Source organism: Schistocerca gregaria, unplaced genomic scaffold (genome assembly GCF_023897955.1).
Source record: "Schistocerca gregaria isolate iqSchGreg1 unplaced genomic scaffold, iqSchGreg1.2 ptg000407l, whole genome shotgun sequence".
In the NCBI taxonomy this organism is placed as follows: Eukaryota; Metazoa; Arthropoda; class Insecta; order Orthoptera; family Acrididae; genus Schistocerca; species Schistocerca gregaria.
Window position 1 is genome coordinate 83,669 of NW_026061844.1, and position 72,089 is coordinate 155,757.

Here is a 72,089-nt window from a genome sequence, read left to right on the forward strand (position 1 = left end):
GTGGTCTACCGGCACAGCGCGTGCCTGCAAATCGAGAATCTCGGGATCGAATCCCAGATGAACAAATAAATTTTTCTGTCTGCTTTTAATACAGCCTTCACCTCTCAATGATATGAGGAGTCGGTAGAAACAACATGTGGTGCGGATTCCACGTTAAACTGCCGATTCCCTTTCCCCGGTTGGACAACTGGAGTACGTTAATGATAAGCATGTCTTCAAAGTGCCGTCCAATTGAAAGACTTAAACGAGGGCACTGAAATACGCGAAATTTATTAGTATTATTACACTGTCCAGTCGCAGTAATCTGACCACGTGTTAAAATACCGAATAAACACCTTCTGCAGCACGAGACGCACAGGAATAGAGTCAATGATGTAACGACAGTCATAAGAAGCCATTCCGACACCAGTACTTGTCATGCTGCGATAGAATTCTATCGATTGAGGATCCGTGGCACAAACTACTCGATCGAGGTGACCTTTCAGATTCTCGATTGGGTTTAAAGGCGGAAAATTTGGTGGTGAGGGCAGTACGGTAAATTCATCCTAGAGCTTTCAGAACCACGCACATACACTGCGAGCTATGTTACACGTGCATCTAGGGGTGGATATGGTCCCCAAGGATAGGTGCGTACTAGGGTTGATCCATTGTGCCTTTCAGAACAACGAGATCACCCAGGGAGTGCCACTAAAACATTGCCCACACCATAACACTCCCTCAGGGTTGCAGGGCGTTTGCTTTCAATCTGTCCGATGGAGCACAAAATGTGATGAATATGGAGAGGCCACCTGTAGCACTCAGTGGACTTTCAGTTGTGGTACCGGCGTGCAAATGCAAGCTTTCAACGCCAATGAAGATCAGTCAGCGTGGGTGCAGGGACCAGGTGCCCACTGCGGAAGCCCATAAGTTGTTGAGGAAACATTGGTGGCAGCCCTCGGTTCGCCTGGGCTGTCAGCTGCACAAAAGTTGCACGTCTTCTCGCCAGCACACACATCTGCAGCTATCGTTCACCTGTGTCGCCTACTGCCCGTAGTCCAACACACTTGCCTTGGAGCCGGATTAGAATACCGAGATTTTGCCACTCACGGTTTACTTTACATACAGTGGCATGTGAAAAGATTACAGATTTTGCCGTTTCGGAAATGCTTCCACCCTTGGGAAGAAAGCCAACGATTATGCCCTGTTGGACGTCACATAAATCGCCCCTTTTATGCATTATGACAACGACTTCACTGTTTCCAGCCTCCTCCCCCCACCCCCATTCATCACCTACTAATGCTATCTCCTGGAGTCTATGGGTTATTACACGTTGACCTCGAAAATAGGAGTTGGTCATATTAATATGACTGGATCTATTATTATTATTATTGAAACTTCCTGGCAGATTGAAAATGGGTGCCGCACCGAGACTCGAACTCGGGACCCTTGCCTTTCGCGGGCAAGTGCTCTACCAACTGAGCCACTCCAGCACGACTCACGCCCTGTCCTCACAGCTTTACCAGTGCCTCGTCTCCTACCTTCCAAACTTTACAGAAGCTCTCCTGCGAACCTATTATTGTTATTATTTCGTTGTTGTTCAGTTGCCTACAGTAATTTACTTGCTACAGTAAAATTTTCTTTGCCTTTGCTGGAGTTGTCTTTCAAGTTTGCAGGGTCCGGCGCTACTGGACTGCGATATTACTGTTATTTCAAAATGTGCCGTTTGTTACTTTTAAAACTAACAAGGAGAGCCCCCAGCGGTGGGATCGACTTTTTGAATCCAAATAAGCCGTAGTGCAACTTAAGATCCCTGCATCCAGGTGGCCCTCGGATTGAAAGTAACTGACGGAAAAGATTTCAAAATTTTGCCTGGTGCTACATAGCGTGAAGGAAGTCGTATTCCACAGTCTGGTTACGTGTCATAATGGTTACGATAGAAGCTTAACCATGCCTCGTCAGGTGCAGTAAATTTTTTTAAAATCTTTATCGAAATGACTTTGATGTTTATTTGTACTCTATTTATTGGTTTAAATGTAATTTCTTTCGTTCTATTCTTTTGTCACATCGTTTTAGTCACCGTATGAACTTTTCCATTAGTTTAATTTTTCTTTATGTCATTCTTCTTCCAATCGGAATTTTTGTGAATGTGTAATTTATTATACCTATCTGTTGACTATTGAATTACTTCAAAACTCCGATAAATTAATTAAAAAACAAAAGACGAAATAATCTATTTATATTGACTGTGCATTAATGTGAAAAACGTTTTTCTTTGGGAGACGTGCCTTTTTTGCATGGTAATCGACATACAAATATTTAAAACATAACATAAAATCTTTGTGCACTATGGAAATTATAGTGTAGATGAGGACATAAATGAGAGAATGTTTTCTAAGTAAAATAAAATTCAAGCAAAGTGAGAAATCGATGTAATGTACACAATAACGTAGACGAAAATACAGGGTAATAAAAACAGGAGACATTAAATCGGAATTGATACATGAAGATAATTAAAAGTTCACAAACAAATATTTCCAGTGGAGAAGGGATGATAAGAAGAAAAACTAGACCAAATGAAGAAGTTCATATCACTATTGAATCACGTGACCCAGGAGTGGAACTAAAAAAATATATATATATTTACATCAGTTGAAGGAATATGATTATCAATGTCACTTCGATAAAGACCTAAAATAGATTTATTTCTCTGGTGAGATTCGAACCCACAACCTCATGCATGTGAAGCTAGTATCCTTTCAATTATCCTCATAACCAACTTATGTCATTCGGCTTTCTTCATACTATCGAGTCTCACACAAAATTCCGAATTTCTTTTCTCCTCACTTCCTCGCTAACGTCGACTCACCAGGATGAATGGCTGCAGTGTGCGATACTTGGGTGCTTAACCTACATAACCGTATAGATGGTTCAAAAAGTCGATCCTACCGCTGGAGATATCTCCTTGTAAGGCATGACGAAAGAGGGCCGCCGTTTCATTATATACCCTGATATGGTGGTGGATACACACTTAATAGTGTAGCAATACTAACACAATCGGTCTGAAACCTGCACGATCTAAGCAACAAGGAACGACTTCATACTTAGTCCAAAGGAAAATCTCCAGAATTACTAGAAAACTTATGGCCAATGCATCGAGTCCCCTGCAGTCATTTAGTCCGCGGCGACTGCTGAGAACCTTCAGAGCAGTCATTAGGATTCGCACTCGACTACTTCGATGTTACATGTTCGGTGTCCTACTCTATGGAGCTGAGTCATGGACTGTATTAAGCATTTGAAATGCGATCGTATCGAAAAATATTAAGGATACCATCGACAGAGGGGTAAAATACAGGGAGCGAAAGGATATTTACAATTTGTACAGAAACCAGATGGCAATTATTAGAGTCGAGGGGCATGAAAGGGAAGCAGTGGTTGGAAAAGGAGTGAGACAGGGTTGTAGCCTCTCCCGATGTTATTCAATCTGTATATTGAGCAAACAGTGGAGGAAACAAAAGAAAAATTTGGAGTAGGTATTAAAATTCATGGAGAAGAAGTAAAAACTTTGAGGTTCGCCGATGAAATAGTAATTCTGTCAGAGACGGCAAAGGACTTGGAAGAGCAGTTGAACGGAATGGACAGTGTCTTGAAAAGAGGATATAAGATGAACATCAAATAAAGCAAAACGAGGATAATGGAATGTAGTCAAATTAAATCGGGTGATGCTGAGGGGATTAGATTAGGAAATGAGACACTTAAAGTAGTAAAGGAGTTTTGCTATTTAGGAAGTAAAATAACTGATGATGGTCGAAGTAGAGAGGATATAAAATGTAGACTGACAATGGCAAGGAAAGCGTTTCTGAAGAAGAGAAATTTGTTAATATCGAATATAGATTTATGTATCAGGAAGTCGTTTCTCCGAGTATTTGTTTGGAGTGTAGCCATGTATGAAAGTGAAACATGGACGATAACTAGTTTGGACAAGAAGAGAATAGACGCTTTCGAAATGTGATGCTACAGAAGAATGCTGAAGATTAGATGGGTAGATCACGTAACTAATGAGGAGGTATTGAATAGGATTGGAGAGAAGAGAAGTTTGTGACACAACTTGACTAGAAGAAGGGATCGGTTGGTAGGACATGTTTGGAGGCATCAAGGGATCACAAATTTAGCATTGGAGGGCAGCGTGCAGGGTAAAAATCGTAGAGGGAGACCAAGAGATGAATACACTAAGCAGATTCAGAAGGATGTAGGTTGCAGTAGGTACTGGGAGATGAAGCAGCTTTCACAGGATAGAGTAGCATGGAGAGCTGCATCACACCAGTCTCAGGACTGAAGACAACAACAACACCATCGAAAGATATAGTCAAAAATATGGCGGTACGAAAATTCAGAAATTCTCAACAGCATCCACATAGCAAAACTCGATTGTTTTGGTAGCGCAATTCCGCAACAATAAATAAAACTTGTTGAAATTAATAATTCAATGAAACATTAATGGCCGGCCATTGTGGACGAGCTGTTCTAGGCACTTCAGTCTCGAACCGCGCGACCGCTACGGGCGTGTGTGTGTGTGTGTGTGTGTGTGTGTGTGTGTGTGTGTGTGTGTGTGTGTGTGTGTGTGTGTGATGTCCTTAGGTTAGTTAGAACTACTTAAACCTAAGTTCTAAGGGACTGACGACCTCAGATGTTAAGTCCCATTTCTTTGAAAGATTAATGGCATACGTGACACACGACGCACAGGATTATCCAGGATAAATAACTCAGACCAGCAGTTTGGGTTCAGCACTGAATCAATGGTCTGAAAAACCATGGACGGACAACAGATCATGCTATCGATCGACAGTGTTACTGGAAGACGAGGCACTTTAGAGAGGAAGAATGACAAGGCAGAGAATGTTTAAAAATTAGATAAATGCTCACCATTAAATCTAATAGTCCACTCATATAATCGCGCTAGCTGCCATTAAAATTAATCTGCAATTGGCATACAGTTAAAATTTTTTGAACCTAGTGCTGTTAAAAGCATTCATGTTAACACTTATTTTGATCCATGTACGTATTTTTTGAGACATCCATTGTACGAGGACGTACAGAAAAGTAATGTTGACATGTTTTGAGTGAAAAGTCACAAAGATTTTTAAATAAAACAAACTTCATGAACATTCTGCATCGGTATTCTTCACGTCAATAAATTTAGTTTTCAACACACTCACCCTCGGAACCAGCACAATTTCCCCAACTAGATACTATTTTGTTGACACCGTCACAGTATATTGTTTGACTATGTTAACAGAGCCACAACCTTACCTCTGCTTGCACCGCTTGAAATAATTGAAGTGCTCGAAGGTTTTCTTAGTTTTGCACATAGACGAAAATCGAGACTGTGTGTAGGATGATCGACGGCAGTGAACCAAGGACGTCGGCTTGCTGCAGATGCCGCAGCGATCGTGTGTAGTTTGGCACTGCCGTGCTCAAGGAGAGAGTGCTCCACATGCGGACGAAGTCTTCGAATTCGTGCTTTTAGTGTTGTGAGCTCTTTCTCACTCCCAACGTAGTCACGTCACACACCGCTATCTAACGCGGTACGAAGCAGAGGGCTGCAGATATCCATAGTAAAGATGTAGAATGTTACTGACTTCAAATAAAACAGACCGAGTCATTATCTTCTCAGCACGCCGTCGTGTTATAAGCACAAAAATCAAAAAAATTGTTTCCGAGCAAAGTATGCTGTATTTTTAAGTGAAGATCTTTGTAAGATACATCTGTGGTAAACGTTATGCTTGTGATATATGGTGACAATTCGTATTTATATTTACAATGGAAAGAGATTGACCAGTGGCCAACAGACAACTAAAACGCAAGTTGCTAGATGGATATTAACTGCAATAGTGCTCACGCTGCCACGGTAAGTAGGTGTTTTGGTTTCGCGATACATGTCGCCGTTTAACTGCCGCTCGTGGCGATACATTAAAGAGTGCTCTGTCTTATTGTCAAAGAGCCAGTACCCAGATTCAATCTAAAGAAATAAAGACGCGAATTCTGTGCGCCACATTTTCAGATGTCCCTCAAACGGTTCCAAAACTAGTTAACTCGAATTTAAAAAAATTCAAAAAGGGAGTTGTGTCAGTTTTCCACATTTATGTTCAGTATACATTCACAGGCAGTTGAACAGTGGTTCCCAGCCTTTCTTAGGCCGTTGCTCCTGAGTGCCATCAGACATTTGCCAGTACCCCCTGTCCCCCCCCCCCCCCCCGTCCCTGAGGTCTGTGGCCTTCCCTCCCCCTCCCCCACATTATCACTAACTTTGGCACATAAATAAACTGTACAGTGATCAACTTTTCTAGGAACACTTTCATTTTTAAAATCATGAGAGGTGGAGGGTATTGTGTAGGGGGGAAGGTGATATTAGACTGAATGACGAAGGAATTCGTGATGCATTTCAAGGGCTAGCCACAATTACTTCTCAGATAAGAAAGCTAACTATCCAAAATAAGGATAAACACTTGTTCCAAACGCTTCTCTTGCTCAACCACTCTACAGTACGGTACTTGCTTGATCTGCACGTTGCAACCTCAATTAAAATCAACCGAGCAAAAATGTGTGCACTTACTGTTCATAAATCACTTGATTGTTACGCTCCTTGCTTCTGAAATATAAGACTTCAGGCTTTTAAATCTTGGTATCCGAACACAACATGTGATCTATTATCCTTTCCATTACACCTCACAACCAACTAACGTCACTCAGCTTTCTTAATGCTACGGAGTGTCACACAAAATTCAGAATTTCTTTTCTCGTCAGTTACTCGCAAACGTGGAGCCACCATTTTGAGTGGCTGCAGTGTCTTAACCTACATAACCGTACAGATGGTTTCAGACCAAGTGTTACTTGCAGAGCAGTAGGATAACGAGCTATCGGCCTGGCAATTGAGTTTGAGTTTGGCCGAAGCAACTTTAGGCACGAAGGGGATAATGATGTGTCCCTCCGAGAATAATTTCGCGTGGGCTGTAAGCGGCGCACAGCTCAGCGTTTACATAGTTTGCCAATTACATCTCACACAGGGAATATTATTATTAAGCCCAGTTCCCACAGCAGCGAATGGAAGCGAACTCAAGCGTACGAACATTTGCAGACCACTTGCCTGTATTCATTACCTTTCGTCTAAGAGGTCTGTTTAAAAAATTCCGGAACTTTGTCCACAAAAATTTTCTACGCATACCTTCACATATTTGTATATGATCACCCCCACGACTGATAAACCGTTTCCACTTCTGGGAGCAGACTTGGTTCACCTTTCGCTGGACCGTGCGTCTATCGTTACAAATCTTCGTCCTCTCAACTTGGTTTTCAACTTTGAAAATAAATGTCTGCAAGGGCCAAGCTGACCTGACAAGCTATTTTATATGTTGATCGTTCAGAACATTTCCCTACACATTGTGAAGATTGAACCTTCATGTCAACGTCATAACTGCAGACCCACGTCTCATCACCAGTTATAATTTTCTTAAGGAACATCTCGTTCTCATTTGGGTGATCCTAAGGCTCTTCTCAGATTGGGAGGTGGAGGTCTTTCTGCTCTTAACTCGTGAGCCGTGGCACGAACTTGGCGGCAACACGATACATTCCAAGATGCTGTATTAGGATTTCACGATCCAACTGCAATGTTACATTCTTCTGCAATCTCTCGGACAGTCAGTCTTCGTTCAGCACGCACAGCATCGTTGACGTTCCTGACACAAGCGTTGCTGGCAGAAGTCGGAGGACGAGCGTCGTCTTTAGCTTCCGTCCGGCCGTTTTTAAACCGTGTGAACCATCCGTAACACGGAGTGCGGCTTAAGCACTCATCACCGTAGGCTTCCTGCATCATTTGGGGTGTGTCTGTAGAGGTGTTCTTGAGTTTAGCTCTTATGTTCCTATGGGACCAACTGCTGATGTCATCAGTCCCTAGGCTTGCACCACTTACACACACCCACGCCGAGGGAGGACTCTAACCTCCGACAGAGGGGAGCCACACGAACCGTGGCAAGGCCCCTAGACTGCGCAGCTACCCCGAGCGGCGGTTTTCTTGAGTTTCACGCAAAATTTATTGCAGGCGCATTGCTCCTCTAACTATACCCTCTCGAAGTTCGCCAACTGTGCGACACAACGTTCTAGTCAATACAGCACTGAACAATAAGCTAACAGACATACAACAGTGAAACTTCCCGCAGTTACACATTAAGCACACGCGCGTGCAGGGATGTCAACTGCATTTCGCCCCAACACGCCATTGGCGCGAAATTACGAACGTTCCCAATTTTTTTTTTAACACACCTCGTATATTCAAAATTTACGGTATGTTCTAGAAATTTGGCAAGTAAGCTTTCTCGGGATAGCTTATGTGTATCTTCAGGCATCTCCCAATTTCTTCAGCATCTCTGTTACATTCTCCTGTGAACCAAACAAACCTGTGCTGACTTTATTGTGAACAGTTCAATATCCCCTGCTACTCGTATATGGGACAGGTCCCACACCACGGAGCAATATTAGAGTATGGGTCGCACCAATAGTTCAAAAAAGATCATCTTTGTGCACTGATTATATTGCTCTTTAATTCTATCAATAAATTACAGTTCGCCACCACCTTTATCTTTGACTGACACGATGTGATGGTTCCATTTCTTACTTCGTTATCACCAATGTTAAGACTCTCGCTTTTCCCGTTTATGCTTCATCTCATCACTATTGTCTTTGATTTACTCTGACCCCTAATTCTACACTCATTATATTGTATATTTCATTCATCAGATCCTGTAGTAATTCACTTTCACTGACAACGATAATATTATCAGCAAACATTGTCACTGGTATCCTTTCAACCCGTATTTCAGTGCGAATCTTGAACCTCTCTCTTATTTTCTTCATTGCTTCTTTGATGCAAACATTGAACAGTATAGGCGAATAACTATATCAAAGTCTTACTCTCTTTTTAATCCTTGCACTTCGTTCTTGGTCTTCCACTCTTATTTCCTCTTGGGTCTTGTACTAATATATACCCGTCTCTGCCTAGAGCTATTTTCTTCACAACTTCGATCTTGCACCATTTTACATTGTCGAACGCTTATCTAGGTGTAGAAATCGTATGAACGCGTCTTGAGTTTTATTCAGTCCTGCTTCCATTCCGTATCCTTACAATGTGTTACACCGAGGTATTTGTGTGAGCTGACCGATTGAAAATGAGAGTTATTGATGCTGTAGTCATAGGATACTATGATTTTTCGTTTTGTGAACTGCACAATTTTAGGTTTTCGAACATCTAAAGCAAGCTGCAAAAACATCCGGAATTCTGTTTGAATCTACGTACAAAAATGCATTGTTAGGAAAACAAAGTAAACCAAGGAGGGACAAAATATCAGTAACGAACAACGTAGAATCTCTGTGGCTAATCTGGATTAAACTGCTCCATCATCTTCAGCAACAACCAGGGCACAATCCAAGGAGGGATCTACACCCACATGGATATTGTGCAAATCATATCTAAGTGCCAGGCATAGGGTTTATCGAATCACCTTCACAATTGTCTATTATTCCAACTTCATGTTTTGAACTGCCCAAGGTGTGGCGAAGACTAAAACGAGTCTGTCACGGAAGACTGTATTGAGTGTGATGTCTGCTCCCAACAGTGGCATGAAGAATGCACAGTTTACGAAGGTCATGGTGCATTTTCTTGTTATTGGTGTTAATGCGTACTCTTGCCAGATGATGCAGCTACGAGCAGTGTCATATATATGACATTTAAGGTTTGGGTTAAACGTTACTCAGCTGTATCTGATAAATGTTGTTCCTAAATAAATGAGCAATGGTTTGCTACTTGTTTGTTTTAACTTTCTCATCAACTAGAAATGACCGACTAAATACTAAGCGCATACTCCTTCGTGAGTTTCCCCTGCAAAGCAAATTAATGAAGTCGAATAGTCCGTAGGAAGAATTTTTGTAGTTTCATGACTTTAGGATGGCATGACTGTGATGAGCTAAGAGCGGCTGACAAAAAATAATTGTTTTATTTATAACCTTAATGTTGCAATTGAGAATGGCGTGTCCGGTTGAAGTTTCCACATTAACTGAGGAACGTTCAACGATGCGTTTTCCCTTTCAGAAGACGGAAAACGGCCGAAATATTTTCTCTAACGTTTTTTCAGTATGGTCGAAGCTGTGCGAACGACGGAAATTTTTGATAAATACGTAGGACAGTTCAAAAACCATCTAACTTCAGTGACTAATAAAAAACACCGTGGCCGGCCAATTGAACTGTCTCCTCCTTCGCTTAAAGCCGGCTCTCACGACATTACTCCTGATGGCCGACGTGTTGCAGTAGAACTGAATAGCAAAATAGCTGCAACAGGTAGTGGCACAGTCCATAACGTCGTCATTGACATGCTCAAGTACAGCGAAACAAGTCCAACGTGGGTCCCGAGAGAATTCACACAACACAAGGAAACAAAGAGTGCTATGAACGTGAAGGTGAACATTTTTCGAACGAGATTTTAACGTGTGATTAAACTTTCGTTCAAAATGGGGAACCCGACTCGAAAAGACAAGGAGTGAAATGGAAGCACACTAGTTCACCTGTCCGAAAGGAATTCAAACTCGAGCTTCAGCGAGGAAAGTGATGCTGGCCATCATTTGGATGCCAAAGTAGTTGTATTTTGGTGATTATTTGGAAGATCAGCGTACAGGATGCAGCGCTGACCACTCACACATAGTGATGAGCAAAGTAAAGCCGAAAACGAGAGGAAAGGGTCGCCAATGTCAAAGAAAAGACGTGATACTATTACACAACAACGCTCGCCCAAACATAGCGCAGCTGATCCAAGAAACCACTGGAAGGGAAAAGAAACAGTAATGGGTTGGGAGACTCTGCGTCATTATCGCTACAGTCCAGATTTGACTTTCGTGAATTTTCATTTTCATATTGCTGATATTATGGAGAATGGAAGCTGTCTGCATTGTACTTGACTGGTAAGAAAAACTTCAAAAGTCACCCTACTTGTAGAGCATTTATTGCTACCTGTTTGACCCGCTCAAGGACGCATCGCTTGGAAAGGATTCGGCGACAGCGAAGAAGTTAAAACAATTTCAGTTTTACTTACTTCATTCGCATTTATCGCCTTTCTCTTGCCCAGCAGTATTTCGCAAAGGACTGGCAAAAGCGCAAGTTGCAGCCGTATATAACGAGATCAATATACATTTGCCTTCTGAATATTACACCTGTAATGGGTCCAACCTAAGGCAGTTTAAAAAATCGCAGGTGACACTCGTGTACAAGAAGAGTAAAAGAAAGGATGTGCAAAATTACAGACATCGATTTTCTGCAGAATCCTAGAACGTATTCTGAATATGATTACAATAAATTTCCTAGACACCGAAAAGCTTACGTCCAGAAATCAGCACGGTTTTAGAAAGCTCGTGTGAAACGCAGCTTGCCCTTTTCGCACATTATATACTGCGAACCACGGATGAAGGGTCCCAAGCACATTGCACTCTCCTATATTTGAGAAAAGCCTTTGGCACGGTGCTCCACTGCACACTGTTAACCAAGGGCCTCGTATGAGCATACGGAGTCGGTTCCCAGATATGAGAGCGGCTTAAAGTCTACAACAGATACCAGTACGTTCTCGACAGCGAGCGTTGATCAGACACAAGGGTATCGTCAGGAGTGTCCCAGGAAGTGTAACAGACAGCTGTTATACTGTATAGACATAAATGAGGTGACAGGCAGAGTGAACAGTAGTCTGCGGCTGTTGATGATGCTGTCGTGTACGGGAGAGTGTCGTCATTGAGTCACTGTAGGGGGATACGATTAACGGGAAGCGCGGACAACTGAGAAACGCGCAGGAGTCAGTGAGGTACTGAGCCATGCCGACGTCGGTGCCTTAGTTAGCTGCGCTACGTTTTTCGATTGAGGACCCAGGATACGAAGAGCTTCATCGAGGTGGTCCCACATATTCTCGATTCCGTTAAGTCCGGGAAGCCTGGTGGTCGACGGAGTACAGCAAACTCATCCTGGTGCTTTTCCCACTGCAAGCTGTGTCACAGATTTAGTTGTTCTGCTGGTAGATTCCGAGGGAAAAAAGACTCGATGTAGGTGTGGCAACGGTTCCGACCGATATTTCTGCTCATCCACTGTGCCTTCCAGAACGACGGGAGTGTCACGATAACGTTTGTGAGATCGTAACGATCCTTCCTCCTGTCCTAACCCTGCCACCGACTGTTGCAGGGTGTTCACTTTCAGGTGAATCGCGCCCTACACGCCAACGTCTGTCTGTCACTTGGAAAGCCCGCAGGTCACCGTTCAGTGGACGCCCAGTCGCAGAACTGGCGTGAAAATTCCAGCCTTCGTCGCGGACGAACAGCAGTCAGCATAGGTGTGTGGACCAGGAGTCTGCTGTGGAGACCTACACATAGCATTTTTCGCTGAGTGGTCTTAGAGGAGACACTGTCGGTAGGCTCTTCGGTTCACGTGCATGGTCAGTTGCTCAGCAGTTGCACGTTATTCACCTGCGGTCTCCTTTAACTCCTGTCCTCTGTGGACCGTTGGGCACCACAACGGCCTCAGCGTCGGCTCTCGACAGCGCCATGCGCGGAGTGCTTTAAATATGGCAACACGCCAACATTTTACGAACTCTGCCGTTTCGAAAATGCATCCACCTGTGGCCCGAAAGGCAATGATCACGTCCTTTTGGATGTCACATAAGTGGCTGAGTTTCCGCGTTACGCATACCCTACACATTAGCGTCGGACACAGGCGGTGGTCACGTTAATGTGACTGGAGCGTGTGGTTAGAAAAAGGAAAGGAAAAGGAAACAGAAAGGGGAAAGGATGGTAAGCGGTGCCAGGAGCACCGGAAATGTGGTAATTATACGAATTGCCTGTACAGGAACTCCGAACGGAATAGGAGCAGCGGCAGTTTAAAAATTGTAAATGGTAGAATCACGGCTCAACAGTAAGTTTCTCGCCCAACCTGACGAAACAGATGTGTAGATTGAGAAACGAATGCATAACTGCTGGGAAACAGTCTGCGGTGAGTAGACAGTGCCTTTTTTCGGAGGGTTTAAAGAGCAATTTCAAGATTTGCGAGATAAAGGTTTAGATTACGTCGCAAGTATAACGAATTATGAGAAAGACGGCAGTAGTTCAGGGATTCGGCAGCACGAAGATATTTTGAAAGTGACTGAAGTTTTTAAGGAGACATAATAACCCTGTTCCTGACAAATGAATCCTGGTGATCAGTTAAGAAGAAGGGGAGAAAATGTTTGAAAATAAAGCTCTTCTTATGGACGGACATTTCAGAGGTGTTCGAAACAACTTGTCGATACCTGAAGCACGGAAGACTAGCTTTTTTACCAGAGGAAAGTCAAAACAATTGTGAAATATTTTTTCTCAACCGAGAAATGTCATAACTTGGTTGTCATTTAAAACTGCATTGCTTTACTTCGAAATGGCTGCAAATTAAGCTATGAAAACAGTGTTATCCGAGACATTTATTTTCCAGTTGTAATTTTCATTTCAAGCAATGCCTGTGGAAGACATACAAGAACTGAGATTAGTGGAGCAATACAGGGATGAAGAAGTAGTTCGTTTGTCTTGCCGCACGTGTGCTGTAGAGTCCATCTTCCACCGGACTGCCTTGATGAAGCATGGAGAGTAACAGCGTAGCAAGTGCCCAGTGGCGTAGACTATTTAATCAGTCAATAGATGGAAAATGCTAGTACACAACCTGAAATGTGGAATTGGTGAAGACAGACAGTCGACCGAAATATTTCGAAATAAATTCACTCTTAGGTTGGCTTCAGTTGCGTTAGATAATACCTCGATACCTAACACTACTGTATCAAAGTTATCTGCGTTCAGAGAATTTATTTCAAAGTGATTTCGGTCAGCTATCTACCGTCATCAATTCGATGCACAGGACCATGAATGCTGTCGAAGTTTGGCATAGCAGACGATACTCAATAAGGCAAAGGTATCTTAACCTACAATTTCTGATCAAAACGCTAAAGGAGAATGCAATAAAACCAATACCTGAAATTGAAAAAAAATCTGTTGGTCAGCTTCTTCAGTGAAAGAGGTAAAAGATACATATGTGTTGAAAAAGAGTTAAAGATATTTTAAGAATACATAATGACTCGGTGGATCTAAGAAGTTTAAAATTTATATCATTCCTACGATAAAATGTGGAGAGGCGTTCTTATTACAAAACGGCACGCAGAGCCTCCCCATTGTCGCGGCTTCCTTTGCACGTCGGAGAACCCGCAGCTAAAATGTATGTGGTCAGAAACACCGCGTTGGCTCACGGGTCGCCGAGTCCACGGCTGCAGAATCCCATGACACCCTTCAAGAGGCGGTGAGGCATCTTGTACAGTATTTATTTGAGAGTGAATTTTTTCCTCACTCCTCAAGAGACGTCATCAAACGGATCTTCCTGCTTCTGGAGTGTCTACGCGACTATGAGGGAATCCCGAAACGTTACATCTTATTTTAGTTCTGCTCTCCGTTCCACACCTTCAAGGACCCACTTGTTTTCTGTGGCACTCGAACACTTGTACTTCTCCGATGTCATTTTCGCGAGGGATTTATGTACTGTGCTTATGCTTTATTGAGAAAACACGGGAATTTTTTTAAGTGTATAGGGGTGAAACGATTATCTTAATAACCGATAAAACAACTCCAGATATCGAGTATTACGTACCGGCTGACACTTCATTACAAAATGTTTACGGGCTGTGTGTTATCCCAGTCGCTTCCGTTTATGAAATGTACCGAACACATGAGCTTTCTTCGATAAACAGTTCTGACATGGGTCTTGACAACACGATCGAATTACAGAGGTTCAAATAGTGAGATGCGACTGCGTGCAACTGCATAGGCAGATTTTCAGTCCCTGCATATAATTGTAACGCAACTAAGGAGATTATAGCGACACGAACGTCAGCCGGGTAAATAAGTCGTACACTAAGTGGACATCCAGCGGATGCAAGTAAACTCTTCCTGTTACACCACGCCACTGCTGCCTCGGTGTAAACACGGAGGACAACAGGAAGTGCTCTACGACCACTAGCTGGACTATGGAGCAAGAAACCGCCGGGGTCACCGGTGGTCTAGTGGTAAGGGGGTCTGGAACGTTCCAGCGCCTCGGCTGGGGCTATTCGCCCCAGCCGGGCCGGGGTTCAATCCCCGGCCGGCGCTGGAATTTTCAGACTTCCGAACACGAGCCTCCACCTCTGCCTTGGCATGTGGCGCATGCTGGGCACCCCCGTGGGGTCCGTGCTTCGGGTCCCACGTGGAGCTCACTCCCACACTACAAACTAAACCTGATTATGCTGGTGCAAGCATTTTAAAATTTAATTTACACACTTTCTTCACCAGACCACATCTACATATATTTTAAGGTACTTAATATATCTCACTATGGTATCAGTAATATTTGTAGGAAACTATCAAACAAAAACCTTACCAAAAAAATGATTTTTGTTATCCTTCGTGTGCTGAATACTTCTGAGGTAAATACCCAAACATCTGCCATTTTCTTGTAGTTAACAATGAATATTCGAAAAAAGTTTATCATACTGATTCATATAGTACATAATGTATTTTACTCATTCTCAGTGCTGAAAAGGCAGTAATTATGTCAAAGTCATAAGAAAATGCAAAGTATTGTGTCACAAGCCAACAAGGTGTTCTTTTTAGTATCATGATTTACTATGCGATTTATAAATTCTGTATAATAAATCGTTTCGTAACAATTGACAATACCTTTTAAAATACATTGTTTTCACTTATTGCATTTTCAAAAACTAAAACAGGCCTTTTTTTTCTCAAATTATTCTAGTGTCAAAATGAGATGTTTGATATTACACAGGTCACTAAAGACATAAACTGTTTTTTTTATAAAAACGATATTTCTCGTGGTTTTATGTGAGCTGAATGCTGAATCAAACAGATAACACTTAAAATTAATAAGAGGAATTTCTTGGTGATTTTACTAACACGCCCATATAGTTCATATAATATTTCGATTAATAGTTACATGACTACCTCTCTGCCTCTACTTTTTGTAAAAGTATCTTGTAGATCAGAGAAAAAATTGTATTACTACCTCTCCATGTTAAGTGCAGTTCAATGAAAGAGATTGTAAAGGCCGTACCGAAGATGCAGAATATTACGTTCTCTGCAAGGCATTTGCCATCAGTAATGAGTGAAACTGTAAAATAGAAAAAAAGGGCTGACAAACGCCTATTACTGTTGTACTATTATATCACTAACGTTGCATTGCATAAACTTACTTACAGTTCTCGTTGCTGTTCAATAATCTTTAACTCACTATACCGTGCGATTATGTTGTTAACATTTAATGTAACAGTAGTCCTGTTCCGAGCCACATATCCATTTTTAATGCTTAAAAGTGTGGACAAAACTATTAGTAATACTAAATTACGAAGAGGGAATGATGAATGTAACATGCTGCGTACATTAATGTCGCTCGAGAAGTAGTTTGCATTATATGTTACCAGAACAGAATTATTTTGTAATGTGTGAAATACACAAAAATACGGTAACAGACAAACCGAGCAGTGATGCCGTAATCTGTTTTGTAATAATAGTGTAAAGGAAGAAATAAACAGCAACTAGACATTTAAGTCACTCGATTTTCGCGGCCATTTTGCTGTTCATCACTTCGCTGCTAGATGTCGCTACTAGTTCCTCACACACTCAGTTGTCTGTAGTGCAGGGCTTCGCCACCAGAAGGCTCTATCAGCACCGGTGAGGACTCACTCTGTCGACGTTTGCTGCTTCACTCCTCAACATCTATGCTAACTGACGTGACTGCTAAATTTTCAGACTAAACGAAAAAAATAACACCAACACCAAATAAGGCAAATAGTGATAAGTGCGGATACTATCGAACCATCACTTTCATACGTCCTGGCTGAAAATACTGATCCAAAATATTTACACAGGAATTAGAGGAGACGAGCTAGAGGAAAATCGATTTTGAGAGAACACACTAGCCGCTAGAGATCGGTTGAAGAAATTCAACCCATATTTATAACATCTATAGATGTTACAAAATAACTTCTGACAATTTTGAGCAAAATATACAGTTTGAATTTAAGATGATGTAACCAGCGATAAAATACAGTGAGCGGCATGTTATCTAGAGCTCTGCCAGAAATCAGACAGCAGTTTTAAGACTTAAAAGACATAAAGGAAAGCTGGCAGTTGATAGTTGAGAAGAGAGAGTGAGAGAATGAAAGTGAGAGAATGAGAGAGAGAGAGAGAGAGAGAGAGAGAGAGAGAGAGAGAGAGAGAGAGAGAGAGAGAGAGAGAGAGAGAGATAATGGGAGGGGGGGGGGCTTCGGTTCTAGTCCATTCACCCATGTTATTCACTTTGCATACAGAATGTTTCACACGTCGTGCTACACACTTATCGCGTCTGTAGAGGGGACCTACCAGATGAAGTTTTACATAGGAATCGATGTCTGGAAACGTCATCCAGCGATGCTACAGGGTATCGAAGTTACAGGCGCTGGAGTCTGTAAAATATGTGTACACAGAAAGATTCAATGAAGATGTTACCAATTTTCTATGATGATGGAGATGGATAAATCTATAAATTTGAGGTTATGTCCCTATAACGGAAAATTGGAAGAGAAGACATTCCTGTTACTTGTGACAGGATCTACCGGTAGTGTTGTAGCTGAGATGTAGGGCAGGAAACTTTCAGAGGTGGTAGTATGGACCGAATGTCCAGTACACATGGGCTGTAAAATGCATACCTTAAGAGCTGTGAGGACTTGTTCATCTTCGCTAGCATAAAACATATCTCCACTGCTGAACAAGTGCTCATAGCTCCTCAGGTATGCATTTTGTAGCCCATGTTTACCGGACATTTTTTCTTACTTTGATCCATACTACCAGCTTTGAAAGTTAGCAACAACAGTACCAGTACTTGTATTCCACCGTCAGAGGTATGTAACTTTCGACTCATTCGTTTCTGGATCATGATACATGATCAAATTGATACATGATCACGGCATCACACTCTACTTACATACATTTGCCGGAGCTGGCGCTTGTATTTTGATGCTCTGTAGCCTCGTTAGATGACGTTTGCATGCATGAGTTACTAGGAAAAATTGCAAGCTCTAGAAATGTGAAACACCTTGTATAATGAAAGCAACATACGAAACGAACGAGATATTTGGGAAATTAATCGAAGATAAGAAAGAAGAAATAGAAACTGTTTCCAAATCGACCTTTCATTTCGCTGCTGCTGATTTGAAATTTCGTGGCATTTATTCGCTCTGAAGAGGATCGTTCAAACGATGGTCGGAATGTAGTTATTTTAGTTGTTTCACTGTTTTATAATGACATGGCTTAGAACCCAAAATGATTTTCTCCAAGTTGTTTGTAGGAATTCTATCGCTTCTCACCGATATTTTCAGTATGGTACTGGTATTTTTTTCCTACACCTACCAACTTTAATAGTGCTTGAAATGATGAAAATTGTCTCCATATCAAAAAGTATTAGGTACTGAGACGGTGCTTGGTTTTAATGATAACAATATACAGGAAAATTCAGCCATGTTTCTGCGAAGTTGCATTACGCCGAAATTCTGAAATACATCCGTATATTTCGAATGTCGTACAACAGCTGTAGGTAGGAGACGGGGTACTGCAGAAGTAAAGCTGTTTAGACGGGGCGTGAGTCGTGTTTGGGTAGCTCAGATGGTAGAGCACTCGCCCACGAAAGGCAAAGGTCCCGAGTTCGAGTCTCGGTCCCGCACAGAGTTTTAATCTGCCGGGAAGTTTCATATCGGCGCACACTCCACTGCAGAGGGATCTAATTCTGGAAAGAACTGTATAGTTAGTGGAGAGATACAGGATGTTGCAAAATTCCCGTTAAAAACTTCTAGGGAACTGAGTGACGATATTTTGAAGAGGAGCCCATGTATGGAAAGGTATATCCGTGATACAGCCGTATAAATACACCTTCGCTAATGTGGTATGCAACAGGGTTATAATCACTGGAGGGGGGGGGGGTTACTTACGTCTGATCCTATGATGTCATTTGACGGCTGTCTCCTCTCTGACCTGGATCGAGTCTCGTTCATGTGTCTGTGAGTGTTAGAGCAACATTTCTGAGCAAACTTTTGCCGAATACACCGACACAAGTATTCTGTGTGGCCAAAGCGCTCAGTACTGGAAGAGCTGCTGGTCGCCTTTATCAAGATCGTTGTCCACAACGTCTGACTCCTCCCCACACGCTTTTCGTTACCATTGCACAACGTCTTCGAGTAAGGGTGCCTTCACCGTCATCAGGTGCGTCTGTGGTGCTCCGTGGAGACGCAGCGCATGCGAATTGGAAAATATATTTATATGGATATTGTGTCTGTTCTTCCGGACATGTGCGAAAGGACGCTACGAATGTAGTGTGTGGACATACAAAGGTGAGAATGTGGGTCTTGCGGGAGGCGTGCGAGAGACAGTCCCTGTAGTCTCACTATCCTCTGTGCCGTCGGTGGCTCAGATGGATAGAGCGACTGCCATGTAATCAGGAGATCCCTGGTTCAAGTTCCGGTCGGGGCACACATTTTCACCTGTCTTCGTTGATATCTATCAACGCCTCTCAGCAGCTGAAGGAAATAATATCATTGTAATTTCAAATTGGAAAACGCCCTCCTGTAAAACCAGTGTCTCTGAAGACCGATTTTTTTGATTCTTTGGTTATTAAAGAGTGAAATTGTAGAACAATAGATGTACTCGGTCACATCTACACTGAAATGCCAAAGAAATTATTATAATAATGCGTATTCAAACAGAGAGATATGTAAACAGGCTTAATATGGTGCTGCCGCCGGCAACGCCTATGTAAGACGTGTGTCTACCGTAGTTGTTAGATCGGTTGCTGCTGCTACAATGGCAGGTTATCAAGATTTAAATGACTTTGAACGTGGTTTTATACTTGGCGCAAGGCCGATGGGACACAGCATCTACGAGGTAGCGATGAAGTGGGGATTTTCCTGTACGACCATTTCACGAGGGCACCGTGAATATCAGCAATCCAGTAAAACAAAAAATCTCCAACATCTCTGCGGCCAGAAAAAAAAATCCTGCAAGAATGGAATCTGAAGAGAATCGTTCAGAGTGGCGAAAGTGCAACCCTTCCGAAAATAACTGAAAATTTCAATGCTTGACCATCAACAAGTATCAGCATGCGAACCATTCATGGAAACATCATCTACATGGGCTTTCAGAGCCGAAGGCCCACTCGTGTACCATTGCTGACTGCACAGCACAAAGCTTTACGCCTCATTTGGGCCCATCGGTACGAACATTGGACTGTTGATGACTCGAAACATAATCCCTGGTTGGACGTGTCTCATTTCAAAATGTATATACAGTATGGACGTGTATGGGTATGAAGACAACATCATGACTCCATGGACCCCGCATGTCAACTGCGGACTGTTCAATCTGGTGAAGGCTCTGTGACGTTGTAGAGCGTGCGCATTCGGAGTGATGTGGGATCCCTGATACGTCTAGATACATCCTGTCTGATCACCTGCATCCATTCGTGTCCATTGTGGATTCCGACGGAAGTGGGTAATTCCAGCAGGACAAAGGAGCGGCCCACACAACCACAATTGCTACATGGTCGCTGCAGAAACACTCTTCCGAGCCTAAACACTTTCACTGGCCACCAAACTCCCCAAACATACTGTACGTTTCTAGTAAATTTTATAGCATTAACTAGCATATCTGGAATGCCTTGCAACGTGTTGATCAGAAGAGATCTCTGCTCCCTCTTACTGTTACGGATTTATGGGCAGCTCTGCAGGTTTCATGGTGTCAGTTCCCTGCAGCGCGACTTCAGCCATCAGCAGAGTCCATGCCACGGCGTGTTGAGGCACTTCTGCGTGCTCGCGGGGACCATAAACGATATTTCTTTGGCTCCTCAATGTAACAAATTACTTGTCAAAGTGACATCGTTACCAACATGTTTTCAAGTGGTTCTAGTATACGGTACGTCTCGGGAGACAGGTTACAATTTAAAATATGAGTATTATGTACTCAGTCCCCTCTACAAGTTGTAGCAGGTAGTGATGGGAATTTCAGAACATCCTGTACGTTTCCTGCAAACTGTATAGCCGTTGTCGTATTACAATTGGTATCTGCGAATACATTCCATAATTCGTGACAGATCGCGAGGCGCGACTGCAGAAGTCCGTAGCGTTTACCCAGGGGGCGTCTCGGCTACGGCAGCTCTGACGGCTAGTTTGAAGGCCACTTTCAACTAGTGTTGCCAGAGGTGTCTCTTTATAGAGATTCTACGACTCTCCCCACTTAAGCTTTAAGAGGAAGACCAAATGCTCCAACTTCTGGCCTCTGCTAACATTTCGAAATACACTATCCTATCAGTGAGTGTACAGACACCTGTTAGTGGACATTAATATGCAGTGCGTCCACCCTTTGTCTTAATGGCGGCTTGAACTCTGCTCGGGACACTAAGTGAGGTGCCTACCGACAATTTACGCACCACACACGGATATCGTATCTACGTGTTTGTACACGCAAGGCAATACATTGCACAGCAAGATCGCCATATCTCTCACCAATTTTAAACATCTGGAGCACAATGGGCAGGTTCTTTAAAGCAGGTCGCGATTTTGAGGATGTAACGAACCAACTGAACTGAATTTGGTACGATATCCGTCAGAAGGGTATCCACTAACTTTATCAGTGAATGCCAAGCCTAGTAACTGCCCGCGGAAAGACCAGAGGTGGCCCAACACGTTATCGACCTATCAATTTGTGAAGCTCTTTGTCTTGAATTAATCATCCAGTTTTTCTTCAACTCTAATCATTCATTTGCCCCTACACGTACAGTCATGCTCAAAACTATCCTAACGCCCGAATTGAATTTCGCCTGATTCACATGCAACCCACATAACGCAACTGTCTAGCAGGTCCCCTTATCGCTCCTTGGTACAGTCGTTTGACTATTGAAAATGGTTCCAACAAATCACCACAAGAAAACACTGTTCTGTATCGCAATAACTCAAGATGTAAAGTAATACCACGATACTACAAATATCACGGAACACCTTATCACAGATAAGACTGCCCTTAAGGCTTGTAGCTCACATTTATTACAATAAATGACATACCTGACATTTTACCACTCTCATTATTACGTCAGATAGGTAATACACGTAGTAAATTCGTCGTATTCATGATTTCCTCTTCAATGTAACATACCGTACTTATCATTGAACACAAAATGAGATTAAAAATTAAAGTTATTCACGGGCAACCAGTTGAGAATATGTATGAACTTCAAATGACACGACGAACCGTCTCGTTTTGCATATGGATTCAAACCCAGGTCATGCAGACTAAGCAAAGATTTCGTGCCTGACGGAAACTAACAGTCACTCCTGATTAGGCATACAGAGAGTGATATACCTCGATTTTAGAGAGAGCCAGTTTGCAAATACCAACTTTAAATTACATAGCGCAAGCATTTTTGCCGGACGCGAATTCCTACCAAGCACCTATTGCTCCTGTTAACGAACGACGAGAGATGTTGAATCTTGGTTCTTAACAAGTAACTTACTTGCCGTGAGGAAAGGCTTTGTATTGGGCAGGGATTCGAACTCAGAACTTAATCGGATAGATATCGACGCACAATCGACTGTGACATTTCGGATTTTCTCGGCAGTAGCTAGATGTTTTAACTGAAATGACGAGACGAAACATATTTTTTTTTTCCTTCGAAAGACTCCAACCCGGCATCTATCGCTGTTATATTCTACAGAAAACGAACGTTAAATATGGGTTTGTTGCACCAGCAGCGACATGTGAGCGTGTTTGAACTAGAAATAATATGACGAAGAGTTCAGTGCTCACTGGGAATACAGCTCCACACATCATATCGCTTTTGACTACACACAAAAATACGTCAGCTTCCGAATTTTTGTCCAGCTCGGACTAACATCTTGAACTTACAGTGATCTCGCAAATAGTCCTGTGTCTCACTGGGTGTCAAAAACGTCACATATCGTTAGTGTTGACAACGAATGAAAATACATTAAACATTAAAATAATTATCCACCAGCAGATAGGTGTTCTCATGCTAGAGCTTGATAATACATAATGAAATCTATAGTGCCGGGCCAGGATTCGAACCCATTCACGCGCAGTATGTGGAGATGTTGAGGAATCTGCAGTTCTGAACAAACAACAAATTGTAGCCGTGCTGTATTCTCACGAAGGGATCAAATTGAGCGTTAAGTACGGTCTAAGTTGCATTCCCAGATCAGAACCGATTTTATCGACATACAGAAGCTCAGATAAAATATGGACTAAATGTCCTTTGAGCGTTATTTAAGCATCACAAGACTGCACATACATGCAATCGATTTCGAGGTGCAAAGTGTTTATCTTACTTTGGTGACAGGTGGGCATAAGAGATTTCCAAAAACTTTTTATCGTACTGAAATAATCTTTTGTCGGAAAGAAACAAGGTAAGTGTTTTATTTGTATATATTTTGTAGGAAACTGTAATCGTGAGGGAAGATTATACACCTTAATGTTTGACACAACTGCTAGGAGAAAACGCTGCATCCTAACCAAACCCTGCAGTTCCTCTCCATATCCCCGTAAGACACGAGCAGGGGATTCTCCACGCATACTGCTACACAGCTGTTCCTAGCACACCTGAGATTTGGCAACATCGTCACAAACATTAGGCAACACTGTGACAGTGCAATCACTTCCGCCTATGGTACTGAATTGGCTCACTAAATTTACTTGATATTACCTTTCCATTTGAATGGCTCATGCTGTATAATCCTTACGTAAACTAAGATACTGAGGCAGAAAATTCAATTTTTTGGCTAAAGAAATGCTATTCTTCACATAAGTGGCAACTTTTATTATCTTTCACGATGCGTTATGAGGCTGAGCGACCAATACCATGATGAGAGTGGTGCAAAGGTAGCAGTGTGTCTGTAACCCGGTGGTACCGCCCATGTCTCGTGTCAGAACGGCTCAATCAGTCGTCAGTTCCAACTGAGGTAGGGACCATCGTGTGCGAGCTTTTTTTTTAAGGAGCTGCGAATTTCCAGAAAAAATTCTGTATCGAAATCGGAAGAAAACCTTTACACATCAAATCTTCTTGGTAGCTCGACTCAGTAAGTTGTGTTAATCGTCATAGATCATGGCGTTCTGACTTCCAAGCTGCTTCGCAATACCAGCGTCTCTGAAGAAATTCGAATCGACCATCAACGATACGAATTTCAATATTGTTCTTCACTTAAGACTCACATGCCAGGGTGATAAGTATGAAGGAAATGAGCCACTTGATTACTCTATGCTAAACTTCCCTGCAGACATGTGCTGACAGTGTCTCTAGCAACTTACTTTTTCTCTGGGTAGCTTCAAATATGGGCAATTTTTTCGCCTTAAATCCAATTGAATATTCTAAATATCATTTGTGAACAGCGTTCACTTCTCCATTAATTAATTTATGGACCTCAAAACAAGCAGTTTGCCTTAGTAGCTATAGAGCAGGTTCTCATAGGTATTGACGCAATCTTTTGCATCCATTTACCATAGAAAATCTAAGAAAGAAACCAAACACATTACATTGCATTTACTCCCTGTGCCTTGAGTAACACATATGAATCCATGACAATAATAAATTATTTGAAGAATCTCCTGTGCAAGGAAAGGAACAGAATGTGACGCTTTAATTATAGCGCACTGGATCAGAAACAATGAAATTAATTCTGCGTCACATTGATGTACTGCATTCTAATGTAATAAAGTAATCATCAAATAAAAACGGTTTTGTGCCTCCTTTGCTATGAAGAGTGAAACACAAATCGTAGGCAGATTTTATGGGTCACTACTCAACAACATTAAAGCATTTTACATGGTTGAGAGTGTGGAGTGGAGCAGATGTTGTCGGCAGAAGGCAGCGCAGTGCCTCAGCCCCCGCCGGTAGGCAGCAAACGGGTCCCAGAGAACTCAGACGCATGCGGTGTTCAGAGGCAGATGCTCGGTAAAGAAATCTTTCGCTAAGACATTGCTGAACCAAACTATTATTACCAGTGTGACACAAAGCGAAATATATTGTAGATTCGCTTGAATTACAAGCATAGCTTCAGCACCGAGAGCAAAGGGGCGATAAAAATTTTGTCGTTGTCTGCTTCCGGTCGCCAGACGTCATATTAGCTAGTCTCGCGTTTTACCTCAATACTACGGCCTTAGTCAAGAATAATGTACTAAGACTGAACTCAAGACTTCCTCTGGGAAGTGCCGCAGTCTACAATGTTGCTGATCGAGCATACTGCCGGACACAGGATCCTGAGAGGAGCACGACTGTGTTGTCCACCTTATGTGGACGGCTCGGCGGTCAATGTTTTGCTCTAAGGCTGTATCTACAACACATATTGCACCCTGAACACCTAGAAGAATTAAGAAAACAAAAGTAGTTTATGAGAGCAACGTTAACTATGGCGTTCGAAGTATTCATAGTGTTGTGTTCGTGTGTGCAAACGCCTTCCAATGCCCACTCAAGGAGGACAAGGATGCAAAGTCTAGCTTCAGTATTATAAATTCGCTACAGTCTGCGGATGAACTCAGACTTAGGTTGATAATTAATTTGAATATTTAGCAATACTATACCCACTGGTGTTAAACTCGTTATTAACCAATGATTCCCAAAGCTACAGGGACACTACTTGTGATACTTAGGCTGAGCTATCAGACGAAAAGATCAACCTGACACAAACTGTGGTAAGTTTGTTTTACAAACTTCGTACCAGGATAATGAGCTTTTACGTATTTGGGATGTCTGTGAACGTTGCTGCTTGAGACGATTTAAGACGAAAGTAAATTCCTTTAGCAACGACAATGTTTGAAGAAATCGTCTTAACGGGACTAAATCGTGATTTGTAAATCGTTTACCGGCCGTACTCTACCGCATTTCGCTGATTGGAAGGCAAATAGATTACGGAAAAATGTCAGAGAAGGAAAAGGGAGAACGAAATGTCTCCCACTGGAAGGTCATGTTGTCTTATTTAAATGATTACAAAATCAGGTAAAACGACCAGTCAGATTGTCAGTATAAGAACATTACTGTTGTCAGTATGATGTAGCACTGCTCAGGGCCTGTAACGATAAAGGGCCCGTGTAGGTCAGTCATATTGTATACAGAAGTGGGAGAGAGAGCACCGCTAAATTCTACAATCCGAATGCATTGCAGACACACAGAAATTACTGTTACAGTGTACTAATGGAGCCCAATTAGTGAGTGAACTGCGTATTTTCTGGTGAGAGAGAGCACTGGCAAATAATCTTCGCTATATTAGGTTACTTAATCTGGTGTCACTCTGAGACAGAATTTATGGCCGGCGGCTGAGTGTAAGGTCAATGGGCCGGATCCGAGTTTTGCAAGTGCGAAATACTTTCCTACATTATAGAAGCGAATATTAAACTGGAACTAATATTCCAAAAATTTTGAACTTGGATAGCTTAGAATGAAAATCTTTTTCTTTATTGCAAAGGAAAACAATTGATTTTCTAAAACATTCTCTGTCATACACAACTTGAAACAGGTCACGTCAACCAAATCATATGGAAAAATTGACAGCGACGTATATCGGCAGGCAGTAAGATCTCTTGGCTTTTGGTTTGGCAGTACTCGACAGCCATTTCTAGGCGCAAGTAATAGAAGAAAGGCAGAGCGTTTTTGTTATCAAGTAACGTCTTCATCGATTACTTTAGTTTTAATGAAATCTATGAGTAATTGCTGATGTTTGATATTAACATGAAAAGAATTCTGTAGACAGAGAAAGAACCTCTTCTTGTGAAACTACTTGTATAGTGACCAAAAGGCACGAACTGATATTCAAGTACAGTGTTCCAGCAGCGGCATGAAGAAAATGATAGTAATAATGACGGTAATAATCCAATTATCCGGTAACTTCACACTTCCCAGTGGATCTTCACGAAATAAGAAAATATCTGAATTTGTGAACATTTCAAAATGGCTTCACATCGAGCCTATGATGCCTACAAGGGTCTTTACATCCTGCTGACATGAGAATAGCATAATCTCCGCGTCAGAAGCTTGTTTCTACTTAAACATTTAATAGACTCGCGTTTTATCCACCGTGACTACTTTTGTAAGCTCAGCACATCATCCGTTGCAGCTCACTCCTGGGGCTGGGAAATGTGGGCACAATGGCCTGGTGGAACTATCACAGGAGCAATGCGTGGGTTCAGACATTTACTTTTAAGAAGCACAAACAGATTTACTTTGCGTCTGGTAACCTCAAAAGAAAGACGTTATAATCCAGAATTCGCAATACAAATCACGTTCCATCATTACCAACTGGGCAGAGCCAGGTTACGTTGGGAAATGACATAGCGGAAGTCATCGTAAACAGAAATACAGTCGCCAGTAAACTTACTTACATTAGAAAATTTTATTTTATTTTATGAACCGATAGCCATTTAAAGGATGGGGCTCTTATTTTACTTGTAATTGATTGAACTAGAGACGTTGTAAAATTTGGTGCTGGACTGTGATTCGAATTCGTTTCTCCTCTTTCGAGGATCTGAATCTCTCGGAACATTATAGTTCAACCATTTCGTTCCTTTTCGCAAGACTGCAACCTTCTCTAGGTCTCCTCCAAAGGTAAGTATGTGGGTCCGAATCCTGATCCAATACAAAAATATTCATAGTTTCAGTTCAAGCCCTATAACGTGCACACCGTCCCGCTAGTGAAAACCAACGTGCGCTTTTAATGTCTATTCATGTGTTGCCAACAATCGCAATAGGTGTCATTATTTCTTGTCAAACACGCACACACCTTACCGTTGGTGAGTAAGCAACTGATATTTAAGCTATATTTGTGGATGCACGGTAGGCGTGCAGTTAGATTGTCGCTTAGGTACTAAAGTTTGTATCTTTAGTTTAGATCCAAACACCTAGCAGCTGGTAAGAAAAACCGATACGTAACATTTGATTTTACTTAACTAACAATACGATTACGTGTTGGGTTCGTATCTCCGTCATATAACTTCACATCATGCACTTAATCTTTAAATGCATGCGCACTTTGTTACTTGAGCATGGAGGTATATCAGACATCTTTCGTGGTTAGTTAAGAGGGACGAAAGGGTCTTGTTAGGAGTCCCGGTTTATTACAAAAATTGTCGTCTTTTATTTTCAAGTTTAGATTTCATTACTGGTATTGGCAAAAATTTCGGTAATTTATGACTCTTCATGGATAGCCATCAATATGATATGATTAGATTACATTAGATCAATTCTTGTTTCATAGATCATGAATACGATATTTCGTAATGATGTGTAACATGTCATTTTAATGAAAGGTTTCTTTACATACCATGATTCAATTTCTTTACAACAATTTCTTACTCTCTCTCATTCTTTTTGATCTCTCTCTCTCTCTCTCTCTCTCTCTCTCTCTCTCTCTCTCTCTCTCTCTATCATACACACACACATTCTTTTTTTCTCTATTTGTTTGTTTTGCTCGACTATCGGCGAGGCATCAAAACGTCTCTGAATGAGCTTCTTAGTTTTTAGTACACTTACGAAATAAATATAAAAGCAACTGTGAGAGTTACTGATATATGATGCTTAGTTTTCAGTCAGTTCGGAGTATTATTAGTAACCACGCTCCAGTCCCTAAACCTAGTTACAGAAATGCGAATCAGACGCATTACGTATTCCAGGCCGTAGCAACCGCGACTTGGAGACACCAGCTATGGTCACTTCCCAGACCGCTGTACGATCACATCGGTTCGTCTTCTTTCTGCTGGTACTGTAACTGAGATTTTACAACAAGGCAACGTATGTTTGGCAACTATGTGATCGACGAGTTCCTTCCTGGTGCGCACGGAATTTATCCTCAAAGTTCACTTGATTTTACCTGTCATTTCCATTAAATAATCTGATTTATTATCACGTTAGGTGTAACAAAAGTTTGTAAATTTACGGTTTTCAGCCCAGGAAAGTCGTTGCACGTGGAAATCGCAACTAATCTCGTCCTTTAAATAGCGGTTTACGAGTGCTAGACATTATCGAACTCGTAAGAGTAAGCTAAGACACGTACTTCTACGCCAGCTCTATGGTAATGCGCTGGCCTGAGAAATAGCATCTGTTATGGTTCGCACTTCCAGTCTCACTGACTGTAACGTTTTTATCCCTTCTGTGAAAGAGCTACAAGCAGTCAGATAAAACATCGATAAGGAAATCGCAAAAAAATACTTTCGGCTCATAGTGCAATGGTGAAAACTTACAATGCTGCACAACAGGTAACTCCTCTTCCCGCCGCTCACAAGCAAATTTTGGGTTTCTAGGAATACAAAACTTTACTTATGAAATGCGACATTTGCACTGCACGACGTTTTCAACAAAGAGATGGCGCAATACAGTAGCTCAAGTGGAAAGAAACACTTCCTTTTCAAATTTGTGCATCCTACACTGTTGGCTGTTCTGTGTAGGTGGCAGGTACGTGATTTTATTTCGGTGATTACAAAATAAAGTCGAATGTATGCACTGGGTAGTCGAGGCAGCTAGTTCATTGTGATTCGGTCAACCAAGTACATGAATTTACTGAACCTGCTGCAAATTACTACAGGAAGCCTGTGTGTCAATTCTCATCCGGAGAGGTGCAACGGCGTTACGATAGAAAAATGAGCCACATACTTATAATATGCTTGTATATCTATGGACTGGGTTCGATTCCAACTTCTGTCAATGATTTTAGATAGGGAGAGACAGATTCCATTCTCTTCTGGCTACACCAAGTGAAGAAGATATAATGACATTGTGGTCTGAAATTAACATGAAAAATGATATTCCTTTTCTACAAAGTAGACGTTAGGATGAATCACAATAAAGACTGGAGAGGCGACACGTAGAAACCTTTCTTATACTTGTTATTTATTTCTAGTGACGAAACAAACGCTATGTAGGCTCACAGGACATTTAGTCCATATTTTATCTGAGCTTCTGTATGTCGATAAAATCGGTTCTGAACTGGGAATGCAACATAGACCGTACTTAAGGCTGAATTTGATCCCTTCGTGAGAATACAGCACGGCTACAATTTGTTGTTTGTTCAGAACTGCAGATTCCTCAACATCTCCACATACTGCGCGTGAATGGGTTCGAATCCTGGCCCGGCACTATAGATTTCATTATGTATTATCAAGCTCTAGCATGAGAACACTTATCTGCTGGTGGATAATTATTTTAATGTTTAATGTATTTTCATTCGTTGTCAACACTAACGATATGTGACGTTTTGACACCCAGTGAGACACAGGACTATTTGCGAGATCACTGTAAGTTCAAGATGTTAGTCCGAGCTGGACAAAAATTCGGAAGCTGACGTATCTTTGTGTGTAGTCAAAAGCGATATGATGTGTGGAGCTGTATTCCCAGTGAGCACTGAACTCTTCGTCATATTATTTCTAGTTCAAACACGCTCACATGTCGCTGCTGGTGCAACAAACCCATATTTAACGTTCGTTTTCTGCAGAATATAACAGCGATAGATGCCGGGTTGGAGTCTTTCGAAGGAAAAAAAATTATGTTTCGTCTCGTCATTTCAGTTAAAACATCTAGCTACTGCCGAGAAAATCCGAAATGTCACAGTTGATTGTGCGTCGATATCTATCCGATTAAGTTCAGAGTTCGAATCCCTGCCCAGTACAAAGCCTTACCAAGCCTTACCTCACGGCAATTCAAGTAAATTACTTGTTAAGAACCAAGATTCAACATCTCTCGTCGTTCGTTAACAGGAGCAATAGGTGCTTGGTAGGAATTCGCGTCCGGCAAAAATGCTTGCGCTATGTAATTTAAAGTTGGTATTTGCAAACTGGCTCTCTCTAAAATCGAGGTATATCACTCTCTGTATGCCTAATCAGGAGTGACTGTTAGTTTCCGTCAGGCACGAAATCTTTGCTTAGTCTGCATGACCTGGGTTTGAATCCATATGCAAAACGAGACGGTTCGTCGTGTCATTTGAAGTTCATACATATTCTCAACTGGTTGCCCGTGAATAACTTCAATTTTTAAACTCATTTTGTGTTCAATGATAAGTACGGTATGTTACTTTGAAGAGGAAATCATGAATACGACGAATTTACTACGTGTATTACCTATCTGACGTAATAATGAGAGTGGTAAAATGTCAGGTATGTCATTTATTGTAATAAATGTGAGCTACAAGCCTTAAGGGCAGTCTTATCTGTGATAAGGTGTTCCGTGATATTTGTAGTATCGTGGTATTACTTTGCATCTTGAGTTATTGCGATACAGAACAGTTTTTTCTCGTGGTGACTTGTTGGAACCACTTTCAATAGTCAAACGACTGTACCAAGGAGCGATAAGGAGACCTGCTAGACAGTTGCGCTATGTGGGTTGCATGTGAATCAGGTGAAATTCAATTCAGGTCGTTCGGATACTATTGGGCATGAATGAACATCACGTGTATCGATTTCCATCGCGCTGCGGTAAGTCCTCATGGATACGTTTATTCTCCTTAGAGTGTAAATATATTTGGAGCATGTCATTCAAAAACGTTTGAAACGACATAGACGGGAGCGGGTTGTTGTTAGGAGAGCAGAATGTATTAGACTCGCGGATCATGTGGTGTTATTGGCAGAGAGCGAAAGAAGTATGACTGAAATGTTAAAAGAATTGAACAAGAGGCGTGAGTAAATTGGAATGAGAAATAATAAGAAAATCGCAAAATGTCCGGTGATAGGTGCAAGAAAAGCAAGAACAACTATAACGTTAGGCAGGAAGATACACAACAATTTAGTGTTTTTAGATAACTGCGACGTGCTATTATGGACGACATTGGAAGTAATAAGGAGGTGAAAATACGTATAGCAATTGCCAACGAGACGTTTCATAACAGGAGGCTTTTATGTGGGTGCATTGATAGGGGATAAAATAGGCAGGCACAGTGAGAAATGAGGTGGTGTTGAGTGGGAGAACAGAGAGAAATTTTAAAGGTAGCAAGATGAGCAAACACAATTGGCATGGACACTGAATGAGAAGAGATTGTTTATTGATGGTATGAAGGAAATGGTGAATGCAAGAAGAAGAAGAAGAAGAAGAAGAAGACGCAGAACATACCAGGTGGTGGACAGCGTAAGAACAGAAAATAGTTGTGAGAAAACAAGAGGGTAACAAATGATGGGACTGCATGGAGAGCTACATGTGAAGACCTGCCCTAGGGCAGAACACTCATGGTGGTGGTGTTGATGAAGAGGAGACTTATGTAGGACATTTTGCAAAACGCCCATTTTCTTGTAATCCAAATTTAAACAAAACATAGGCAGCTTATAATTTGTAGTCTATAAACGACCGTGAATTGCGTGACAGATGGAACTTGCCAGTATACCAGTTATTAGGACTTATTCCCACTCCACTGACGTATGGAGCGTGCGAACTGTGGCTGCTTAAAAGCCTCTGTGCGTGCTGTGCTTAGTCTCTTCCGGTCTTCACGCTTCCTACAGTTACAATACGTAGGTGGTTTCAGTATATTCCATTCCTACTTTCATCATGTAACGTCAGTTCTAGAAACTTTCTAATTAGGTCTCCTCGCGATACTTTGCTCTTCCACGGGATAGTCTGTGTCTACCATGAACTGTCCGTTAGTCAGTAAGTAGAATAACTGGTTTTCCGACACATGTCGCCATGTAACTGTCGCTCTGTCTCCACGTCAGAGAGACGGAAATTCTGTGTGCCACATTTGAAGATGAGTCTGTAAAGGTTACAAAACTAGTTAATGGAATTACAAATAGTTCAAAAAGTGAGTTTTTGCGGTTTTCCGTATTTACATTCAATGCACTAGTCACAGGCTCTAGGCGATCCTTAGGGGATATGCTTAGTCGGTTGAGAGCATGATGTGTCCCTCCGAGATTAATTTCACCTGGGCTTTAAGCGACTCACCGGTCAGCATTTACAGAGCTGCCAACTACATCTCACACCGGGAATATTATCAGGATTGGTTTGCATCGCAGCCTACGGAAGAGAACGAAAATCGAACGAGCATTCGCAGTCATTCCCTCCATTGACTACCATTCGACTATATTCAACAGTTAAGGATTCCTCCGGAAATATTCCAAGTAGACTTTCTCTGGATATTTTACGTTTCTTTCCAAGCGCCTGCCTGTTCAATTTGATCAGAAACTGTGTGACATTCTCCAACGCGTCAAAAAACCTGTGACCATTCGTGCCGCCCTTCTCTGTATACATTCAGTATCGCCTGGCAGTTGTATCTGATTAGGATCCAAGAATCTCGAGCAATATTGGGGGATGGGTCACAAGCGTGATTTGTAAGCAATTTCTTTTGTACACTGATTGTATTTTCCTAGAATTCTACCAACGAATTGCAGCCAGCCACCGTATTTCCCTAAGACTGCGACTATGTGACGGTTCCATTTCAAATCTCTAGAAATTTTTACACCCAGGTATTCATGTGGGTTGAGCGATAGCGAATTTGACTCGCTGCACTATACTCGTAGGATAAGGTTATATCGTTTTGTGAACCGAACAATTTTACATTTCGGGAACATTTAAACTAAGTTGTCATGCTTTGCACTACACTGAAATCTTATGAGGGCGTGACTTCTTTCAAACAGAACTTTATTACAGGCAACAGCATCATTTGCGAAAACACTGAAGTTCCAAATAGACCGCGTAACCACCGCCCCCTTCTCCCCTCCAAATTGCTGTCTGAAAACTGGAAGTCCCACTTGTAAAACACCTTCAGAAGTTCGTTCACATTCCGTATCAGTTAATGTGTTAAAAACTTGACCTGAAGAAACATAACCCTTTGCAGTTGAAGACGCTCTGTTGTAAGAGAAGCTAGTTTTTCGAAAACGTCTCAATATTTATTTACTGAACTAGGTGTTGTACAATTCTATAATTTTCAGGTACATTCGGCGACGTATGTGGATACTGTGACAAATGTGTTGCGAATAAAGTGAGTAGTAAAGAAGTAATAAAGTGAAACATCAAGCCTGATGCTGACACCTTACTACACGAACAGCGAAAATGTAGAAGTGATCAAAGTCTTTTTCCTTTCATCATTATGTCAGGGATGTCAGAGGGGAAAAAAAGTTTCGCCAAGTTTCGAAATTATGTGTGAAGTTTGTTGGAAGTCGCCACGTGCTGCCTTTCACAAATGCTCGGTGAATATATTCTCGATAATTTGCGCGCCATGAAATTGTGCTGCCTTAGACGAGTTTTTAACTTTCAACGCCCGACTTATTGCGTAAACCTATGCCTTTAAATGAAGGACGGAAGGAGGATTGCATTTAATGGGCCATCGATGTTGAGGTTGGTTTGTGGGGGGTTAAAGGGACCAGACTACTTAGGTCATCGGTCCCTTGTTCCACGACCATAATAATACACGAAGAAAAGTCCAACAAGCAATAAACACATAACGGAGACGACAAGGGACGACACAGTACAAGAAAGACATAGACGAAGACCAGAGAAAAGAGATTAAAAGACACACAGAGTGCGACGGTCATTGGCCGACCATGAAAATAAAACTGGAAAGGCCAACAACCAAGGGACACATTAAAACACCACAAACTAAAACCCCAGGCCAAAAGCCACAGTCGACACTAAAAAAAAATGAAAAGGGACTCTCATATTGAATGATAAAAACCCCCTGCTCGAATAAAACGGAGAACTAAGTCAGCCATAGTAGAGTCATCGGTTAAAAGAGCAGGGAGTGTATCAGGCAGCGCGAACGTCTGCCTGAGGGCAGTTAAAAGTGGGCAGTCTAGTAAGACGTGTACCACGGTCAGGGCCAATCCGCAGCGACAGAGAGGCGGGTCGTCACGGCACAAGAGATACGCGTGCGTGAGCCGGGTATGTCCTATGCGGAGCCGGCAGAGGACGACAGCGTCCTTGCGAGACCCCCGCATGGAGGAGCGCCACACACTGGTTGTCTCCTTGACTGCCCGAAGTTTGTTGGGAGAGGGCAGGGTGCGCCACTCATCACGCCAAGCAGCAAGGACCTTCTGCCGCAATACGGATCGGACGTCACTCTCTAAAAGACCGATCTCCATGGCCGGGGAACTGACCGCCTGTTTCGCCAGTTCGTCAACCCGCTCGTTACCCGGGATGCCGACGTGACCCGGGGACCAAACAAAGGTGACAGAGCGGCCGCAACGGACGAGAGTATGGAGGGACTCCTGGATGGCCATCACCAGACGGGAACGAGGGAAACACTGGTCAAGAGCTCGTAAACCGCTCAGGGAGTCACTACAGATGACAAAGGACTCACCTGAGCGGGAGCGGAGAAACTCTAGGGCACAATAGATGGCAACCAACTCGGCAGTGTATACACTGGAGCCAGCTGCCAATGACCGTTGCTCACAATAATCCCGTAGAGTGAGAGCGTAACCAGTGTGACCAGAGACCACCGAACCGTCGGTGTAGGCCACCACCGCGTTCGGAAACTCGGCCAGGATGGAAAGAAAGCGGCGGCGGAGGGCCTCCGGAGGCACTGAGACCTTCGGACCCTGTGCCAAGTCGAGCCGAAGGCACGGTCGGGGCACACTCCACGGGGGCAGACGGAGATTGGCCCGGAAAACAGGCGGCAGAGGAAAAAAGTCAAGGCCACGGAGAAGGTCCCGGAGGCGAACCGCAATGGGACACCCTGACCGGGGCCGCCTGTCTGGAACATGGACGATCGAGCGCGGGAACAGGAGACGGTAGTTTGGATGCCCTGGCATGCTATAAACGTGCGCGGCATAGGCGGCCAGAAGGCGGTCACGCCGGAACCGCAATGGAGGGACACCAGCCTCCACAAGTATGCTGTCGACGGGGCTTGTCCGGAACGCCCCGTGGCGAGGCGGATCCTGTAGTGGTGTATGGGATCCAGCAATCGCAATGCTGAAGGCGAGGCAGAACCGTACGCCACACACCCATAATCAAGGCGGGACTGGATCAGCGCTTGATATAGGTGGAGGAGGGTGGACCGGTCGGCACCCCACCTGGTGTGGCTTAAGCAACGGAGAGCGTTTAAGTGCCGCCAGCATGTTTGCTTCAGCTGCCTAATATGGGGCAGCCAAGTCAACCGGGTATCGAACACCAGTCCCAAGAACCGATGCGTCGCGACCACAGCAAGAGGTTCACCATCAAGGTAAAGGCGCGGCTCAGGGTGAACCGTGCGACGCCGGCAGAAATGCATAACGCAGGTCTTCGCGGCCGAAAACTGGAAGCCGTGCGCTACAGCCCATGACTGCGCCTTGCGGATGGCACCTTGCAGCTGCCGTTCAGCAGCGGCGATGCCACTGGAGCTGTAATATAGGCAGAAGTCGTCCGCATATAAAGAAGCCTCGACGGACGACCCCACCGCCTCAAGGAGCCCATTGATGGCAATTAAAAACAGGGACACACTGAGGACAGACCCCTGTGGGACCCCGTTCTCCTGGACCCGGGAGGAACTATGCGACGCAGCTACTTGCACGCGGAAGGAACGATACGAAAGAAAATTCTGAATAAAAATCGGGAGCGGGCCCCTAAGGCCCCACCCATGAAGTGTGGCCAGGATGTGATGGCGCCAAGTCGTATCGTATGCCTTCCGCATGTCGAAGAAGACGGCAACCAGATGTTGGCGGCGTGCAAAGGCTGTACGGATGGCAGACTCCAGGGAGACCAGATTATCGACAGCAGAGCGGCCTTTACGGAACCCACCCTGAGACGGAGCCAGAAGGCCCCGAGACTCGAGGAGCCAACTCAACCTCCGGCTCACCATACGTTCCAGCAACTTGCAAGGAACGTTGGTGAAGCTTATGGGGCGATAGCTGTCCACCTCCAGCGGGTTCTTGCCAGGTTTCAATACGGGGAGGACTATGCTTTCCCGCCATTGAGACGGGAAAACACCCTCGACCCAGACGCGATTGAAAAGATCTAGGAGGCGTCGCTGGCAAGGCACTGAGAGGTGTTTCAGCATCTGGCTGTGAATGCGGTCTGGTCCAGGAGCCGTATCAGGGCAAGCAGAAAGTGCGCTCTGGAATTCCCATTCGCTGAAAGGAGCATTGTACGACTCCACGTGGCGCGTGTGAAAGGAAAGCCTCCGACTTTCCAACCGCTCTTTCCGGGAGCGGAAGGCCAACGGGTAGTTCGTTGACGCGGAACACTGAGCAAAATGCTCTGCTAACCGGTCCGCAATCGTGTCGGAGTCGGTGCACACTGCTCCATTCAGCGAAAGCCCAGGGACAGAGACAGGTGGCCGATAGCCTTGGAGTCGCCGAATCTGGGCCCAAACCTGCGATGCAGAGGTACGGACGCCAATGGTGGAAACATAACGTTCCCAACACTCCTGCTTCCGTTGGCGAATAAGGCGTCGGGCTCGGGCGCGGAACTGTTTAAAAGCAATGAGGGTCTCCAACGACGGGTGCCGCTTATGGCGCTGAAGAGCCCGCCGGCGATCTCGAATCGCCTCTGCGATCTCGGGCGACCACCACGGCACAGTCCTCCGCCGAGGTGACCCGGATGTACAGGGAATCGCAGATGCCGCCGCAGAAACGATGCTGGTGGTGACCGACTGAACCACCGCATCAATCGGATCAGTGGAAGGAGGTGCGATCACTGCGACAGATGTAAATAAGTCCCAATCAGCCTTATTCAGAGCCCATCTGGAGGGGCGTTCAGAAGAGTGACGCTGTGGCAGTGACAGAAAGATGGGGAAATGGTCACTACCACATAAGTCGTCATGGACCCTCCAGTGGATGGGTGGTGAAAGTCCGGGGCTGCAAATAGAAAGGTCAATGGCCGAAAACGAGCCATGGACCGCACTAAAGTGGGTCGCCTCTCCCGTGTTTAAAAGGCAGAGGTCAAGCTGTGACAGAAGAGTCTCGACATCTCTGCCCCGGCCAGTAATCGCGGCGCTACCCCACAAGGGGTTATGGGCGTTAAAGTCGCCCAGCAACACAAAGGGAGGCGGCAGTTGTCCTATCAATGCAGCCAACACATGACGAGAGACATCACCATCCGGCGGAAGGTACAAACTGCAGACAGTAATAGGCTGAGGCGTCCACATCCTTACAGCGACAGCCTCTAAGGGTGTATGAAGAGGCACACACTCGCTGTAGATAGAGTTAAGGACGTAGACGCAGACTCCACCAGACACCCTCTCATAAGCTGCCCGGTTCTTATAATAACCCCGATACCCTCGTAGGGCAGGGGTCCGCATTGCCGGAAACCACGTTTCCTGGAGGGCAATGCAGAAGAAAGGGTGACTGCTGACGAGTTGGCGGAGCTCAGCAAGGTGGTGGAAAAAACCGCTGCAGTTCCACTGGAGAATCACTTTGTCCATGGGCGAAATAGGCGTGAAGGGACCGAGGAGGCAGATCACGTCACTGGGTCACCTGCTGTCACCGATCGAGGACCAGTACAATCGGCGTCCTTGGCGTCTGAGGGTATGGCGAGATCCAGGTCCTCAGCGGACGCCAGGATCTCCACCTCATCCCCAGACGCAGAGCCTGTATGGAGCGGTGGGGTGGATGCCACCGCGCGTTCCTTGGCCTTAGAGGCCTTCTTCTTCTTCGTCTTCTCTCTCTGCTCCTTGGGCTTTACTAGCTGGGAGGGCTCCACCGAGTCAGTCTCCGGGACGGAGGAGGAGCGGGAAGCCCTGCGACCAGCCGCTGGCCTGCTTTTCAGCCATTGGCTGACGTCACCCTTCCCAGAGGTGGAAACCTGGGAAGGGAGGGACCCGAGGGATCCCTTGCGAGAGAGAGTCGCTGAAGAAGTCGGACGCTTCTCCGGCTTAGAGTTGGGGACTTGTGTCCCCGATGGTTGGGGGGTCGTTGCTCCTGAGGTAGATGGTGCAGGAGCAACAGATGGGGAAGTGCCCCCCACCATCAAGGGGGCAGGTGTAGTATTCCGGCTCAGAGTGTTCAGTGGAATCGGTGCAGCAGATGACAAAACTACTGTTTTGGCAGCGGTGGCATAGGAGCTGGTCAGAGCCACAGGATGTAGCCTCTCGTATTTCCGCTTAGCCTCAGTATAGGTCATGCGGTCCAGGGCCTTATATTCCATGATCCTTCGTTCTTTCAGTAGGACCTTGCAGTCTGGCGAGCAAGGGGAATGGTGTTCGCCGCAGTTCACACATATGGGAGGCGGCGCACATGCAGTATTAGGATGTGAAGGGCGTCCACAATCTCTGCATGTCATGCTGGAAGTACACCGAGATGACATGTGGCCGAACTTCCAGCATTTGAAACACCTCATCGGGGGAGGGATATAGGGCTTCACATCACATCGGTAGACCATCACCTTGACCTTTTCGGGTAGGACGTCACCCTCGAAGGCCAAGATGAAGGCACCGGTGGCTACCTGATTATCCCTCGGACCCCGATGGACGCGCCGGACGAAGTGAACACCCCGCCGTTCTAAATTGGCGCGTAGCTCGTCGTCTGACTGCAAGAGTAGGTCCCTATGGAATATAATGCCCTGGACCATGTTGAGACTCTTATGGGGTGTGATCGTGACGGAAACATCCCCCAACTTGTCACAAGCGAGTAACCGCCGTGACTGTGCAGAGGATGCCGTTTTGATCAATACTGCCCCAGAGCGCATTTTGGACAAGCCCTCCACCTCCCCAAACTTGTCCTCCAAGTGCTCGACAAAAAACTGAGGATTGGTCGCCATAAACGATTCCCCATCGACTCGTGTACAGACTAAATAGCGAGGTCAATAAGGTTCGCTGCCAACCGTAGCCTTTCGTTCCTCCCATGGTGTGGCCAGGGAGGGGAACGATTGTGGATCATATGCCTGAGCGTTGTATTGAGGCCGAGAACGCTTAGAGACTGCTGGCGGCTGGCCGCCAGCAAGAGATGATGTACCACGCTTCATCGCGGGTCATCCGCCCTGATGCCACCTACTCCGACCAAGGGCCCTCCCCACGGGCGCCACCCAGCCTCAGCAACGACCACCTGGCGGGATGGCCATTGCCGGGAGTCCCGATGCCCCAAGGAGACAGGCATCTACTCCTTGGCATACGCGGGGAGTTAACGGCGCAGGCATCAGTAGAGCGATCCCTGTGTTGTCAGGGGGCTACAACCGACAGGGTACATGGCGGCCCCACCACAACGGACTGGCTACCATGCTGGATTTCAGGCGAAATGTAGCCCATGATCGTCATTGGCGCATAAAGCGACACAGCAGAGCAGACTGCAAAAACCGCACCCAAGAACAAAGCCACGCCCTAGAGATGGTGAGTGGGCGGGACAGCTATGCGACGACGACCAACCAAGCTAGAGATGGTAATGAGCGATGGACACATTGCACCTTGTAAGGCGCCCTTCCCCAATCAGCTCGCTCTTCGGAAGAATTTAGAAGATGGAGGTCAAACCCGGTAGGGGACCATCACATAAGGCCGAAACGTTTGAGACTCCTTTTAGTCGCCTCTTACGACAGGCAGGAATACCGTGGGCCTATTCTTACCCCCGAACCCACAGGGGGCCATCGATGTTGAGGTCATTAGAAACGGAGCAGGAGTTGGCACTGCGTCAGGGAAGGGTAAAAGAAGTCCGCCGTTCCCTTTAAAAGGAACCATCCCAGCATTTGCTTGGAGCGATTCAGGAAAGTTACGGAAAACGTATCAGGATGGCCGGATGCGGATTTAAACGTCATCCTCCCGAATGCGAGTCTAGTGTACTAGTTGACAGCTCGTCGTGTAGAAGCTAGCGTTGCTGGTGGTGGGATTCCGGGTTCGATTCACGGCTGGGTTGCTTTCTCCGCCCGGGAAGTAGGTGTCTGTGGTGTCATCATTTCATCATCATCCGTGAAGGTGGCGAAACTGGACTGTGTAAAGGTTGGGGCTTTGTACAGGCGCTGATAACCGTGCAGTTAAGCGCCCCAAAAACCAAACATCATCATCATCATCATCATACCATGGAATAACCACTGCGGCAGCTCGTTCGGAATACATTTAAATGAGCAGATTAAGTCAGCATTTTTAGTATATACATTGACTTCGTTCTTCATAAATGAAAGCAGGAACTACGACAAGACAAAGGAATTGGGATAACGAATGAGAAATACCTGATTGTGCTTCTGTTTGTAGATGACATGATTCAAGTTCACGAAATGACCTCCAAAGATCTATGTACCACCTGAACGAAATATGCAATGAATACAACTTTAAAATTTCTAGTAATAAAACGAAAATAAGTGCACTCCGAGGAAAATACTCAGTCAGTTTAAAACTAGTTTTGGATAATCCTGCTTTAGAACTGGTCTCTTAATCTTTCATTTAGGCTACGCTGTAAGATCTGATTTTTACTCTGATACTTAAAATAAATTACACAAATTCTAAGCTGTCTGTGACACTATTATCTGAATATTGGGCAATAAAGTACAAAAAGATTGTCCCGAAATTCTATAACGTGGTCGCGGTTCCTGTATTATGCTATGAAAGCGAAAACATGGTTAAAAAAAAAGCAAAAAAAATCACACGGCAGAGATGAGGTTCCTACGAAATTCGAAGAGCTGCACAACAAGAAATGATTAGGAATGAAGTTACTAGAGAAAAATTAAGTATTTTCAAAAGAAACTAAAAAATTCAAAAATATCGTGAAGACTGGTGAGAATGCTACGTCCCAGACTTCCCCAAAATATTCTGAACTACAAGCGGAATGGAAGACGTGATATTCAAAGGCCTCGGACGTGGGAGCAATTTCGTTTGAGAGACTATCCCGCGCGGCGACTACTGAAGTACTTATACATTATAGAATTCTTAAGTTATACAACCAAAATAAGTAAGTTTTAATGTAGTTTACGTTCACTGATGCAAAAAAAAATTTCTTGCTTTTTAAAGTGGGCTATGTTCTTTCTAAGGGTTCAAACTGTCTCCATGACAAATTTGAACAATATCTGTTAAGCTGTTTGGACTCTAAAACGAAACAGACTGTGTTACAAAGTAGAAAAGCAACTGAGAGAAAGAAGCGGCGTCGGTTTCTGCAGGAGGCGGCCATCATTTTGTAGGACAATGTTCGGGCACGCTCGGTTCAAGTCGTGACTGATTTGATCGGTATATAGGGATGGGGAGCGCCGCATCACGCACCACACTCATCTACATCTATATTTATACTCCGCAAGCCACCCAAAGGTGTGTGGCGGAAGGCACTTTACGTGCCACTGTCATTACCTCCCTTTCCTGTTCCAGTCGCGTATGGTTCGCGGGAGGAAAGACTGTCTGAAAGCCTCCGTGCGCTCTCTAATCTCTCTAATTTTACATTCGTGAACTCCTCGGGAGGTATAAGTAGGGGGAAGCAATATATTCGATACCTCATCCAGAAACGCACCCTCTCGAAATCTGGCGAGCAAGCTACACCGCGATGAAGAGCGGCTCTCTTGCAGAGTCTGGCACTTGAGTTTGTCAAACATCTCCGTAACGCTATCACGGTTACCAAATAACCCTGTGACGAAACGCGCCGCTCTTCTTTGAATCTTCTCTATCTCCTCCGCAAACCCGATCTGGTACGGATCCCACACTGATGAGCAATACTCAAGTATAGGTCGAACGAGTGTTTTTTAAGCCACCTCCTTTGTTGATGAACTACAGTTTCTAAGGACTCTCCCAATGGATCTCAACGTGGTACGCGCCTTACCAACAGTTAATTTTATATGATCATTCCACTTCAAATCGTTCCGCACGCATACTCCGAGATATTTTACAGAAGTAACTGCTACCAGTGTTTGATCCGCTATCATATAATCATACAATAAAGGATCCTTCTTTCTATGTATTCGCAATACATTACATTTGTATATGTTAAGGGTCAGTTTCCACTCCCTGCACCAATGGCCTATCCGCTGCAGATCTTCCGGCATTTCGCTACAATTTTCTAATGCTGCAACTTCTGTGTATGCTACAGAATCATCCGCGAAAAACCGCATGGAACTTCCGACACTATCTACTACCTCATTTATATATATTGTGAAAAGTAATGGTCCCATAACACTCCCCTGTGGCACGCCAGAGATTATTTTAACGTCTGTAGACGTCTCTCCAGTGATAACAACATGCTGTGTTCTGTTTGTTAAAACTTTTCAATCCAACCAGAGAGCTGATCTGATATTCCGTGGGCTCTTACTTTATTTATCAGGCGACAGTGCGGAACTGTATCGAACGCCTTCCGGAAGTCGAGAAAAATAGCATCTACCTGGGAGCCTGTATCTAATATTTTCTGGGTCTCATGAACAAATAAAGTGAGTTGGGTCTCACACGATGGATGTTTCCGGAATCCATGTTGATTCCTACAGAGTAGATTCTGGGTTTCCAAAAACTACATGATACTCGAGCAAAAAACATGTTCTAAAATTCTACAACAGATCGACGTCAGAGATATAGGTCTATAGTTTTGCGCATCTGCTCTACGACCCTTCTTGAAGACTCGGACTACCTGTGCTCTTTTCCAATCATTTGGAGCCTTCCGTTCCCCTAGAGACTTGCGGTACACGGCTGTTAAAAGGGAGGGCAAGTTCTTTCGCGTACTGTGTAGAATCGAATTGGTACCCCGTCAGGTTCAGTGGACTTTCCTCTGTTGAGTGATTCCAGTTGCTTTTCTACTCCTTGGACACTTATTTCGATGTCAGCCATTTTCTCGTTTGTGCTAGGATTTAGAGAAGGAACTGCAGTGCGGTCTTCCTCTATGAAGCATCTTTGGAAAAATGTGTTTAGTATTTCAGCTTTACGCCTGTCATCCTCTGTTTCAATGCCATCATCACCCCGGAGTGTCTGGACATGCTGTTTCCAACCACTTACTGATTTAACGTGAGACCAGAACTTTCTAGGATATTCTGTCAAGTCGGTACATAGAATTTTACTTTCGAATTCACTGAACGCTTCACGCATAGCCCTCCTTACGCTAAGTTTGACATCGTTTAGCTTCTGTTTGTCTGAGAGGTTTTGGCTGCGTTTATACTTGGAGTGAAGCTGTCTTTGCTTTCGCAGTAGTTTCCTAACTTTGTTGTTGAACCACGGTGGGTTTATCCCGTCCCTCACAGTTTTACTCTACACGTACCTGTATAAAACGCATTTTACGATTGCCTTGAACTTTTTCCATAAATACTGAACATTGTCAGTGTCAGAACAGAAATTTTCGTTTTGATCTGTTAGGTAGACTGAAATCTGCCTTCTATTACCCTTGCTAAACACGTAAGCCTTCCTCCCTCTTTTTATATTCCTATTAACTTCCATATTCAGGGATGTTGCAACAGCCTTATGATCACTAATCCCTGTTCTGCACATACAGAGTCGAAAAGTTCGGGTCTGTTTGTTATCAGTAGGTCCAAGATGTTATCTCCACGAGTCGGTTCTCTGTTTAATTGCCTGAGGTAATTTTCGGATAGCGCACTCAGTATATTGTCACTCGACGCTCTGTCCCTACGACCCATCCTAAACATCTGAGTGTCCCAGTCTATATCTGGTAAATTGAAATCTCTACCTAAGACTATAACATGCTGAGAAAATTGATTTGAAATGTATTCCAAATTTTCTCTCAGTTGTTCTGCCACTAATGCAGCTGGGTCGGGAGGTCAGTAAAAGGAGCCAATTATTAACCTAGCTCGGCTGTTGCGTGTAACCTCCACCCATAATAATTCACAGGAACTATCCACTTCTACTTAACTACAGGATAAACTTCTACTAACAGCGACTAACTCTCCACCACCGGTTGCATGCAATCTATCATTTCTACCTGTCTGTACCTTTGTAAAAATTTCGGCAGAATTTCTCTCTGGTTTCAGCCAGCTTTCTGTACCTATAACGATTTCAGCTTCGGTACTTTCTATCAGCGCTTGAAGTTCCGGTACTTTACCAACGCAGCTTCGACAGTTTACCATTACAATACCGATTGCTGCTTGGTCCCCGCATGTCCTGCTTTGCCCCGAACTCGTTGAAGCTGCCGCCCTTTCTGTACTTGCCCAATGCCATCTAACCTAAAAAACCGCCCAGCTCACGCCACACAACCCCTGCTACCCGTGTAGCCGCTTGTTGCGTGTAGTGGACTCCTGACCTATCCAGCGGAACCCGAAACCCCACCACCCTATGGCTCAAGTCGAGGAATCTGCAGCCCACACGGTCGCAGAACAATCTCAGCCTCTGATTCAGACCCTTTACTCAGCTCTTTACCAAAGGCCCGCAGTCAGTCCTGTCGACGATGCTACAGATGGTGAGCGGTGAGCTCTGCTTTCATCCGGCTAGCGAGACTGGCAGTCTTCACCAAATCAGATAGCCAGGGAGGGTTTCCTCCGATCCATAGCGACACACATCATTGGTGCCGACATGAGCGACCACCTGCAAATGGGTGCAACCTGTACCCTTCATGGCATCCGGAAGGACCCTTTTTCACATCTGGAATGACTCACCCCGGTATGCACACGGATTGCACATTGGTTTTCTTCCCCTCTCTTCCCCTCTCTGCCCCATTACGCGCCTGACGTTGGAGCTCCCAACTACCAGTAAGACCACCCTCTGCGACTGCTCGGATCTTGCAGACTGAGGGGCAACACCTGGAACAGGACAAGCAGCCACGTCAGGCCGAAGATCAGTATCGGCCTGAGACAGACCCGGACTTGCGCCCTTCTGAGCTCAGCTTGATTCCTGACGTGAAGGTAGCGTTCTCGCTTTCCGCGTCTGGGTTCCCGGGTTCGATTCACGGCGGGGTCAGGGGTTTTGTCTGCCTCGTGATGGCTGGGTGTTGTGTGATGTCCTTAGGTTAGTTAGGTTTACGTAGTTCTAAGTTCTAGGAGACTGATGACCATAGATGTTAAGACCCATAGTGCTCAGAGCCATTTGAACCATTTGTCGAACTTTGGGGTATTCGGTTCGGAGCTGTTATGGAGATACGGCAGACAATAGACCGCTCCATTCGAACTACCTAATCAACTGGCGTAGTTAGGGGTATCTTGCTCTTTCGACATCACTGGCGATGGCTTATATACATGAGCTGTTCAAAAAATATCCGACCTTTTTTAATTGTTGAAATCAACAATGGTATCAGGGCGCGCATGGGCTCATGTTTTCAGGCATATTTAGCACACATACCTGATTTTCTCCACTACTTCGGAACACTTGCAAGTCGTACACGTTGGATTTAGTATTCTGAGCAAAATGACGTCTTTACATCACATTTGGCTCCAAGCTTGGCGATTCTCAAGTTGAAACCATCGTGTGTTTGTGGACAAAGTAATGGGTACTGCAGGGCTAAAGGAGTGGTACAACCATTTCAAAGGTAGCCGCTAATCAATGAAGACAGAAGCCAGTTAAGGTACGCCCGCAATATCAACAAATCAGGTCGTTACTGATCCCGCAGTATTGCTGGTGAAGCAGAATGGACTAATCACTATGAGAGAAGTTGCAGTCTAATCTAAAAGCCGTAAAGTCAACTAAATAACAAGGTATTACAATAACTAACGTCCGCCCCCGGTAGCTGAGTGGTCAGCACGACAGACTGTCAATCCTAAGATTCCTTCGATTCCCGGCTGGGTCGGAGATTTTCTCCGCCCAGGGACTGGGTGTTGTGTTGTACTAATCATCATTTCATCCCCATCGACGCGCAAGTCGCCGAAGTGGCGTCAAATCGAAAGACTTGCACCAGGCGAACGGTCTACCCGATGGGAGGCCCTCGTCACACGCCATTATTATTATACAATAACGAACAACTTAAATTGGAAAGAACACATAGAAAATGTTGCGGTTAAGGCTAACCAAAGACTGCGTTTTATTGGCACAACACTTAGAAAACGTAACAGACCTAGAAAGGACACTGCCTACACTACGCTTGTCCGTCCTCTTTTAGAATACTGCTGGGAAATGTGGGATCCTTACAAGATAGGACTGACGGAGTAGATCTAAAAAGTCCAATGAAAGGCAGCACGTCCTCCTATTATCGCGAAATATGAGAGAGTGTGTCACACAAATGATACAGGATTTTGGCTGGACATCATTAAAAGAAAAGCGTTTTTCTTTGCGACGGAATCTTCTCACGAAATTCCAATCACCAACTTTTTCCTCCGAATGCGAAAATATTTTGTTGACACCGACCTACGTAGGGAGAAACGACCACAACGATAAAATAAGGGAAGTCAGAGCTCGTATGGAAAGACACAGGTGATCATTCTTTCCGGGTGCTATGCGAGATTGGAATAATAGAGACTTGTGAAGGTGGTTCGATGAACAATCTGCCAGGCACTTAAATGTGATTTGCAGAGTATCCATGTAGATGCAAGTATAGGTGGTCACATTTTTATTATCCCCTGTATGTGCATATCGCTTCACACGGACTTTGTTACCTCTATGTCGATATCTGCATCATTTTCGAAATATGTGAGCTTACTTATATTATCTGTAATGTTAATATACAACATGAACAGTAAGGCTACCAACACACTCCCTCTGGCACAAGTGGTTACATTTACACGTATAGATGAACTCTTCATTCAGGATGAGATGATGTGTCCTCCCTACAAAAATATTTTATTGGCCGTACTCTATACGGTGCAGGCAAACGGTCAACTACAATTGCTGTTTACTGTGCGGTAACCTCTAGCGTATCAGAAGCAGTTTAGGAACATTTTTTCAAATGAGTATACGCACTCGTATTTCGGCAGGTGCACAGTTTTGCCATTTCAATTTTTGCACGTTCCCCAGATACCTTTTCGAAAATTTCGAGCAAAACAAATAGAAATCTTTATTACATCATGAAACAATGAAGAAGCAAATTCGGATTTGTTCGCAAGCCCGAAGCAAAATCTAGTACAAGAATCATTGATTTTAACAAAGTAGCTGTCGATAGGTTTTTTTCGTTGCTAACAAATGTAACTGACAATCACAAACTAATGACTTCTCAAATAACTAATTGTGATGGAACAGGCGTCTCGGTTAATGCTAAAAACCAATCGAACATCGCAGCTTGCAAAGGGAACCGTCCAGTGCGATCGTTAACCTCTGCAAAAAGGGGCGAAACTGCAACCAGCCTCATTAGTACTTCAGCAAGCGGAGCTGACATTCCTCCTACGATTATTTTTCCACGAAAGAAGAAGCAGAAAGAATTTGAGTTAGGACTGGCAGCAGGAGGTTGCGCTGAGGTCCACAGCACCGCATGGATGGCCACAGAGTCATTCTTTGTATGGTTTCCACAATTTGTGGTATTTTCTAAGGCATCAAAGCACGTCCCAGTTCTCCTTATATCAGATGGCCACTCAGCTCATACCACGAACAATGACGTTATGGACAACGCGAGGGAGAGTGGCGTTTCTTCACCACCACATTGCTCTCACAGACTTCAGCCGCTTGATGTTTGTTTTATAAATCCTCGTTATAGTGATCAGCTTCGAAAATGGCTGCGAAGCCACGCAGGGAAAGTCGTAACTGTCTTTCAAATTTCAACGCTTTTTGGTTCAGCTTTCGTCTAAAGCGCAAAAATGAAAACCGCTATTAAAGGTTTCGAAGCTACTGCAATATGGCCCACGGACCCATCCATATTCACGACGCACACTTCCTCCCGGCACACACAACTGACAGCGGACGTGATAGGCCGTCAGATAAAGGGGTTATTATATCTGAACAATTGTAATTGCCTCCACCTAGCACACCAGCTGAAAAAGACGACTCAAACGGGCTGGATAATCAAGCGGACGAGGTTTCAGCTATTTGTTACAATGAACTGCCGCCTAAGAATAACAAAGTTATTGGGGCTAATTGTTCTAATCTTGGGTGCTCTTGGATGACAACTGACAACACAACCTCCTCATTTCATATTTCACCTGAGATTCTGATTTTCTTGTCAAAAGTTAACGAAAGCAAGAAAAGAGCGAGACTGAAAATGGGGAAGAACGTTGTTTTAACTGATTCGCCGTACAAAAAAAGAGTTAAAAGTCATTAATGGGAGAAACAGAAAAAAGAACTTTGACAAAGAAGAAAGAGCAAACAGAAAACTTTTTGCGAAAGAGAATAAAGTTAAGAACTCAAAAAAGAGAGAAAGAATCTGAAGGTAAATGGAAAAAAGGAGAGAGAATACAATACTAACGAGAGTGATTACGAGGAAAGTTCTGACTGTCAATGTGTATATTGTGGTGGGTTATATTCAAAATCAGTTGGAGGTTGGGTAGCTTGTTCCACGTGCAAAAAATGGACACACGATTCTTGTGCAGGAATAGATAGCGAAGATGATGAGTGTCTCCCCGTGTGTGAATTTTGTAAACAGCCTCAAGAAAAGGATACGATACATGAAAACTGTAGTTTGACATTAATACTCACTTTGAACTAAAAAAAATTCCGAGCAAGCCAATATTTTCTGCATTTCCGATAATTTTATACGTTTTTGTAATCACTTGTATTTACCACCCCATACTACCGCGTGCAAATGATATAAATTTCTGTTTTTGAGTCAGAAAATATTGTTGTTTTATTTTATGGCAATGTTCTTGTATTTTTCTGATTAATACATCATAATGTGTTCATATAAAAATTTGTAGCTCTCTTATTTATCAATTTTGTACATTTAATCAAAGTTTTCAACTGTGTACCCCATTATACCTTGGATACCCCAACGTGTCGGATAAGAAAGATAAAAATACAATCACTACTCGTTTCTTCAACGACAATTTAAGCTGTGTTCAGTGGTTCCTCCCAGAGTTCATCACGATATATTCCGAAAAAAAATCATAGTTAACGAACATTATAAATTGTTCTAGAAACGAAGGCAATCACAGTTAACATTTAATAAGGCCACTGGTATCCTTCGAAATGCAACTAATCAACGTCATGCAGAACGTCATGGGTCACAGTGGATGGGTGGAATCGAAATATGACATTTACCCACGATCGCTTCTTTTTGTCAATTTGTGCCATTAATTTCTCTGCTCCCTAATCTGATTTCGTATCTCCCCTTCAGCTATTCGATCAAAGCTTTTTTAGCATTCTTCTACACCACCACATTTCGGAAGTTTCTAGTCGTCTCCTGTTTGGGGAACCAGGCATGTTAACTACTGATTCGCAATATATTTATTCCGAAAGGCAAAAGGAACCCCGAAAACAATGAAAATAATTTTGTTTATTGGTGATTGTACCAGTTTTATTTACACTTAGTGCGAATATGAAAGTATTTTAGTCCAAATCCTTATTTGAAGGTCCTAAATGTCGGTTTAAATGGCTGCTTGCTATGTAAGACATGCCCACTTGTTTCTCTGTGCCATCTCTTCTTTGAGACGATAAGCCTAGGGACATTTTACCCGTAGCTTTGAGCTTTCACCTATGAATACATTTTTTCTTGTCTCGTAGTCAGTTTACTATTAGCACATTAATATTGTTATTCCCTGTTGCATTTTGCCTACTCCTGCCTTGCCGCGTCTCAGGAGGCGTCTTGTCGGGTCTAGGGAGGGAATTCTCTAACCTAAAAAATACCCCATGTGCACTCCACACGTACTCCGCTACCCTCGTAGCCGCTTCCGGCGTGTAGTGCATGCCTGACCTATTCAGGGGGACCCTACATTTCTGCACCCTATTGCGGAGGTCGAGAAATTTACACCCCAGCTCTCCGAAGAATCTTCTGAGCCTCTGGTTTAAGCCTTCCACTCGGCTCCAAACCAGAGGACCGCGATCGGTTCTGGGAACGATACTACAAATAGTTAGCTCTGATTCCACCCCGCGAGCGAGGCTTTCCGCCTTCATACAATCCGCCAACCGCCTGTACGAAATGAGGATGACCTCTGAACCCAGACGGCAGGAGTCATTGGTGCCGACATCAGCAACAATTTGCAGTCGGGTGCACCCAGTGCTCTCTATCGCCGCCAGTAGGGCCCCCTCCACATCTCGAATGAGACCCCCCGGCAAGCAGACAGAGTGAACACTGGCCTTCTTCCCCGACCTTTCCGCTATTTCCCTAAGGGGCTCCATCACCAGCCTAACGTTGGAGCTCCCAATAACTAATAAACTCCTCCCCCCGTGTGCCTGCTCGGACCTTGCTGAAGGAGCAGCCACATGTCCATTCACAGGCAGAGCGGGCGATGCCACACGGCCAGCCTCCACATTGGCCCAACTGTGCCCGGTACCCGCGAAGATGTCTCGACAGCAGGGACAGTGGGTGAAGCATCTAACACCTGAGGTGCACCATGCGACGCACCAGACTCCCCACTGCCGCTACACTCCGAGGCAGCAGCCTGAAGATGGCTGACCACGGCCATCAACACGCTCAGCTGTTCGCGAAGAGTGGCCAGCGTCCGTACACAGCAGTCACACATCCTATCCATCCTAAGGAATCAATTTACCGAAGAGACTTAATCAACTTTTAAGTATCCAGAATGAGATTTTCACTCTGCAGCGGAGTGTGCGCTGATATGAAACTTCCTGGCAGATTAAAACTGTGTGCCCGACCGAGACTCGAACTCGGGACCTTTGCCTTTCGCGGGCAAGTGGTCGGGCACACAGTTTTAATCTGCCAGGAAGTTTCATATCAGCGCACACTCCGCTGCAGAGTGAAAATCTCATTCTGGAAACATCCCCCAGGCTGTGGCTAAGCCATGTCTCCGCAGTATCCTTTCTTTCAGGAGTGCTAGTTCTGCACGTTTCGCAGAAGAGCTTCTGTAAAGTTTGGAAGGTAGGAGACGGATACTGGCAGAAGTAAAGCTGTGAGTACCGGACGTGAGTCGTGCTTCGGTAGCTCAGTTGGTAGAGCACTTGCCCGCGAAAGGCAAAGGTCCCGAGTTCGAGTCTCGGTCGGGCACACAGTTTTAATCTGCCAGGAAGTTTCATATCAGCGCACACTCCGCTGCAGAGTGAAAATCTCATTCTGGAAACATCCCCCAGGCTGTGGCTAAGCCATGTCTCCGCAGTATCCTTTCTTTCAGGAGTGCTAGTTCTGCACGTTTCGCAGAAGAGCTTCTGTAAAGTTTGGAAGGTAGGAGACGGATACTGGCAGAAGTAAAGCTGTGAGTACCGGACGTGAGTCGTGCTTCGGTAGCTCAGTTGGTAGAGCACTTGCCCGCGAAAGGCAAAGGTCCCGAGTTCGAGTCTCGGTCGGGCACACAGTTTTAATCTGCCAGGAAGTTTCATATCAGCGCACACTCCGCTGCAGAGTGAAAATCTCATTCTGAAAACATCCCCCAGGCTGTGGCTAAGCCATGTCTCCGCAGTATCCTTTCTTTCAGGAGTGCTAGTTCTGCACGTTTCGCAGAAGAGCTTCTGTAAAGTTTGGAAGGTAGGAGACGGATACTGGCAGAAGTAAAGCTGTGAGTACCGGACGTGACTCGTGCTTTGGTAGCTCAGTTGGTAGAGCACTTGCCCGCGAAAGGCAAAGGTCCCGAGTTCGAGTCTCGGTCGGGCACACAGTTTTAATCTGCCAGGAAGTTTCATATCAGCGCACACTCCGCTGCAGAGTGAAAATCTCATTCTGGAAACATCCCCCAGGCTGTGGCTAAGCCATGTCTCCGCAGTATCCTTTCTTTCAGGAGTGCTAGTTCTGCACGTTTCGCAGAAGAGCTTCTGTAAAGTTTGGAAGGTAGGAGACGGATACTGGCAGAAGTAAAGCTGTGAGTACCGGACGTGAGTCGTGCTTCGGTAGCTCAGTTGGTAGAGCACTTGCCCGCGAAAGGCAAAGGTCCCGAGTTCGAGTCTCGGTCGGGCACACAGTTTTAATCTGCCAGGAAGTTTCAACTTTTATGTAGACTGCTAATTCACTAAAGGTGGCTGATTACTGACTAAACTGTGATTGCTAACGACTTCTTGTAGAAAACAATGAAAATAGTACTACCTGTCTCTGGACTGTATTCAAAACAAACACTAGCATTACTGGCACTATGGCTGACTACAAGGACTCTCTCTGACTGTATTCAAAACAAACACGAAATCTATGTAACTGTATTACTAGCACTCGACAATTAAAGCTTCCTAAAAGCAAAAACACACGGAAGAAGAAGTGACAAGTAAGAAAAATACAGTTAATACTTAAATTAAGGTAGCTCGCTGAACAGCAGACGTGAAGCAGACGGCGGTTAGGGCGACACATGAACTTACAACATAAAAGTAATAACAGATAAAAATACATGTTCATGAACCTGAGAGAAAATCAGTCCATAAGTTTAAGCAAACGCTATCAGCAGTACAATGAGAATCAGCTTAATTTTTCAATTAACTCCTTGACAGGATAAAAGGAGTGACCCATGAGGAAACACTCCAGTTTCGATTTGAAAGCGCGTGGATTACTGCAAAGATTTTTTAATTCGAGTGGCAGCTTATTGAAAATGGATGCAGCAGTATACTGCACACATTTTTGCACAAGAATTAAGGAAGTCCGAACCAAATGGGAGTTTGACTTCTGCCGAGTATTAACCGAGTGAAAGCTGCTTATTGTTGGAAATAAACTAATATTGGTAACAAGAAACGACAATAAGGAATATACATATTGAGAGGCCAAGGTCAAAATACCCAGACTCCCTGAACAGAGGTCGACAAGTGGTTCGTGAACTCACACCACTTTTTGCCCGAACCTCCAGTTTCTGAGCCAAAAATATCCTTCTAGAATGGGAAGAGTTACCCAAAAACATAATACCATATGACATAAGTGAATGGAAATAGGCAAAGTAGACTAATTTACTTGTCGAAGTATCACTCACTTTCGGTACCGTTCGAATAGTGAAAATGGCAGTATTAAGTCTTTGAGCAAGATCCTGAACGTGGGCTTTCCACAACACCTTACTATTTATTTGAACACCTAGGAATTTGAACCGTTTAGTATCACTAATCATATGCCCATGCTGTGAGATTAAAACGTCAGGTTTTGTTGAATTGTGTGTTAGAAACTGTAAAAACTGAATCTTACTGTGATTTAACGTTAGTTTATTTTCTATAAGCCATTGACTGAGGTCATGTACTGCACTACTTGAAACGGAGTCAATGTTGCACACAACATCCTTTACTACCAAGCTAGTGTCATCAGCAAACAGAAATATTTTTGAGTTACCCGTAATACTTGAGGGCATATCATTTATATAAATAAGGAACAGGAGCGGCCCCAACACTGATCCCTGAGGAACCCCCTCCCCCTTGACAGTACACCACTCAGATCCCCCATCACACTGTATTACTTTCCCCCATTCCTGTAGATCGTTCCCTAATGCTCTTCCTGAAACACTGTACAACTTCTGATTCTGTCAGTTCTTTCGGGTCCCATCTCCTTAAATTCCCACCTTTTTACAGTTTCTTCAGTTTTTATCTACAGTTCATAATCAATATACTGTGATCAGAGACCACATTTGCCCCTGGAAATGTCATACAATTTAAAATCTGGTTCCTAAATCTCTGTCTTACCATTATATAATCTATATGAAATATTGCAGTATCTCCAGGTCTTTTATGATTTTTGAACCAAGTGTTAGCTATGATTAAGTTATGCTCTGGGAAAAAACCTACCAGGCGGCTTCCTCTTTCATTTTTTACCCCCATTCCATATTCACCTACTACGTTTCCTTTTCTTCCATTTCCTACTGTCGAATTCCAGTCACCCATTAATATTAAATTTTCATCTCCCATCACTATCTGAATGATTTCTTTTATCTCATCACACATTCCATCAGTTTCATAATCATCTGCGGACTACTTTTACGACTTTGGTAGGCGTGGGATTCGTGGCTATCTTGGCCACAACAATGCGTTCACTATGCTGTTTGTAGTATCTTACCCACATTTCTATTTTTATTAATTGTTAGACCTACTCATGCATTAGCTTCATATTAGCCTTCCTAATACTTAAATCTATATTCGATGTTAACAATGACGCCGGTGGATGGACTATCACGAAATTACTGACCGTCGAGAAAGTCACAAATATAACCGACAAGCTAATGGGCCCTTCACAGGAAAAGGTTTTTTGCCGTTAAAGGGGAAAACTGAAACCCAGCAAATGAGTAAAAAAATGTATATTCACTGACAAAAAAAAAATACTGTACGCACACAACTTACACAACAATAGTCTGGGATTACTCTATTACGTAACACAGTTTTTGTGATTGTATCTTGCAGCTTTAGTTATTTTTAATTAAAAGAGGCTTTAAAAGGACAGAAAGAACGTGTTGGACTACGCTACAGATCGTTCTGTTAGCACAGTCTTTACTTTGTAATCACTTTCGTTGACTTCGGCAACTCTCAAGAGAAATCTCCAACCTAACCGAGACAATGTGCTACGATACGGCCGAGATCATGACAAGAGAATGGGCTACATCACACTCGAAGTAAATTTATATAGGTAAGGATCCCCATGACCTGTGTACGTCTATTATAGAAAATCTCCAAGCCACTCTCCTCAAATATATCGCAATCTTCTCTTGACCTTCATCTGTTACTATTTCAGAATTAAAAACCAGATTCAAAGAACATTTGGCTACCAGTCACAAAACTAGAAAAATAAAAATAATAAAAGTGAGAACGTGAAACACGTTAGCAATAACCATAAACAGGAGATTTTACAGAAAATAAAATTGAGAAAGGAAATTATTAATATTATCGACCGTTTAGGAACTCTAGGCTACGAAAGGTATGAAACCACATATCGAATAACTGGTGGAAGAGTTAGTGTGTTTTAAGATTAAATCCAAACAAGAATTAGAGAAAAATATATCGAAGCAAGGCAACTATTACGAAAAATTGCTAAATCTCGAGACAAATTGTGTCCTTCTGTATTAGATGAAATGTTTTGGCCCCTAGTACGTATGAAACAGTATCTGCAGAATCAACAAGAACTTCGGACATGTGTTTCATATTTCATCCAAGCTTGCAGTCTATAAATATTTAAACAAAATACTAAAACAAAATACCACTACAGGGGAATTACTTACGAAGTAATTCTTGGTAAAGAAAAACAGGACACAATTACGTATGTAGGCTTAATACGAACTACAGCTGTGTTTATAAATCGCTATAGTTGCCTTGGACTAACGACGAGAGAATATCAATATAACCTATACGCTTTTCAAAGCTGTTATCCATGAAAAAGCTAAACTACGTATCGTAAACAAAATACAATTTAACACCGAAACAATGACATTAGCTGACAATGGGCACAGACTTTAGTCAATGGGCACTTGAAAATTTGTGCCAGACCAGGATTAGCACCCGAGTCCCCTGGTTACTAGGGAGAGGCCATAATCACTGTGTCCCAATTACACAGTGGTCAACAGAATAGCACGAACTGCCCGAGCATGCCGTTCGTTAGATCCAAATTCTCAATTTCTCCATAGACTGCTAATACACTGCTCCTTGAACATAATCCTCCTCCCCTTAATTATACAGTACATGGCCAAAAAAACAGACACAGAATATATGCAAACTTGGCTTTACGAACATTGCAGACGTCGTCTATGTAACACACGTCAAACTTTAAAGAATTTACCAGTTCGTTGCATTGTTTACTATAGACCACAAATCAAGTAACGTAAAAAAAGCACTGCGTCTATTGAAATCATGATTCATAGTTTTAAAAAAAACTAATAAGTCGCCTACATATTACAGTTGCTGCCGAAAGAGGAGAACCATTATTTTCCCACAAAAGGAAATATAGTTAAAATTACGCTTCTATTTCGGTTAGTTTCGGCGGTTACTAAAATTTGCAGTGAAAGTTACATAGTGGACTCTACCCTCCCCCCACAAGAAACGTAGTTATCGTTGCTGTTGTGAGACTTTTGTACACAGTTAGAGAAAGTGTGTTAAATGTGGCGCGGGCGGAAACACTAGGCTACGCTACAGGGCAATCTGCTCGCACAACGTTTAGTCGGCATTCATAATCGTTGGCGTAAACAACTCTCAATCAAATTACCACCTTCCAACCTAACTTAGATCTCGGGCTACACTACCAATCGGCCTGTCATCACAAACAAAAATTCATTGAGGGGGGTGGGGGGATTTCCTGTATCTCTCTCTGTAATGTATCTGTAGGCAAAACTGCCAGTTTTGTCAGACTCAACTGCAAGATTTACCAATGGTAAACACTTTTGAGACGGCTCGTAATTTTAGAATAGTCCTCTTCGTCTTACTTGGCATAAATTGTTCGCTGGCGTCCCAGCAGCTAGCTCCCTCAGTGTCTGCTTCTGCCATCGCACCACGCCAGTCTGCTGTTGTCCTAGCAGACCGAACGCACCGCACATCCGATACCTTCGGAACCACTAACTGGCCAGTTAGCAACTGAGCGGAACACTGTTTACATCGTGAAAGGAAAACTATGCAAAGATGTACACTTAAATGGCACGACTGAGTAGCACACACACAGTAATATCTGAGGAATGTCCTTCGACACGCGCAGAACGAAAGTCTTCTCGCGAACGTACAGCATCTCTGAAAAAAAATCTCGTGACTATATTCCGGCGTTACGGCCAGGTTCTCATACAAATGAGCAAAAAAGGGTACATTTGAAATTTTTTTTGAGACAATGACAATACATTCGAAGGATCTGTTTGGGAATTACGAGTGATAATACTATGAGCTTAATTTTAGATTTTCAATAAAAAATGGCGCCCGTAATTATGATTTGATCAAGGGCCTGCGAGACTGGAGTACGTAGAGTGCGTGCAGTGTGGCACCTGAGATGTTACCTGAATTCAAAAATGGGTAACATCAGTTGATACTACATTATTTCTTTGAAATTGAAAATGGATAACATCAGTCGATAATACATAAAATTTATGGGAGCGCATACCTAACCGCAATGAAACAACCTTAAATTTAACGATACAGTGCTAATTCGAACTTTGAGTTCGATTTTGGGGGGTTTGTTTCACTCCTTATGCCTACACAAAAATTAGTTAATATTAACAAATGTCATATTATAGCTATAAGTTCCTAAGAAAAGTGTTTACTTTTAGGGGTCAGAGGTAGAAGTTAAGAGATCGAACCACTTTTAATTTATACTGCATGCCGTTCTGAGAAAATCGTTACTCGAAAAAAAAGTGTTCAAAGTTTAGGGAAAACATTTAGTTATATTATTACTTCGATTTGCATGAACTGAGTGTTACATATATATTCTTAATGTCGCTGAAAACGAATCTGAAGTCAGATTTTCAATATTCAAAACAGCTAATCCAATACGGAGGTCAAACGATTATTTTTGACAAATTTTTACCAAAAATGTATTTTCGTTATTTACGTTTAGTCTGCAATTAAAGGAGTATTTATCAACCCTTCCTCTACCTCTGATTGTTACTAGACAGCAACTTCCTGTTCTTCTTGGCAGGAAGGTCGCAGTTCGCAGTAATAGACGGCAAATCATCGAGTAAAACTGGTGATATCAGGTGTTCCCCAGGGAAGCGTCCTGGGACCTCTACTGTTCCTGATCTATATAAATGACCTGGGTGACAATCTGAGCAGTTCTCTTAGGTTGTTCGCAGATGATGCTGTAATTTACCGTCTAGTAAGGTCATCCGAAGACCAGTATCAGCTGCAAAGCGATTTAGAAAAGATTGCTGTATGGTGTGTCAGGTGGCAGTTGACGCTAAATAACGAAAAGTGTGAGATGATCCACATGAGTTCCAAAAGAAATCCGTTGGAATTCGATTACTCGATAAATAGTACAATTCTCAAGGCAGTCAATTCAACTAAGTACCTGGGTGTTAAAATTACAAACAACTTCAGTTGGAAGGACCACATAGATAATATTGTCGGGAAGGCGAGCCAAAGGTTGCGTTTCATTGGCAGGACACTTAGAAGATGCAACAAGTCCACTAAAGGGACAGCTTACACTACACTCGTTCGTCCTCTGTTAGAATATTGCTGCGCGGTGTGGGATCCTTACCAGGTGGGATTGACGGAGGACATCGAGAGGGTGCAAAGAAGGGCAGCTCGTTTTGTATTATCGCGTTATAGGGGAGAGAGTGTGGCAGATATGATACACGAGTTGGAATGGAAGTCATTACAGCATAGACGTTTTTCGTCGCGGCGAGACCTTTTTACGAAATTTCAGTCACCAACTTTCTGTTCCGAATGCGAAAATATTTTGTTGAGCCCAACCTACATAGGTAGGAATGATCATCAAAATAAAATAAGAGAAATCAGAGCTCGAACAGAAAGGTTTAGGTGTTCGTTTTTCCCGCTCGCTGTTCGGGAGTGGAATAGTAGAGGGATAGTATGATTGTGGTTCGATGAACCCTCTGCCAAGCACTTAAATGTGAATTGCAGAGTAGTCATGTAGATGTAGTCATGTAGATGTAGATGAAAAGCCGATCTGTCTAAGCTGGATATGCAGCACTCGGCAGCCTGCACTTGATATTCGTCCGTATTTTCGGTGAGTATGTTTGCATGCATTCTGCAGTATGAATCATTTTGAGCACGTGCGACACGGGACGAGTTATCATCTACATCTATATGGATACCCTGCAAAACACATTAAAGTTCCTGGCAAAGGGTTCATCGAATCACCTTCACAACTGATAATTAATTGAAACCCTCAGCTGCCAACAGGTGTTGTTGATATACTTCGATGGGGACAGCTGAAAAGTGTGCCCCTACTGGGACTCGAACCCAAGATCTCCTGCTTACATGTCAGACGCCCAATCCATCTGAGCCATCGAGGGCACAAATGAACATCAGGACTGCAGGAATTTATCCCTCGCACGCTTCCCGTGAGACTCACATCCTCAAACGTCCACAATCCGATTACGTAATGTACTTAATAGGTATTTGTCCATCCACTCATTACTGGCTCACACTAAGGTGAGTTCCGGCAACCTGTGCGCATTCGCACAGACGAAGGTCAATGGCTGGGTAACGTTTAACCATAGATATGAAGATAGTAACTCTTCTCGAAAGAACAGGCGCCACCGACGACCGTGCAGCTCTTCTAGAATACATGACAGACCGGCCGATGTGGCCGAGCGGTTGTAGAAGCTTCAGTCGGGAGCCACGCGCCCGCTACGGTCGCAGGTTCAAATCCTGCCTCGAGCATGGATGTGTGTGATGTCCTTAATTTAGTTAGGTTTAAGTCGTTCTAAGTTCTAGGAAACTGATGACCTCAGATGTTAAGTCCCAAAGTGCTCAGAACCATTTGAACCATCAGTCCCTATGTTTACACACTACTTACAGTAACTTATGCTAAGGACAACACACACACACAACCATGCCCGAGGGAGGACTCGAACCTCCAACGGGGGGAGCCGCGCGAACCGTGACAAGGCGTTGGAGACATGGCGGGTACCCCGCGCGGCTCATGGCAGCCGTGACACTGCTTCAAACAATGGACTGTAGAAACTTGTGTAAAGCACGGATTAAAAAAAAAACCTTTCCGTTCCAAGAGTCTAGACAAGTACACCTTTAAAAAATGCAACTACAAAGAAATTGAATTTTCGAACGTTTTGAATGAGAACCTGTCCTTATGGAACACCGTTGATCAAATGTCACAGGGATTATATACTCAGGTTTCACCTGTGGATTAACACTTTCTAATCAATATCCGGAATGAGCAGGGCTTAAAACTTTGAAGAGTTAAATTTCAAGGGCCGTTCTCTTGTATGCAAATAGTTTCACAGTAGAAGTTTCTCTAGTTTTGTTTATTAATTAATTTATTTATTTTTTGCTGTAGGTAAAGAAGGATAGCATTGTGAGGAGGGGGAAGGGGGAGGGAGGAATCTTGCATCTCCCACCTTGGAATTCTCAGTACAGAATTTTTATTCATTACGAGATTCTTAGCCACTTGCAGAAGTGATTTCGAGTGATTCTGCAAAACTTATCCTTTAGCCAATCGTAGCAACTATAGGATTCCGTTCCTGCTGCATGACATGTCTCGGAACGTACACTGACCAACTCATTTGCATAAAGAGCTAGCTTATCATCCGCTTCTCTACTTGCGTAGACCGTTCATGGTCTGCAAAGAATTTTTTTCTTTAATCGTTTTTTTATGTCTTTTATAAACTGCAACACTTTCTAAACTTTCTAAACTTAGCACCGTTGAAGCATGGTCTTTTACTGAATGATCAAAAAGCAATGCTGACAGCTGGAGTCCAAGGTTTTTGTTAATCAAGCCGTTTGTATTCTTGTGGTGATATCTCCGTAGAGTCTTTCATTCCCTAACGCATATTTCTTTATATCTAATTGAGAAGTGAAATACCGGTTTTCATAGATGCAGATTTAAAATATTTTAATATAACGCAATAAATATTTCATTAAAATTTTCATCCCCTTATGCTCGAAGTTCCAAAACCAGAAAAACACGTAGTTTTTAAAAATTGTAACACATTAGCCGAATACGAATTGTCAGATATATTTAGCAATCCTTTCATAATGAACCATTTTCTGAAACATCTCACACCCTTTAGGGGTTGGGTTTTCAAAAACAATTAAACACATATTCTTCTATTTAGAGCCGAGGAGCCAAATTCAAATCTTCATCCATTTAATTCTAAAAATTCTTTCATAGTGAAATATTTCATAAAACATTTCATCCCCTATTTCACTCTGTTAGTGAGTTAAATTTCCAAAAGCAACGAAACACATTTATTTTCCATCCAACCCAGATGCCAAATACCTATTTTCATAGATGTAGCTATAGAAATGCTTCAGTAGTTCTTTAATAATTATTTATTTTCAAAAAACCTTCACTAATTATTTTATCCCCCAATGGAAGAATTTCGGAAAATGCTAAAAACTTGTTTCTTTTTTGTTTCTGACTGAGACACCAAATATCAATTTTCGTAGTTTTGTAGTTATAGCTTCAATAGGGACATAGGGACATATATTAAAAAAAACTTTCAACCCATATTTCACCCCCTTAGGAGTGAAATTTCGAACAATCTCTTCTTAAATGATGCTTTCAGCGTAAGATTTACACCTTCATCAAATTTCAAGTCCATATACTTTGCAGGTTGGGCTGGAAGGCTATGGGTCAGTGAAACCTGTGCTCCTATTGCACCTTCTTGGAGGTTGTAGTTCCAAAAACAGTGAAACACGTATTTTTCAATAACACAATTTTCATAGATTTCGCTTTAAAAATTCTTTCGCACTGAAATACTTTCATAAAACATTACATCCTATATTCCACCCCTCTTAATGGTTGAATGTATCAAAAACAGGTTTTCATATATTTCATGAAACATTTCATCCTCTATGAAATGGGGTATGGTAGTGACACACCAAAATCACAATAGTAATCCGTTGTAGTTGCTACATATTTTATTACAATCAAAAGCATTATAAAATCACAATCACAATAATAGAGGAGACTGCCTTACAAGGCCAGATCAGTTGGACAAATAATAAATAAGTGGAACGAGACCCGTAAAACTTGAAATTTGAATATGACTATGTAAATATACTTAGGTAAAGCTTTACTAAAATAGCACAAATGTCCATAAAATTCATAGCAGAACTCTCACTACTTGCAATCAGGGGAGAAACAGATTAAGCGTAAGAATACAGATATTTAACGTTCGGCTAGCCAACTTTCCTAAACAAAACTGTATAAAAATGAGTAAAACAATTAAGGGGGTCCTTTAATTTTGACCAAACGGACCTTCAAATTTACTTACTCAGTTGATTAATCAACAATATTCTTAGAATGATTACAACTAGAACATGACTATATGACAATACCCTTAAAATAAGGTTGCTTCAATATTTCGCGTGAATTGGCGATAGACGCGAGCAGACTAAGGATTCTAATCAATACAAGAGATCCACGAGGCAGAGAATGACATAGAAATATACTCAACTTGGCAATGCAATTGAACTTTGGATGCTATAGTTCAGCACCGGAAAGATGGAATCACGCAAAAGTGACAACATAACCCAGGATGTAAAGGAGAGGACATGGCCTTAAATATCTCTCTGCCGCCGTGGTGCTCTGCTCGCAGTATGTTAGCGTCGACCGCTGCCAATTATCTCTAACAAAACACACATCAAGGGCAGACACTTCTCTGAGACATAAACTACACAACCTTATCTGGAGAACAGGTGAGCAATACAACTGGACTGAAACCAATGAGCCTCCGTGAGTTACTTGGCCAGTGCCAGCCCTTAAACTTTGATTAATAAGATCGCTAAAAATCATACCGAAGTTAAGATGACAAGACTTATCTCCAGGTTCGGCATATTAGTGGAAGAGACAATGAATTGGCGACGCTCTCAGCCGTATGTTCGCGGTAGAGTCTAGGGAAGGCAAGGGCCACGTGGAGCCGGATCTTGGGGAGAATTTCCTTCTCTCCGAGACACCCGGCTTCTTCTGCGACTTAGCCGGCAAACAGGTTGAGGACCCCGGGTGGGGACCGATTCGGCAGCAGTTGGCGGATGGCGAGGTCTTCGGGGGGTGGGGGGGGGGGGTCTTGTGTAAAGGGGAAGACAACCGTGGTGAAGGGAAGGTCTGTATTCCACAGGAACGAGTTAGCATGGCACTCAGATATTTCCACTATTCGGCGGTAGGGGATCATTTGGGGTTCTACAAGTCCTTGAACCGAGTTCGGGAACACATGTTTTGGCCCAACCTATATGGTGATGGCAGGCGATTTGTTGGCAACTGTGTCCAGTGTAAGCGCGGTAAGCCCGATGTTGGGCCGCACAGGGAACTACTACAGTCGCTTAGGGAGCAGTGTCCTCTGGACCGCGACTCAAAGATCGAAACAACGATCGACGGAAACTGGCGCCAGAAACGCACCAGCTCACTCTATTTCATCCCCTTAGAGGTTGAACTTCCAAAAACACGAAAATACGTATTTTCTTATTTGTAACCTTGAAGTCAAATACCAATTTTCGTAGATGTAGCCTTAAAAATACTTCCATAGTTCTTCCATAATTTTTTATCTCAAAATAAAATGTTCATCCACTATTTCACCTCATAGAGGTTAAATTCCCAATAATACTGGAACACATATTTCTTTATTTCTGACCTAGAAACCAGATACAAGTTTTCGTCTGCCAAGCTTCAAAATTACCTTAATAGCTACATGTTTCAAAAATCCTTTCATTTCCTGTGTATCCCCCTTAGAGGTGGAATTTCGAAATATGCAGCATAAGCGGTATAAGATCAACACCCTTTCCAAATCTCAAGGTTTATTTTCCTTGGCGGTCTGGACTGCGTGAATTTCATAGTAATGGCCTCCACACACACACGCACACACACACACACACACACACACACACACACACACACACACACACACACACACACACCACTAACAATGCCACCACCACCTCCTGGGGAAATTTCTGCAGACGCCCTTGTTCCACTGCAGTCATATTTTGCCGACGACCTACATTTAGCAGCGTGGGAGGGATAGTGTCGTGCAACAGACAGTATACTCAGTAGATAACGAACTGTTAGTTGTGAAATCAGCGACATAGGAACCGAGACTGACACAGAAGGTGCTGTAGGTGAAGCACACTAGACTCGTGTCTACCACGGCTTCAAATAGTATCGATTTACTATGAACGGAAGTTCCGAAAAGTGAGCAAGTAATTTTACAGTGAATTCAGTACCGATTGTGAGGATATACAACGAAAAACATTTCTATAATATTTCAGAAATAATGAAACATTCCACTCAAGTCGCGCGGCAGAAAACGCAATGGATATGCTTGCACTTAAGACGGAAGGCCCCACGTGCTTACGCAGGCTTACGACAGATCGCAAAATTCGGCAGTAGGCGTAAGGCAACCTCTTGTGCTGCCATCTGTTATTGATGCCAGGAATCAAGGTCTCAGTAGTACGACCATCCACTGGAGAGTAGTTTGCTTTGTAAGCACTCCGTCTTCAGGCCACGAGTGGCCTGCTGGGACGGGACCATCCGACCGCCGTGTCATCATCCGTGGAGGATGCGAACAGGAGGGGCGGGGGTCAGCACACTGTTCTCCCAGTCGTTATGATGGTTTTCTTTGACCGGAGCCGCTACTATTGGGTCGAGTAACTCCTCGATTGGCATCATGAGGCTTAGTGCACCCCGAAAAATGGCAAGAGCGCATGGCGGACTGGATGATCACCCATCCAATTGCCTTCAACGCCCGACAACGCACTTAACTTCGGTGATCTCACGTGAACCGATGTAACCTCCGCGGCAAGTCCGTTGCTGCAGATATTTTAGAGTAGTTGTTACGTTTCATAATTATCTAGTTTACGGGGAAAATGTAAAAAAGGCGATTGTCACCGAAGCTACAACTAATCTGAATTTCTGGTTAGTTATCAAGTGGTCTTATGTGCAAGCCTGAATATTTCATCCTTTGCGGTGGGAATGATTCAAACCCGTCATGTTCTTCTTATGAGGTGTTCTATTTATTTTGCACACAATGATCGTTTGTAGTTGTGTTGAGTTACCACCTTGATAAATTTTTGGATGGCGCACGTATCATAACTGAGATCTGCGCTTGCGCTTAATGGCTGAAGGTCAATTAGCGTAATGAGTAGTAGCGAATGTTATAGTTACATGTTTGTAAATTACTTCAGGTAAACTACCTTAGTAGTGTAATATTATCAGTATACCAGTACAGTATGTGGGCCAATTACGTTAGTCATGGAATACTATCCGTATAAGACTATGTCACCTTGATGTCCCGGACTTGGCTTCAATTTTGGAATCCACGAAAGAACTGGAAATTTTCCTTTGCACAGCTTTCCATATAATTTCTATTACAGTGATTCAGTCTTGTCTCTCACTCGACTTTTCTGACTGTGAAATAAATTCTATCGCTCAGGTGCTTATTACCACTTCGTGTTTCCATTTGCCGATATTGCGCATAAACACTTACATATCTCAAAGTTGCTATGGACATTGATGGAACGACACACTTTTCTGTGGCGACATTGCAGTTTAGAGATAGAAAAACCGATCAGTTATAACGACATGGGTATTTTAGTTCTGAATAACCGATGTCTTTCGGTATTTGTTTGCTCTCGGTTATAACAAGTATCTTTTTATTTTTTCCTGATAACCACGTAAAAACAGATATACCAATTAGCCACAGCTGTCGTAGTAAAATTTTTAGTTTTCAAATAAACCTTTTTTAAAAAAGACGAGTAATTTTTATTCGTAAGATTTCCATAGTTCTAAAATACTGCGTTATTACAGAAAAAATGGGTAAAGTGATGTATGCCGCTTTAATAACACTGCTGATAGAAACGAGCAACAAATGAATTGGTCCAACATTGCCGAGACAATACTGTGCGTGCCTGTTATACAAGCAGTTCGCGAGAATGGACGCAGTTTCTCGCTGTTGTCGAACGTCAGTTGTAACACAGAATGGCACCATCTGAAAGCCTGGAAGTATTTTACGATATGCAGTACGAGTGAAGCACAATGGTCGATTTGGTCACTTGCGACATCATACAAGGAAAAAAGTTAAAATTTTACAAATCATTCATAGTTCGGGATAAAAATAGAAAGTGCGTGATCTGCTGCCTGTGTCTACGTAGTATGCCGTTATCTGCTTTTAGCCTTTAACAGAGAAATTAAAACGAAAAAGAGAGTTCTCCTGCCGCAGTTTTCACTCTTTATCGCTGGACTATACGTAATGCCCGCATAGTGCTGTGATAACCGATTTCAATATAATTTTTGATCAGAGTTCTAAAAACTAAAATCAGTAGGATAATACTGGCAGTTTTCTGTAGTATAGAAGCACTCGCTATATTTTGAGAGAAGCAGCGAACATCGGACAAAGTTTTATTGGACTATTTAATTGAAAGAAATTAGAATTATATTAATACCGTCAGTTGCTCAAGGGCGTTGATAAATATCAACGTGGACAAGTGAAAATGTGTGCCGCGACCGGGACTCGAACCCGGGATCTCTTGCTAAAATGACAGACGCTCTATCCATCTAGGCCACCGAGGGCACAGTGTATGGTTCGACTGCAGGGACTATCTCGCGCACGCCTCCTGCGAGACTCACATTCTCACCTTGAATGTCCATACACTACAGTCGTAGAGTCCCACTCCAACACACTCATTCCTCGTGGAAGACATGTCCATATCCATATAAGTATATGGTTCTGGCAATACCAGCCATGACCTTCTTCTGTGAAGATGCACAAGTATTCCCCGAACTGCTACGGGACTTGGTAAGAATGTGTTCCACAAGTAATGAGTGTGTTGGTGTGGGACACTACGAATGTAGTGTGTGCATATGCAAGGTGAGAATGTGAGTCTCGCGGGAGGCGTGCGCGAGATAGTACCTGCAGTCACACTATCGTCTGTGCACTCGGTGGCTCAGATGGGCAGAGCGCCTGCCACGTAAGCAGGATATCCCGGTTCGAGTCCCAGACGTGCACACATTGTCACCTGTCCCCGTTGATATTTATCGACACCCGTGAGCAGCTGACGGTATTAATATAATTCTAATTTCGTTCTGGACGGCTGCAGGTCGTCATAAATGTATTTGACGTTTTGATTCCATTTATCAATAAACTGAGAAAGTAAAATTTTTTTAATCTTTGTTTGATTTCTACGTTTACTAGAGGAAATAATGTAAATAAAAGACTGAAAATCGGTTATTACAAGAACTGGTATTGTGACGGGCTTTAACAATTAGGTTAAAGTGAGGCTGGGAAACTGATAAGAGCCGAAAACCAGTTGTTTCAGCGATAACCGACATTCCCACTGCTGTTCTGAGTGGTAAGATTGACGCGCAAGGACATCTAGAACAGTTTCTCAGAAAGGTTACTGCAACTCTGATGTTCTCAAAATGAACGGGCCAGCCATTGGCGTCCGCGAGGGGGAAGGGGAGGGGGAGGGGAGGAGGTGGGGAGGGGAGGATTGGCAAAAGGGCACTTTCACCCGTCGCCCCTAACCATCCTTGGAATCTGGAGTAAAGAGTTTTTATTCGTTACAGTATACTCATACTCTTCCAGATAAGAATTCTCCACAATACTGCTAAACCTTAGCTTTGACCAGTTGTAGCGCTTATACAGTTAGGGTCTTGTAGCTTGATGCACCTCGTAACTGACCAGCTGATTTGTACACAGAGTGCCAGTTTCAGAATCATGCATTCCAGCCCCGACGCGCCTTCCCCCCTCCCCACCACTGGAAATATTTCTGCAGACTCCAGTCTGCCACTGTGCATATATTTTGATAACATCCTGGTTTTAATAGCATCGAGGGAACAGCATTGTGGAGTAAGGGTAGACCTAGCACAGAACACACCATTCCCAATTAAACGCATCACTTAGTAGATGGTGAAGTACTCTGAAGCTAGCCAGATAGAAACAAAACCTCCTGGCACTGTATCTAACCCAAATTCTAATCTTACACTAATCTCTTGTATGTACCTACCACGCCCTCAAAGGGCCAACGATTTACTATTATCAGAAGTTCCGAAAAATGAGGAAGAAATTGACCCACACTTTTTTCCGTTGTTCATTATTTCGATTACCCCATAAAGGGAATGGACTTGTAGCCACAGGTTACACAAGCGATAGATGGTTTAAAATACATAAAAAGAGATGACAATAGGAAACGATTTTTAAAAACACAATGATGCTCGGCTTTTACGATTTTTACAGGAAAAAAATGGATGACAAAATAAAGGTTTTTCAAAAATACGCTGGTGGGCAATATTGGGGATTTTTTTATCTGTATAGATGACTAGCGGAAAAGCTTGGTGTTGACCAGGCATTTATTTACAGCTGTGCGTCCACGTCCGTACTATGCAGCGTCTGGCCTTGTCCTGAGTTTTTATGACGTATCTCCTGAAACATGTGTCGTACAATGATATAATTTTGTAGGTACATTCAGCGTCATATGCGGATACTGTCTGCAAAATTTATTGCGAATATAGTACCAAAGAAGTAACAAATTTAAATGTCACGAATGCTGTGATCCCTACACACATGGGTGCAACTAATGTACACAGGATGCTTGGCTCCATCATTATGGCTACCATCACCTGTGGTCGAAATTGGACCAGCTGTGTCGACGTAGTGAAAATATAAATGTGCATAACATGGTAAACGTCCATTCTTTCCAGCCATCAGACCTGATCTACGATCAAAAATATCATGTAAAAGTTGGAGGGGCAACGGCCTTGCCGCAGTGGATACACCGGTTCCCGTCAGATCACTGAAGTTTAGCACTTTCGGGCGTGGTCGGCACTTGGATGGGTGACCATGCGATCCGCTATGCGCTGTTTCCATTTTTCGGGTTGCACTCAGCTTTGCGATGCCAATTGAGGAACTACTCGACCGAATAGTAGCGGCTCAAGTCAAAGGAAACTACCACAACGAGTGGGAGAGCCAGCTCCTCCTCCACCCTCAGTGCGAATGACGTGGCGGTCGGATGGTCCTGATTGGCCACTTGTGGCCTGAACACGGAGTGCTTTCTTAAAGTAGTGCTCCCTACATAAAATTGACAGTCTTGGCTCAGGGACTGTCCACGGTAAATGCTGCATTGGACCTACGAATACTATTAAAATAACGGTTTGAGTTCTCTTTAATTGTCCAATCATCTGAAGTGAGTCCTTATTGAAGTGCGCTGAAAAATAGATTTTATGTTAATGGCGGATAAATTTTTTGTTAATGGCGGCAAATTAACTTTACCCTAATGACACACAAGGTCAATGCCGTTCTATCACGTAAAGTATTCTCAGATCGAAATGTTTTGCATTACCAAATCTCCAGTGTAGATTCATCATACCGCAATTATAATTCTCAAAATAATTTGGAGCTACGTTCAATGCATATTTAAATGCATCTTTCAAAACAATACCAGAATTCTCATTAGATCATCATTATCAGTGGCTAGAGTATTCCTATTATTTCGTCTACCAAAAACCGCGTTTCACTATGGCTTTTTCAGTACGCTGTTTTGTTTTCCACTGCTGACAATAGAAACGATCTGGCAGATGTGACATTGTAGATGTCCAGTATGCGTGTCTTAATGCAAATAAACCGTCTGGAACATTTACCCTTGAACCTCCCTAGAATGGGATTTCATGGAACGTTATTACTTTCCTGTGTCCATTTCTATCACACCAGCTGATCGCCACGACTGGGGAGAGTGAGGAGGGGTTGGGGTGAAAGTTGGCAGCACTTTGAGTGGCAGAAACCTCACGTTTCCGTCATTTGTTTTCATAATGACGTAGTGCCAATTCGTCACATTGGACGCTTTTCTCTCGGAAACGTTTACATTCATCGTCTGGATATCAATGTCGCCTTCTGAGGTATGCAGTCGCACCACTCTGTACGAAATAGGTTCTAAGCTGATGCAGTCGACAAGTAACGTCGAAATATATCGTCACATCGAAATATATCGACACCTCGAAATAAATCAACACCTAGAAATAAAAGGCCACCCCGAAATAAATCGCAACCTCGAAATAAATCGACACAATGAGAAAAATCGAAACTTCGAAATAAATCGACACCTCCAAAAGACTGCTACATCGAAATGATTCGATATCCCGAAATATATCGACATCTAGATGCATTCAGCTTACCATATAGAACGATATCTCGAAACTCAAGGAGCTCTCGAGATAAATCGAGGTATAGAAACATATCGATATCTTGAAATATAATGGTACCTCGTAATATAAAGATATCTCTAAAAATACGATATCTAGAAATTTATGGATTACTTGAGATATAGAGGTTCCTTGAAATATATCGATGTCTCGATATTAATTGATATCTGAAGTACACCGATACATTGAAATATATCGATACCTCGAAATATATAGACAACCCGATTGCGTCGGTATATCAAAATAAATCGATAACTCGACGTAAACGTGTACTTCGAAACCAATCGATACCTCGAAATAAATGGACTCCTCAGTATAGATAGATATCTCGAAATAAATCGACATCTCGATATAATGTGTGCCTCGAAATAAGTCAATATACCGAAATAAATCGATAATGGGAAAAAACTGGACGTCTCGAAATAAATCTGTACCCCTAAGAAAACGATTCTCGAAATAAATAGATATATCGAAATATATCACTATCTCGATAAATACCGATATCTAGTGGTCGGATATATGTTTCAAGATGACATGACATATCAGTATAGTTCGATATACATGAAAATACTTTGGATTTTCAATATATTCGTAGATTTCTGGACCTCGGGGAAAAAATCGCCGATCCGACCTCGGTGCAAAAACGCAGACCTAGGGAAAAAACGCCGACCTCGGGGAAAAACGCAGACGTCGAGGGAAAAACGCCGACGTCGGGGTAAAACGCCGACCTCGGGGGAAAAACGCCGACCTCGGGGTAAACCGCCAGCCTCGGGGAAAAACGACGATATCGTGGGAAAACGCCGACCTTCGGAAAACTGCCGACCTCAGAAAAAATCCAGTTCCATTAATTTACACAGACACTAATGTATGTCACCATTAGGTTCTCAAAATGCAACAAAATTCCTGGTATTTATCACCTCACACAAAAAGTGGTCGCGACAGAAAAGTCTCGTTCTTTAGAAAGTTTAGAATGAGATGTTCTAAATATTGCAGTTTATCCATTTACAATAATCTACAAGCACTGCACAATGAGAAGAGACTGTCAACCACAGCACTTTGAAATAGTGGACAGCCAGGAAGACAGAGGTTGCATTGCTGTTTCTAATCCACTGGTGCTTGAGATTCAGAATCCAGGATTGCCTCGAATAAGAACAGCAGGAATGAATGTCCTGCACCAGTGTAGAACTTATTCTGGAACTCCACAGAAAATCACAAGGCACAATTATATCACATCATTCTCAGAAAACTACAGAAGCCTCTAATGGACGTAACAACGTCGTCAACTCCTTCACCAGTGAAAGATCTTAGTAGCTATTGAGTCAAGAGTAGGTGGCCAATTAATAATTTGTTGTTCAAAGCTAACTTCAGTGTATATGGGAATACTCAGTGGACATCTTTAACCATCATATTTTACTGTCTAAGATATGTCAACTTCCCAGACTATAAGTATAAGCTGAGCTTGGTCTTTCCCAATCCGAGATTGTTTAGAATGGGTATCACGGGAATCAGATCCACTGGGCATTTAGAGCAACCTGCTTTAAACTATATGAGCAGGCAATAGA